The sequence below is a fragment of the Plasmodium brasilianum genome, chromosome 11, assembly GCF_023973825.1.
Source record: "Plasmodium brasilianum strain Bolivian I chromosome 11, whole genome shotgun sequence".
Taxonomy (NCBI): Eukaryota; Apicomplexa; class Aconoidasida; order Haemosporida; family Plasmodiidae; genus Plasmodium; species Plasmodium brasilianum.
Window position 1 is genome coordinate 2,629,510 of NC_090124.1, and position 61,504 is coordinate 2,691,013.

General features: G+C 19.2%; 10 protein-coding genes across 10 annotated transcripts; 8 read left to right on the forward strand and 2 right to left on the reverse strand.

Moving 5' to 3' along the window:
- Positions 1-1,517: 1,517 nt before the first annotated feature.
- On the forward strand, positions 1,518-2,510 carry MKS88_003994 (uncharacterized protein; the record flags this gene model as incomplete). Its single annotated transcript, XM_067217133.1, has 2 exons — positions 1,518-1,604; positions 1,731-2,510. 2 exons carry the CDS (start codon positions 1,518-1,520, stop codon positions 2,508-2,510), a joined length of 867 nt encoding a protein of 288 aa, XP_067072799.1.
- A 2,650-nt stretch (positions 2,511-5,160) lies between these two features.
- MKS88_003995 (uncharacterized protein) lies at positions 5,161-6,072 on the forward strand (the record flags this gene model as incomplete). The annotated part of the gene is made up of 2 exons (XM_067217135.1): positions 5,161-5,247; positions 5,380-6,072. 2 exons carry the CDS (start codon positions 5,161-5,163, stop codon positions 6,070-6,072), a joined length of 780 nt encoding a protein of 259 aa, XP_067072800.1.
- A 5,952-nt stretch (positions 6,073-12,024) lies between these two features.
- MKS88_003996 (uncharacterized protein) lies at positions 12,025-14,540 on the reverse strand (the record flags this gene model as incomplete). The annotated part of the gene is made up of 4 exons (XM_067217136.1): positions 12,025-13,098; positions 13,220-13,272; positions 13,359-14,391; positions 14,520-14,540. 4 exons carry the CDS (start codon positions 14,538-14,540, stop codon positions 12,025-12,027), a joined length of 2,181 nt encoding a protein of 726 aa, XP_067072801.1.
- A 7,077-nt stretch (positions 14,541-21,617) lies between these two features.
- On the forward strand, positions 21,618-24,294 carry MKS88_003997 (STP1 protein; the record flags this gene model as incomplete). Its single annotated transcript, XM_067217137.1, has 3 exons — positions 21,618-21,737; positions 21,891-22,896; positions 23,162-24,294. The coding sequence occupies 3 exons, from the start codon at positions 21,618-21,620 to the stop codon at positions 24,292-24,294; spliced, it is 2,259 nt and encodes a 752-aa protein (XP_067072802.1).
- A 4,305-nt stretch (positions 24,295-28,599) lies between these two features.
- Positions 28,600-29,645, forward strand: MKS88_003998 (uncharacterized protein; the record flags this gene model as incomplete). Its single annotated transcript, XM_067217138.1, has 2 exons — positions 28,600-28,686; positions 28,812-29,645. The coding sequence occupies 2 exons, from the start codon at positions 28,600-28,602 to the stop codon at positions 29,643-29,645; spliced, it is 921 nt and encodes a 306-aa protein (XP_067072803.1).
- Positions 29,646-32,729: 3,084 nt separating this feature from the next.
- On the forward strand, positions 32,730-33,616 carry MKS88_003999 (uncharacterized protein; the record flags this gene model as incomplete). The annotated part of the gene is made up of 2 exons (XM_067217139.1): positions 32,730-32,816; positions 32,945-33,616. The coding sequence occupies 2 exons, from the start codon at positions 32,730-32,732 to the stop codon at positions 33,614-33,616; spliced, it is 759 nt and encodes a 252-aa protein (XP_067072804.1).
- A 3,403-nt stretch (positions 33,617-37,019) lies between these two features.
- Positions 37,020-39,556, reverse strand: MKS88_004000 (uncharacterized protein; the record flags this gene model as incomplete). Its single annotated transcript, XM_067217140.1, has 3 exons — positions 37,020-38,146; positions 38,403-39,408; positions 39,536-39,556. 3 exons carry the CDS (start codon positions 39,554-39,556, stop codon positions 37,020-37,022), a joined length of 2,154 nt encoding a protein of 717 aa, XP_067072805.1.
- A 6,234-nt stretch (positions 39,557-45,790) lies between these two features.
- On the forward strand, positions 45,791-46,660 carry MKS88_004001 (uncharacterized protein; the record flags this gene model as incomplete). Its single annotated transcript, XM_067217141.1, has 2 exons — positions 45,791-45,807; positions 46,105-46,660. The coding sequence occupies 2 exons, from the start codon at positions 45,791-45,793 to the stop codon at positions 46,658-46,660; spliced, it is 573 nt and encodes a 190-aa protein (XP_067072806.1).
- A 2,492-nt stretch (positions 46,661-49,152) lies between these two features.
- Positions 49,153-50,160, forward strand: MKS88_004002 (uncharacterized protein; the record flags this gene model as incomplete). Its single annotated transcript, XM_067217142.1, has 2 exons — positions 49,153-49,239; positions 49,366-50,160. 2 exons carry the CDS (start codon positions 49,153-49,155, stop codon positions 50,158-50,160), a joined length of 882 nt encoding a protein of 293 aa, XP_067072807.1.
- Positions 50,161-52,880: 2,720 nt separating this feature from the next.
- Positions 52,881-53,742, forward strand: MKS88_004003 (uncharacterized protein; the record flags this gene model as incomplete). Its single annotated transcript, XM_067217143.1, has 2 exons — positions 52,881-52,967; positions 53,104-53,742. The coding sequence occupies 2 exons, from the start codon at positions 52,881-52,883 to the stop codon at positions 53,740-53,742; spliced, it is 726 nt and encodes a 241-aa protein (XP_067072808.1).
- Between the last annotated feature and the right edge of the window lie 7,762 nt (positions 53,743-61,504).

Consider the following 61,504-nt stretch of genomic DNA (forward strand, 5'->3'; position numbering starts at 1 on the left):
ATATATGATTTGTTAATTACATTTTAAGTAAATTTGAATATGTATTTTTTAAATCATTAAAAATGTTAAGTATTTAATTTATTTGCATACATATAGATGGAAATCAACATCTAGAGAATAATATTTTGATATAACTACAGAAAAATTATAGCCATCTTTTTCATAAAAATTTTAATATTCTTTAATTTTTTAATTTTTTATTTATTAGTATTAAAAGTTATAATATTTTATGATATATTATGTTTCCTGTACATGGTATGCGGAAATATTCAGAGATTTGGACTTAGGGTTTAAATTACGAATGTAAATAATAAAATTTTGTTAGCACAATTTTAATTTTTAATATGTACGTATGTAGAATATAATTATTATGTGTATTGTAGTGTTTTACGAATAAAGAAAATGTTAGATATATATACTATATTCTTGTTACACTTATTTTTGTAATTGTATTTAATAAAAATTATTTAAATATATATTATTAAATAAGTAGTTAAAACAAAAGTATATGAGTTCTTATTTTCGATAGAATTATAAAAATACACTGTTGGACAAAAGAAATTCTGCTGTTAGCACATTTTATAGAATTTAAGTACATCGTTATTATCTTTTTTTTTTTTTTTGCATTTTAAAAAAATTTTATCGATATATATATATATAACTAAAAAAAATATATATTGAGTCTTTAAATATACAAAACTTTCGTTTAAATATTATACTACAAATTATATATAATTAATAATTATATTAAAAAAGTAAAAGATAAATTATTAATAATATTTAAAATATGAATTTTTTTGTATGTTAAATAATATTTTATATTTTATTTTAAAATAGTTTATAGATCATAAAATAAAGATTGTATATATGCAGAAACTAATAAAAGTTATATAAGTCATACAAAAAGGCATATAAAATATTGTTAAATTTATTTATTATTATTAAAATATTGTGATAATAAATATTTTTTAAAAATAAAAAATAGTTTTCAAAAGTAAATATTTTATGAAATATAAATTAATAATTTGAATTATTGAAACTAGTAAATATCCTTTTAATATAGGATAAATAAATTATATCTGTTCTATAAATTCTCCATTTTCTATATTTTATACATTTCTTATCCTGAATTAAAATAATGCGTAGAAATATTATTATATTTTTTTATATTTGTATAGATTAATAAAAAAAATTGTATAATTACTTTTCTATATTAAATCATTATTTTATGTATTTTGAATATTAATTAATGAATTTAAATTATTTTATTTTAATGAAAATTAGTTCTTTAAGAAAGGAATAATATAAAAATCTTATAGTATATTTTGAAAACTATTTTTGCTTATATCTGTTGTAAAAAATATTATAGATATAAATATCATATTAATAACTTAAGAAAACATATAAAATAAAAAAAAAAATTAAATAATAATTATAATGTTTTTAAACATCGATGAATTTTTACTATTGTTAATTTTTTCCTTATTGATTATATCACAATATTAAAATTCCATAACATGAGACAACAATTACATTCACTTTTATTCATTAATATTTCTGCATTTTTCCTTTTGTATTGGATATGCTGTTTTAACATAGATTTAGTATGATATTATTACATATGTAAATTTTCATTATTCATTTTTATTGTGTTCGATTATAATTAATACACCACTTTAGAATGAAATTAATTACTTTTTAAATAACAATCGTTTACGTTATTTTTTTAGAATAAAATTAACAAATGTTTTGATGAAAACTTGGACAACTGTACAAAATTAAATACAAGAACTTATAGATTACTATCAAAATGTAAAAAATATAATTATATAAGTATTGTGGGGTTAAAACAAGAGATGCCAAATATTGGTACACTACAAAAAAAAGATATATCAAATAAAAAAGGAGGTGCGATGAGAAAAAAGAAGCAATTAAATGAATATTCAACAAAAAATGTGGAAGGGAATAAAAAGGTTGTTAACAGTAAATCATATATATTTGTGACAAAAAATTATTCCCATTTGGAAAAAAAAATATTCAAAGAACTTGATTTTATGGAGTTCCTTAAAAACAACAGAACAGTTAGTGATAAAACTTACCAAAAAATAATACTTAAAAAAAACGGATTTCGAATTGGTTTACCTTCATTAGTGTTTTTGTTGTTATCATTATCGCTCATATTAGATTTATTTGTTGGTTGCGGAGTTATAAATGCGTTGTTTTTCTTATTAAGTAAAATTTCAAAAGGGTGGTTTCATCCTTTACATGATGCTCTGAAGAAACCTTTAGAATGGTTGTGGAAGACTGTAAGATGGAAGTCAAATAATACCTTAAGCTCCTCCCCTGGTAAATCGGTTTATTTTCAAACAACATACGTTACAGAAGGTTTTTTTGGTATTATTATATATATACTACCCTTCATTATATTAGGTATCACAGCTATATTAGGGATTATTTATTACCATAAAAAAGTTAAAAAATATGAGAAAATTAAATTCAGAAAAAGGTAAAAAATATAGAGAAAACTATTTTTAGTTTTATAATGAGTTCTTTAATATGATTTATTGAAAGTTATATCTTTAGATAAATACTTATTAAACATACACCTAATTTCTTATTTATAGTAAATTCACATACGTAGGCATGTTATTTTTGCTAAACAACTGTAAAAAGTTATATTCCTAGATTTTTAGCATATTTTAATGTTTAAATTTTTTTCAATGTGAATTATAATATATTGATTTTTGACTAAATATTATGGTTTGTTATATATATTTTTTAATTTAAATACATTTTCATAATATATAAATACATATATATGAGAGTTACAATTATTATAAAGTAGCATAATTCGTATTATTTTATTGGAGTACCATAACTTGTATTAAATAAAAAAAATTATTACTTTTTGTTATTTATATTTTTATCGTCTAAAATATTTATTTTTTCAACTTATTAAAAAGGAATAATATTATTTATATATTAAGAATTAATGTATATTCTTTAATAAGTAACAAGAGGCGTAGAATATTATTTTTTTTCATTAATAAATAAATTTAATATATATACTATAAAATATGTTTTATAAAATATATTTCAGCAAAAAATAATTATTATAAAAACCTTCTTAATATATGCGTTTGATGTTTTTGAATTATATGAATATTATGTTTTAAATATATAATAAATAAATATCCTTATTAAATAAGTGTTATTTATAAGTGTTTATTAAGTAATAGGTCCTATATCTTTACAATTAAATAAATAGTTTAATGAAATATACGTTTTGTTATTTCTTTTAATTGAAATGTATTGGAATTTTTCTAAAAATAAATGAATTATATAGTTTGTTGAAATTATATAATTAAAAATACTTTATATATTTATTATTTTATATGTCATTATATTATAATAGTAATAAATTAAATATAATAATATATGAATAGTTAATATGTTGAAATTCTTTTCTTTTTCCATCATTTTTTTTATCATAATTATGAACTTCAGTATAGGTGTTCATATATCTATAAATAAAAAAGTTATGATTACGATAATGAAAATATATATATCTTTTCTTCAATAATATAATTATGTATAGTTTAATATTTATACAGAAGTTCTATTTTATATGATCGTCCATAAATATATAAAGTAAAAATTTGATATTATTTTATAGGTATATATATACATATTTTATATTAGCAATTAGTAAATTTTTCATACTAATAATGAAAATCTTATAAATTAAATAAAAATGAAAAAATAAATTATTTTTTTCTTAGATAATTTACAAATATGTAAAATTTTTTTTATTTAATAGATAATTCTTAATAACTAATATTTAAAAGGTTAATTTATTTTTTTTAAAAAGGCTTAATTAAATAAATACTATGAAAAAGGATCCACATGCAACATTTTCACAAGTAATTTTCATGATTATAATTAATTTACTATGATTATTTAGAGTTTTAAAAGAAAAGAACAATATATTACACATATATATTTTAATTATTCCATTTATAAAAAGTTTGAAAAGTATTGTTTAGTCAATAAATTATCTATTTTATACGTTTGTCTTTGTAAAAGTATACATATGACTTATGGAAAATTAGACTAATATATACGGAAATACTGTATGTTAAAAATGAAAATAGTGACAATAAAAATTTTAATAAAAAGCACAAATATTTATTTTTTAATAATAAATAATACTAATAATTATTAAAAAATTTTAGTCTATTTAAATAGAAAGTTTATTCCCAAAAAAGGCAAATACTTTTATTTTGACAATATAATTATTTTACTTATTTTTTTTTTTAGTATATAAATATATTTTTCATATAACTTTAATTAATAAAAAAAAATATATAAAAAATTAAGAATATGAGTAAAAAGATTTTACATTAATTAATAATAATGCTATATATTAAACATAATTAAAAAATATGGTTGAGCATTAAAATATCAGTTTTTATTTGAATTTAAGATATATATTCTTTCATATATCAGGTAGTAGTATACATATTATAATCTATAAAGAATTATATACGTTTAGGGATTATCTAAATGATCTGCTATAATTAACATAATGCAAAAAATTATTCGTTCAATATATTATTATTATAATTATATTCTTATAAATAATTTTTAAGAGTAATAATAAGTTGTTATAAAATATAATGTATATACATTTAGAATTATTAATAATATAGCATCCTTATGGAATGCACTTATTGTATTCATATATATAATTGTATGTTATCTATATTTTATACGTTCCATATTCTATATAAATTCAATATTTATATATTTTTTTTATTTTATTTTGGAAAAAATTATTAAAAAGTATTACATAATTGTTTATATTTTATAATAAAATTATAGTTTTAAAATATTTAAGTATAAATGAAAATTATTTTATCTTAATGAGAGTTAATTTTTTATAAAAAATAGGATTAAAATTTTATGATATATATTTAAAATTATTTTCTATAGGAATGTTGTAATAGATGTTTTATTTATATGATTTTTATTATTTTTTTACAGAGAAAACAGCAAAAAATTGTTATAAAAGTAATTATTGCATTATTGATCTTTTGAAGCATATTATACTTTTGTTAATTCTTTCTTTAATTTATTAGAATATTAAAGATATGTATAATGGTGCAAATAATTAAGACTATCTTATTTATTAAAACTTCTGTCTTAGTCCTTGTAACATTTATACGTCATTTTAACAATGATATGGTTTGATAATACTATATAAGAATATATTCTTTATACGATTATTACATATTCTACTTTAATTAATAAAATTTCGTAGAATTAATTATTTATCCTTTAAATAAAATAAATATAATTTATTAATTTTTTTTTTAGCGAACATTTAATAAAATCGCGGATGAAAAATACAAACATGGGAGAAATTTAGATACAATAACCTTTCGATTATTAGCAAAATATAAACAGGATAAGGATTCGCATATTTTAGGGTTAAAGCAGAATAAATCAAATAATAATGAGCATGAAAAGTATGATATAACTATTAATGAAAAAGGGAACAAAGGAATAAACAAAAAATCTGATAAAAGTTCATTAAATAAGGCGCAATACTATATGGAAGTAATAGATTATAACAATGGAATGTTTGATGGAAAACATTTTCATTTTAAAAAAAAATGGATTAAAAAAAAAGATTACGATAATTTTATTGAAAGGAACAGGAGAATTTGTGATATATCTTTAAGAAAAATAAGATTTAGAAAGTATGGTACTGGAGTTGCTATGTTTGTTATTTTTTTCTTGTTTGCAGGAGCATTTTATGTATTACCAAGATTAACGTCTTTGAATACTGCATGGAAAAAACTTGAAGAGGGTAGTGATATATTGAAAACATTGCATGAAACTATAAAAAGTTATGGGGATACAGTAATGACATCTATTTATTTAACATTATATAGTGTACTTATGCTTATATTGATTATTGTGCTTGTAATAGGAATTTGTAGAGTCTTAGGAAATAATGAAAAATATAATAAAATTAAATTGATGTCTGAACAAAGTGCATATTAATAGAGTTATATATTTTTGTAATTAATTCTTTAATATGAGTAATGTCTGTAATATATTTAGTGATATTCTTAATACGAATACTTATAATTTCTAAAATATTGTAAATTCTCATGAACAGAATTAGTCTGTTTGGCACACAACAATATATGTTCCTCGTCTTTTTAGGAATTTGAAAGTTAAAAATTTTTTAATTTGTATATTAACATATAATTTAAGCTTAACTAAAAATACTTATTATAAATATATTTGTGTAATAATTAGATTTCAATGGACAATATATGTTGGTGCTTTAAGGGGAGTAAATAGTAGAATTATTAATAAAATATTATAAAACTTACTTAAATTACACTATAGCTAAAAATTATTGTCTCCTATTATGTAACTTCATATATTCTAAAATTATTTTTTGCTAAGGTAATTAAAAGAAATTATATTATTTTTTTTAAATTAATAAATGTGTCTAGTTTAGTATTTAATAAAATTATATGGGAACATTGTGTTTGCACGGTTATATATATAAATATATATTTTTAATTAAAAACGCGATTAATATTTATTTTATATAATATCTTTTATTAGACATATATAAAAAAATATATTTATTGAAAAAATATTATTGAAAGATTTTGATTTCTATCTTATTCAGTAATTGTGAAATATAAATATATAATGAAATAATATATTTTTTGAATATGGAAAATTTATAATTGTTTAATAATTTGTGTATTATGAAACTTCATAATTATTTCAAGAATAAAAACCAATTATTATATTATTATTGTTCATAATGATATTATTGATTCTATTCATTATAAATTAATTTAATGTATATTATATTGAAGGTACATACATATATTTTATATTGTTTTTATTTTTCATATTATTAAAAAATTAAATTTGTGAATTAGTTTTAATCACATATTAATAGGTAATATTTATAATTATTTGGATTGTAAGGCTTATCATTTTAAAGTCTATTAGGAGAATATAAAGTTTTCATATTAACTGGCAGAACTGAAGCATATAAGATATATATGTATATATATATATATGCTTTTACTGAATATATATGTCAAAGTAGTTCTGCTTAATTCTATTCATATTTTCTAAGCTAATATAATCATTTTGTTACTTTGCTACAATATTGTTGTATGATTATTGCATTCATGTTTTAGAATAATAATATATCTTACTTTTATTATTAATTAGAGTAAGTCGAATTGATACGCATAATTAAAATTTTGAAATTAACAACGGAACAACTACATTACTCATAATAATTTTTATAATTATAGACTAGCAAAATATGTGATATTTTATGTTTATTTTAAACGTATTAAGGGTTAATACTCATAAAATATATTATCACTTATATTTTGTTTATATATTATTTTATTTATTACTTCAATAGATGAATAATTATATAGCAAGATATATATCGAAATATTTGAAATGATGGTTATATAATAAATGTGTATAAACTTCATAACTAAAGTATGTTTTTATATTAATATAAATATTATTAATTTATTTTGGATTAAATATTTCAAAAATTATATGTTATTTCTTGATTATTTTTTTGCTATTACACATTTCAGTAATATTTATATTTTATGTACTGTATTTTTAATATATATATGGTAAAACAATTGTTGAATTAAAAATAAAGAAATACCTATTTTATAGATAATAAATATTGCACCTTTTATTTTTTTTTATTATTTAGTTAATTTTTTTTTTCTAATGAATATTTAGATAGGAAATTGTATAAATCTATTATTATAGTGAGAATTATACGCTTATTTTAGTTTTTTCTAAACAACTATGATAATTAATTCTAATTATGCAGATTTTATTAATGTGTTGTTATAAATTCAATTATTTAATAATATTTTTAAAATTATACAAACTAGTTTTAATATATTGAACATTTATAACTAACATTTAATGAAAAATATGACTGATTAACATGTTTTTCAGGGTTTCATTTCGTTGCACTATTCCCTACTTCATTATAATATAAAATCTGAAACTTTAGCGTACAAATGTAAGCATGAAACCTAAATAGTGAAACAATGGAATTTTCTAATTTTAGTACCGAAATGGAAGAAAATTTTATAAATGTTTTAATATTTATTGTTAGATATATCGTGGTTTATTATATTTATATTTGCTTTCCAATTTATAGCCTTTTTTTCATTATTCTTTATATTCCATTGTTTTTATTTTCAATTTTCTTAACAAATGAATGATTCTATTAATTAAATAAAAGGAGTTTATTCATTATTCGTTTTTTCTCTACAATTAATATATTTAAATAAATAAAATTTTTGTAAATTACCTACGAATTTTTTTTACTGCTTCACTTTTTAGTGTATCCTTTCTTCTCTTATGAGCCATTTTTTAAATATTAATGTAAAAATGTTATTATTAAGCGCCATTTCCATAACGCACCACCTTTTTCTCCATTTATAATCGGAATATATAATATGATTCATGTTTTTTTAAACCATTATATACATTAATCTTTGCTCCAACTAGAGAATACATCATAAAGTTCTGATTGATATTCTTATTACATATTGGGATTGTAATGCATCCATTTATCATCTAATTTGTTCAAAAAAATATTAAATTCTTCCTTTTTTTCAGGACAAGAATTCTTTTACTTTTTAAAATCTTATATCATTTTCTTTTTCCATCTACTAAGCCATAGTTCCCAAATAAAATTTTTATATTTTTCTGATAATTTGTATTCCGCTATCTTTTGTTTTAAATATACTTCTGGTATAACTTTAGAGAATTTATAAGATTTACAAAGTGAAGACGTTGCTTTTCCCGAAAATATTTAAATAAAATATTAAAAAAAGTGTATTTTTTAGATTAATTTAATTTTTAAATGGAATTAACTAAAATTCAAATATATTTATTTGAAATATTTTATCTTACCCAACTGCAGTAATCATCATTTGAACTGGTTGAAGATAATTTAAATATGACTGTCGAAACAGACGTAAAAAAGAATATTGTTTCTACTTTAATAATAAATAGTGCTACTTTATATTATTTAATTTTCAATTAAATATATTAAATTACAAAGGCATAAACTTTAATATAAATATGAAAATATAACGAACAATATAAAATGATTTATAAAAAATATTTAAATTACTGTTCAAAAAAAAATAATGAAACAAAAAGTTTTATATAAAAAAAAAAAATTAAAAATTATGATTTTTATTAAGAATTAATTTTATAAAAACGTCATAAAATATCTTTAGAGAAACGCCTATATCTACTTAAATGTAATTAAATATTTATTTATGTACCTTTGTCCACTTATGATTATTTTAATAATATTAAATTATTTTATTTATTATTTTTTTTTATAAGTATGTAATTTTAAAATATAAATAATAATAATATATAAAATTATTGTAAACCTTAATATAAATAAATCTATATATATAAATGTATAGATAAAACTTCAAGTGTTACAATATATTCTCCCATTCATTTCTTTTTATCATATAGATATATCATTAATATAAGCTATATGGCTTTTATTAATAAATACACTATCCGTCATTAATATTATTATGATTGTAATTTTTGTTTTTTATGAACATATTATTGTGTATAATTATAATATGATAATAAATATGCTGATATAGAAAAAAATATAAAAATAAATAACTAAAATATGAAACTCAAACTTATATTAATTTTAAAGATACATAACAATTATATAATGGAAAATAATAAGTTTTTAAAAAAAACTTTTTAACATTTAAAACAGACTATGTTTTCCATATTATATTTTACATTTTTTTCAACTTTCTTTTCATTCTAATTTATAAGATTTTTCAAATCTATTTTTTGTTCTTCTAATTCTTCTATTACTTTTTGTATTTATTTTTATGTATTTTAAACATTCACATTATTTTATTATTTTTATTCTCTTTTTACTTTTTCTCTTAATTTTTTTAATATTTTTTCTTTTTACCCATTTTTTTTCTACAAATAAAAATTCAGAAGAATAAATTCTAATCAATAGCATTATTCGAGCACAACTTGTTATATTAAAAGAAATATTATTTGCATATTTTTATTATTTTCTTTTTTTTCTAATTGAATAATTCTGATATTAAAAAATTAGAATATATATAATGTATTACATTCGGAGAAAATAATTATTTATATCTTTGTTCTGTATGAATTCTAATGATTTTAAAATAAAGTAAACGGCATAAAAATTTGCATGTATAATTTTTTATTATTATAATTACATAACAGAATTAATATTTGCTATATTAGTAAAATGCTCTAATAAAATGATTTTTTTATTTATAAATATATTATAAGAATTGTAATTTTAAAAAAATATAGTTAATATTTTAGGAATAATGTTAAAAGATAATTTAAAAAAAAAGTTTTTGCTAGTAGAAAGTATAATAATATAAAAAATATGGTTACTGTACATTTTATAAATATTGAAATATATGTAACAAAATAAAAAAAAGATATATATTTAAAAAAAACAAATTTATTTATTTAACTTGAAGGTGAATGTTTACTTAAAATTTACGCCATGAGCTAGAAGTTAATTAATAATATGGTTTAATGAACAGAGAAAATTATAATATAATACAATTATTTATACACAATAGCTTAGCATGAAAATTGAAAAATAACTCTATAAATCGGATTAGATATATCATTCCCATGATCTACTATAAGGTTGTTCATTTTATTAATATATCATCAATAATTAATAATAGTTACTTTACATTTTAGCAATATATAGGTAACATAATAAATAATTCAATTATTTAGAAATATTATTTATTCTACAATATGTTCTAATTGAGAATATCTCCCACAATTGTAGTAAAATATATAGCATATTGATTTAAGGTATCTATTTCTTATTCTCCTAAATATTAAAAAAATTACACTTTTTTTATATTAATATATATATATATATGTAAATGTGTTTAGTTTATTATTCATTATATATTATGGAGAAAATGAAATTCTTCATTAAGAAATAGAATTTTTAGATATAATGTTTTAATTTTTTTAAAAAATAAATAATTAAAAAAACGCAAATATAGATAATAGGTAAAATTTTGAAAATATACAATAAATGAATGTTATTAATGTACGATATTCATTAACTCATAACTGATTAAGACGTTTTCATTATGTAGCATATATTTTTTTTTTAATATAATTTGTAATATAGATTTTGTGTAAATTATCATTACGTTTTCATGCATATAAAGAGTTCTTTTCCTTATTATTTTTTTTTTTATGAACAAATTTTTTATATAAATTGAAACATGAAACGGTTGGTCAATGGAAATATAAAAAGATACAAATAAGTATATTTCTAAACGTGAAAATAACTGTAAATTAAGAAGTAATGGAATAAAATAGAATTATTTAAATTTTTGTAATAATAATATATTAATTCAAGAATAGTGTTACAAATTATTTATTTTGTTTTTATTTATTATTCCAAATTATAATTTTTTTAAGGTGTAACATTTTCGGAAAATTTTAATATTAATTTTTTTTTTTTATATGCGTATTAACATCTTACTATTTTTGTTAAATCAAGTATTAGCGGAGTGTCCTAATGTATAATATTACAGATATAAAAAAACGTATATAATTGTAATATATTTTAAATGCTTCAATTACAAACTTCATGTTTCATGATTTTTTTTTTCCTTTTTATTACTTATTACTTTACATTCATTTTCTTTATTTCCTAGAGACATTAAAAAATTTAAATAATATTTTACATTAGTAGCCTTTTTTCTTAAATATCATCTAAATATATTATGGAAGTTACCTATGAATTTATAGAAACTGTTTTCCTGCCATTTCATCCGATTTGTCTACTGTTCTATCAATAACTATAGGATTTGCATATACGCTATCTTATTTTACCCAGTTTTCTATCTCATTCCTGAAAGTATTATTCCCTATATGAGCATGGATTTCTTTATTTTTTATATATTCTAAATCATTACTATTATATTTAATTATATTTTCTGTAATTACTGGTTTTTTATATGAATATACTCCTTTCTTTGATTCATTTATGGAATTATCCAAATATGATTCCCTATTTTCAAAGTTCACCTCCTTTTTACATTCTTCTAATATCGTCATAAGAACTAGAATACATAGCCTTGTTATTAATTTTTTTTTTACATATTTATATAATTCCACATAATTTTCTTTTTTTTGGAATTCTTCTATATTCATTAATGATATATAGTTTTTAGTATTTTCATTTAGATATTGATCAGATATATTGTGAAAATCCTCTGAGAATTCATTGAAGCATTCCTGTTCCAAATACTGTTCTATAATAATAGCCTTTTTTGATATCCATTGTTTCCATATATCTTTTTCTCTTTGTAAAAATAGAACATTGTGCTTTTCAATATTATATTTCATTTTTAATTCTTCCATTTCTTGTATATAATATAGTTCTTTTTTCCATTCATTTTTTAAATTAATAAACCAGTTTGCTTTTTTCAATTTTTCAGAAATATTTCTGTTACTTTCAATCCATTTATTATGTAGAATATTTTGTTGTTTAATATCATTACTACTTTTAATATTTTCTGTTATTAGATCATCATCAATTAAATTAGGATAGGTTATATTATGCTCTTTTTTGAACTCATCTATGCATATTTCTAAGAATTCGTCTTTGTTGTTTTCCCATTCTTTATTTCTAAATTCTTCGAGTACTTCCATATGTACTTCTACTATGGTTTTGGTTCTGTCTCTTGTTCGCTTTGATAAATTTACATTTGTTGTAAGTTCATTTATTTTTATTTTTTTTATAATTTCTTCATCATCATATATTGTGTGTTCTAAAGGATGATCCGTAAAAATTTTACTTTTCTTGTGAGAAAATGAAGGTACAAGCAATCTCAGAAATTTCACATGTCTTCTTCTTATCTTTTTTTTTTTTTTAAACATTCCAGTTAAAGCAAACTATAGTATAAGATAAAAATTTTTATAAAATAAGCTATTACAATAAATAAATGATTTTCATATTTTTAACCTTTTATTATTATATTACTTTAATAAAAAGAGAAAGTATAATAATAATTACCAAGCTTATTAAAATAGATGAAGTATATTTATCACTTGGATTTAATGTCGTACCTGTAATTGTATTTTATACATATATATGTATATATTATTTAGTATAGTTATTTAAAATGTAGAAATATAAGTAAAATTAGTGATACCTGGAGTATGGGGTATTTGAGGAGGACTATGTGCTAAGGTATATGTCGATGATTTATGAATTGGCTTGGTAATTTCACGACCAGGAGATAATTGTATGTCTTGAAAAGGTGGAGAGGGTAATGCAGTAGTATCTTCTGATACTACATGTACATCTTCAGAACTATTAGCTTCTTCTAATGATGCATCTGCTAAAGATTGTGAATCCTTAGTTTCATTAGTTGAATGATGAATTTCTGAAGCTTCACTTTTAATAAGTTTTGGTGGAGGTTGTGGTGGATTTTGTAGTTCAAGTTCAGTTTGAGCTTCGGGTGAAATTGGCACATCTATTTCTTGTTGTACGTGAGATTTGGGTATAATTTGAGCTGTATTTTGAATTTGAGTTTCTAAACCTTTTCTTTCTGTTTCAAGTAAACCTTCAGTACTTTTTTCTGAATTCGGGGTTATACATTCAGAAAGTTCATTAAATGTATTCTGATCCAGTATGTTGCATACAGGTTCCTGGATTTGTTTTTTTAATTTTTTTTTTGGACTTTGTTTTTTGTAACAACTTATAAAGAGGCCTTTCTTTGTTTCAAATTCATCTTTCATTTTTCTTATCCACACATTATATTCTTTGCATTTTTCTAAACATATAGTTTCGCATTTACCAGAGTTAGTTTTTTTTAAGCTCTCTATTTCTTTCAAATCGGTAGTCCTTTTTTTACAGAAATCATCTTCTTTATATTTTAATACTAAAAGTTCTTTATCTTCTTTTTTTAAGATCATAGGACATCCACCATATTTAGTTATATCAATAAAGTACTGATTTAACCAAAACTTTAATAAGGATTCCCACATAATTTGGCTTGTACCCTGAGGAGGAGACATATTCTTAATTAGATAATCAGCTAATAGTTTGCATTCATTTCTAAATAAATTTTTGTCCTTCACCGTTTTTAAGAAATTAGTTTTATTTTGTATGTAAGTTCTAATAGTCCTAAATGGTTCTCTGCGGGTTAGCGAATATCCTGACATTCCAGAAAGAGTGAAATGCTGAATTTAAAAGAATTATTAAAAAATACCTAAGTATTATGTTTTACGTTAATTGCACTGTCACATATTTTATCATAAATAAATAATTTATGTATGAATTTAATAGTTTAAAAAAAAATGAATATTACCTTAGGTATACAATTTTCCATAATGACCCTATATTGATGCTCTAGTTCGTTGAAAATGAAAATCATAAAGAAAATTAATTGTGAACATTTTGTACCATTAGCGTATTTCAAAAATTAAGATGTATTAAAAGGAATTTCATAGTTATGAGCTACGTAGTAATTTATATTAGAAATATAAAGTAAATAAATTTATTATTATTTATTCTATGAGAGTTTTATATTATTTTACCTTAAGTAAATATAAAACAACTGAAGATATATCCTAAATATATTTTGAAATTAAATGGTGATTAAGTATATATTAGTGTATAAAATTTATATAACCTTCATTAAAGGAATCACAATAACTTACAAAAAAAAAATTACATATAAATTAAATGAAAAATAAATTAAAATTTATTATATATAAGTATTATTAATCAATTTATTGCTTTTTTTTTGGCTCTTTTTTTTTTTTTAACGCAAAAAAATTATATAAATACTGTTGTATTAAGGTAAACAATTCTTTTTGTTCAAGTTTTTTTGGAAAATAAATAATCTATAAACCAGATAATTATTAACACTAATAGTATGTTTGTTATTATGTTACATTTATCATTTTTCCCATATTGCGCACTACACTGTAATTATATTGTTAACGGTTTTTTATTTTTAATACCATATATATAGAAATGGAAAATAATAATATATAAATTATAATATATTGTTTCTGTTTTTGAGAATGGTAAATAACATTATAATGCAATTAATCCATTTAATAATATATGCAAATAATCTACCAAAAATTTAATAAGTTATGCTATACATTATGCTACAAAATAATTTTAAATAGTATACATTATCATACATATACATATATATGTATGTTCTGTACTTGTCTATTACCACTTTTGAATAAAATTGATTTCATTTGGACTAAATGTTAATTAATAAAGAATACGTTAAGGTATATTATTTATTGAATAAAATGTTGACTGCTTATGAAATATATGAAAAATTATTAGAATATACTTATGAGAACGTTATTCGTATTATATGTCTAAAAAATCGTAAAATGAATTATAACTATGTAATGAAAAATAATAACACTAAATTTAACGTAAATTCAATAATATATTAAATTAAATAATACAACATTATTGAAGCTTCGTAACAGTTTTTTTGTACTTATTCATATATATAATCTAATAAATACATCAAAAAGATTTTTTTTAATTATATTTCTATTTTTATTTTTTTTTCTGCATTTGTTATGAATATGAAAAAATCGTTTTAAGACTATTATTAAGTATTCATTTATGATCTAGAATGACAAAATTAAGTATTAGCTTATAGTATATTTTTAAATATTAATGAATAAATGAAATCACAGAACTCTTTAAAAATATTACTTGCATTATAATATATTATTTGTTAATGTAAATATATTATTACTTATTTTAAAATTTCTTTTGAAACAAGCATATAAAAGATAATGAATAAGCAAGAAATTAAAATAATATATATATTAGTAAATTTTAGTAAATAATTATTTGAATTAGTGGTTGATGTAATATAATTATGTTTAACCAATCTGTTATATTAAAGAATTATTGGTTTTTACTTATTTGTAATTTTTGAATTTATTTTTACTCAATTTTTTTTTTTTTTTTCTGTTCTTTATATTTTAATCCCTTACATTCCATCTCATTTTTTTTTTAAATATTTTTATTTATTACATTGTACATGGGAATATATGTGAAAATAATTCATCATTTTTTAAGATAATATATGTTTAAAATATCTCATTTGAATGTATAAGATATGCGCAAAATATAGTACATAATATATATGTAATAGTGCTTGATTAGGTAGCAAAATAAAAGAAAATATAATTTTCTGAAATATGTGAAGGTATATTGGAAGAACATTATTATAATTGTTATCAAGTGTATATAAAACAATTTATTTCCTCTATTTTTTTTTTTTTATTGTTTTATATATGTATGAAAAATCTTACTGTTTTGATGTATCCTTTACCATTATATTTTAAATATCTTATAAAATTTATTGAATAACATTACAGTTTATACATAACATATAATTTATGTAAATGAAAAAAATAGTAAATATTATTATGAATTATTTGATATTTGTCTATATTACGATGATTATTTTATTAATTTATTTAAATAGTATATTTTAATGTTAAAATAGATATATTAAATAAGTGGAATTTTCATATAAAATGGACTAACGATATTCCATTATGTATATATATATATATATAAATAATATTTTATTAAGAATACTTTTAACGGAAAAAATATGCAAAAATATTTGTATTCATTATGTATTAAAAACAAATTTCTAATAAATATAAAAAAATTATATGCCCAATATTAATTATAATCACGTAAATACATTATACTATTGTTCACTTAAATATTATTCTTCCAAATGAATAATTAAAAAATAATAAAAAAAAAAAATTTACAATAATTAACAATATTATATTATTATCTTTTTAATATATATATAATTTTTTACGACAGCATTTATGGAAGCGCTCATTTGGTTTTTATTAATTTTTAGAACAACTAGGCTCTCTAACTATCTTACATATAGCTGATGTTTAGAATGAAATAAATAATAATGCATTTTTATATATTCATAATAATACAAATGTAACTTACAAAACAGAATATAAATAAACGTTGTATATAATGAAATTCCCTTAAACATTTACATTTAAAGAGGATTTTTCTATTTTAGTAAAAATCCTTGTTCCTAAATATTTTTTTGGGAATGTTTCAATAAAACAAAATATATATATTTGAATAACTTATTTATGTTTTTTCTATATTAAGGAATACTATAAAAATTATTTATTATCTTCGTAAAATATTATATTTTCTCCTTATTGAGTATATATTATATAAGGAAAATGCATTCTTATTTGTACGTCGGCATAAAGTTCAGAAACCTTTCACATTAAGTCTTTTTTATATTTGCTAAATTATACATACATAAAAAATAAAATATATATAAAATAATGTTAACAATTTTTAAAGTATTATTTATATATTTATGCTAGTTATATATTAGAATATATACAAAAAATAAAATGTTCGATTTTTATGGAATATAATGTTTTATATATGGAGTTTCAAATATAACTTGAAGATATCTATTTTTATACTTTTCTAAAAAGAAGATTACTTTAAAATGTTTTCCTTTAATATATATTTTAATATAAATTATATGTATTACTGATTCTAAAAAGGTTACTATAAATCAATGTAATAGGTACAATTATCGCATCTATGTTTAAAAATATGATTAATTATATAATAGTAATATAAATAGATATGCTGAGAAAAATTGAAATAATTCATATAATCAATTGCAAAAATTTTAAAATGAATATGGAACTCGTAAAAAGTATATATCTAACTTTAAAAGTGTAGAATAGTTAAAATATGTTAATGAACTACATGAAGTTGCTGAAACTCATTCATGTTTAGTTTCAGTAAAATACTGATTAAAGGGATTATTGTCATATAAACCACCTTATGATGCTACTAGGTGTTAATTTATTTATTAATTTTCCATAATTAGATTAATATTTAATGCAATATCATTCATGTGTTTCCTTTTGTATTACACTATATATCATTCTAATTAAAAACGTGAACACGTTTCTACAATCCTAATATATAACGATAATTATTTATTACTCCATTAGAATTGTTTCTCTCTGTATGTAATTCTTAGTAATATTTGTTTTTTCCATCTTGGCAATGATGTTGTTTTCAATAGAAAAAAAATTAAAAGATGTCGAAATGTGCAGGTGAACAACGTGGTAAAATGCTGATAAGTGATTTTGAAGGTCATGACATATATTAGTGTAACAAGGGATATTAAACAATATATACAGAACAAAATTCTAATTTATAAATTTCCAATAACACATATCTTTGTGAATATAAAAAAAGAACTTAATAAACTTAATGAAATTTATTTTAAAAGAATGCAAAAAAAAAAAAAGTTAAAATAATTTTTTTTTATTAATAATACTACTAATGTAATATATAAGTGTATGATTCTAACAGAATTATAAAACGTTGATAAGTGAAGAGCAGTATAAACTATTGTAACAAGGTTAAAAAAGAAAATATTTAATTAAAAATCAAGTATTTTACTAAAAGACTAAGTTATGAAATACATAGGACGAGAAAATAAAAAAGCATTAATTTTTATTGTATAAGCAATATTCATATTATTGTTTAGTATGAACATAGTAAGGATATATAAAATTTCTTCTAAGTAACCCATCTCATAATATATATAAATAGATAGTAAAAAAGAGACTTTTCTTAATTGAATAAGTGTAACACGAATAGAAACTATTAAATGTAATCAGAATTATGATTAAATTAACTAAAATCTCGTAATAGATAGAGTATATAATATATTGTAATGCAGAATTAATATATAAATTATGTTTTTTGTACTATAGTAATATATTTGTCAAAAATATCATAATGTCTGTAATCCAAAATTTGAAATACAAATGCTATAAAATAGAATTTTATATTAAAAAGATTTATAGAGAACAAAAATATGTATTTCAATATCATTAAAAAATTTTAATTGAATATTAACAATACTACTAATATTTTATATTAAGATAATGGGGATATAATTTATTGAATTTTTACAAAAATCAAACATATAGACAAATTTCTTGTATAGTGTTAGCAGACTCTATATTTACTTGTATTTCTAAAAAATAAAACGTAAAATTATAAAATATTTAAGGTAAAATAAATTTTTATGTTATAATTTTTTACTATATTATGCTTTAATACTGCTTGAACTATTGGAATATATTTATAATGACAGATTGCAGAGGGAAATAATATGAACTATAAAATTTTAATACTTAAGTGTATTTTTTTAAAATAATATATATGAAAGTTACTTAAATTTTTCATTTATACAAATTAAATATGAGAAAATTATATTGTGTTATATGAAGTAATCGAAAAATATTATATAGGATTGTTTTCTAGTATATATGTATCTAGAAATTGTGAAGTTTAATGTGTAATGTAATACTGTTGATGTGTTTAATGTGAAATGTTTCAATGTCAAAAAAATCTATTTTAATGTTAAATATTATTTTTTAAATAAATAATATATTCATGATGCTATGAAAAAATAGAATATTCAATAATACGTTTGAATTTTTATTAATTTATCATTACTTTTAATGAAATGCAAAGTATAAATTGCGATACTATAAAATAATTATGAACATTTATAAAAGCAATATAATAAAAAATACCTTTAAAAAGAAAAAATTTGGTTATATAAATTTTTGAAAGCAAATTTTACTTATTTGTTTTCATAATCTAAATTTATTTTGGGAAAAACATATATTGTTTTATGTTTGTACATGTTGAAATACAATTTTAATTTTATTAAGTACGTAAATAATGTATTTAATTACAACATAAATATATAATATCCTAAAATACAATAACATTATACTTATAAATATTCCAATGCATACGGTTATTAAACAACATATTTCAAAAAAAAAATTGCATATATCGTAAGAGATTAAAATAAAAAGATTTTGTTTAAGAAGTAACAAAAAATTGTATATAGCTAAATTGAAAAGTTAAAAATATTTAATTTCATTAATTGTTAAATAGAATGAATAAAAATAACTATAATAAATTTAATTGTTTACGTGAAAGAATTATTAAAAAATTAATTATTGTTTAATAATTTTTTTTTATATAATTTTTTCAATATTTTTAATCCTGTATTTACATAATTCAATCGAAGCGTTAAAATTAGATATAAATTTACTTTATAATGGAATAACATAATGATGTTAATAATACGTTTAAATTGTAATGTGATTTCTTTTGAAAATGCACGTATTAAAAATATTGTAAAATAATATATGAACGTTTTTATTTTTTATGTTAAATAATATTTAATGACAGCGTTAAATAGATATATTCATATAGTTATCAAATGTGGTAAAAACTGAAAAAATAAATAACAAATATTAATCTATTTATTCGAACATATATATTAATAATATAAGAAAAATTATTACGAAACTTCAACACTTTTGTTTAATTTAATATAATATTCCATTTACATGGAATTATAGTATTTTTATTTTTTATTGTAATGTTCTAAAAAAATTGTTTTTTTTTTTAACCATATTGTATAATTATTTTCTTTGTAAGTATAACCCAATAATTTTTCATATTTTGAATAAGTTGTTAAACGCATTTTTATTAATAAATATACGTTAATGTCCATTTTACTAATTAAAATTTAGTCCTAATGGAATCGTTCGTATCCAAATGTGGAAACATATATATCCAGTAGAACACTTATATATAATAAATTATACTAATTTAAAACTACTAAATTTCATAATATTTACCACAAGTAATTAAATTTATGTAATTCTTATATATAAAATGATTAAACCTTTTTGCATATATTATTTCCATATATTTGCCTCAAATATATCAACAGTTTCGTATAATTTATATATTATTAATTCTTATCAAGAGATAAAGTATATATAAAATTTTTTTATAAAGCTATAACATTATAACGACCTATATCAAAAATAAATTACAAAAGACAATAAAGAGGAACATACTATAAGTTCTTATAACGATTTTGCTTATAAATTATATGTTTCTGAACAAGTAATAGATTAAAAGTTATCATTTGCTTTCACGTAAAAATATCTATAAATATAGGCGTTAATACTAAAAAATAAAAAAAAAATGTTATATTACGTATATTATTGTTAATTTTATGTATAAATGATGTATTTCTTATTAATGTTACTTCTGATGTAATTTTTTATTATTAGCTATTGGGTTTTTTCTTTATAAAAGATGTATATATTTTACATAAAAATATATACTTATATTTGTTTAATATCATATTAGGATTAGAATATATTCCTTCTTGTGGCATATGTTTTTAATATAAAAAGGATAAGAAGAATATAAAATAAATAATAATATGTTAAATTTTTTTATAGTTCTCGCATAAATTCCTTTAATGTTCATAATTTTAGAATTTCATTTAATTAATATATTGGAATTTAATATTACTCTAACTATAAATAAAATGTTATATAATTTTATTGTTAGTTCAGATAGTTATTTAGAATTACCTATAGTAATAATGTAGTTTCATCATGGATTGGGTAGAATTTAATGTTTTTTAATATTTCTAAATTTATACACAAATTTTATGTTTGTGATAGCAACAAAAGATAAGTTAATTAAAAATTAAGGCTTAAATAATTCCTAATAATTTTTTTGAATCTAGGGTTTGCATGGATTTGGTTCTTCGTCAGTGCAATATATTTTAAATCCCAAATTTACAAGCATAGGAAAACATATTAAAAAAATAACTTCTTCCTTAAGAGTTGAGAAAAATAAAAGAAAATTTAGAAAAAATTGCTTAGATCTGGCTGATTATATCATTGGGAGAAGCCACGCACCCGCATATTTTGATCAATCTAAATGGGACGTGGCACTAAAGAATTGGTATCAAATTCATTATAAAGATCTAACTACACATGGGGAATGCCCTATGATTATAGAGAAGAATGAGAGAAATCTTTTGGAATTAAGTTATGAAGTAAAAGATTTTCATGAAAAAAAAATTAGAGACCTCAGGCGATTAAAACCATTCCTCATCGAAAATAATACATATAGTTGTAATAATGATCAGAGATGTATGCAAATATTTAACGAATATAATATTTGGATTAATGACAGGAAAAATTATTTTGAGAAAAAAAGACAACTCATTCAAAAAAATTCCTCATCTGTACAAAGGAAATTGAAATTTTCAATACCAATTAGTAACTTGCTGAATCCTGAGATATATAGTGAATTTTCTGAAACTTTACCTTCAGTTTCAGTTCCACTTGAAGAAGAAGATGGAAAAGAGATAAGAGGAGAAGGAAAAGAAGAAGGAAAAGAAGAAGGCATATCCTTAAGAGTAAGAGGAAATGCGTCTGAAAATCAAAGTACACTACAAGAAGAAGCTTCAACTTCAGGGGCATCATCACTTCAAACATCTGATACTATAAGTGCAGGAGAATTACCTGGATCAGCTGTAGATTCCCCAATTCCAGAAGCTGAAAATTCAAAGTTTCCTAAATATTCAGAACAACCTACTTCAATGACTGAAACTGATCCTGTAGAACAACGTCCAATAACTCTTGGATTAGGAGGAAGTACTGGTCATATAACTACTATACCATCTGATGAAGCAGTAAAACCTGATTCAAGTTCTGTTTTTATTACACCCTCTAAAAGACCAGGTATCACTTATTTTACTTATTATTATATTTTTGAAATATTTGTACTAAATAATATATAAATTTTAAAAGATATTGAAGATATAGAAGGAAATCAATATAACGCCCACATATCGTATATTTTAACAAGCTTTCTAGTTATTATAGTATTTTCCTTTTTTATTAAAGTAAAATAAAACTAAAATATTAAAAATAACATAAACTTGTAATTAATGTAATATTTTATTTTATAAATATATTTCTATTAAATTGTAGTATGTTTTAATAGGTATGTTTAAAAAAAAGAAAAAAATAAAAAGAAGAGAAGTTAAATTTCTGAGAATATTAGTACCTTCCTATTATAACAGAAGTAAATTTTTAAGACATAATCATTTGGAACACCCAATAAATGAAGACGAAGAAATCATTAAAAAAATAAAAATACAAGAACATAATATGAACAAAAATGAAAATGTATCATACGGAAAAAAGGACAGATCCATAACTATTATAGAAGTACATATGGAAATACTGGAAGAATGCAGAAATAAAGAATGGGAATATAACAAAGGAGAATTTTTAGCAATATGCCAAGAAGTATTAACAAAAAAAGAAAAAAGAACCTACACTAACTTAAAAGATGATGAAGTAGTAATGGATAATATTAAAAGTACCAATGAAACTGAAAAACAAAGAAGTCTATGGAATAAATGGATGGAAAGGAATAAAATATTTTTGGAAAAATTGAGAAAAAAGGATTGGTTTAATAATCTGAAAAATGATTGGAAAGAAGAAAGATCCTACATAAAAAATAGTGAAAAATTAAGAAAATATCTTTCAAATGAAAATGAAAAAGATCCATTTTTAGAAAGAAAAAAAGATATATGGAGACGTTGGGTATCAAGGAATGGTAGTATTGTAGAAAAATATTTGGAAGAGGACTTGTTTGAAAAATTGAGAGAGCAAATATATAATATGATAAATACATATGAAAATGAAGGAAGAAAGGATGATATATTATTTATGAATAAAGAAGAATTGGAAAAAAAAGAAAATTATGAAGTATTATATAAATACTTTAAAACAAAATTATTAGAAAAACTGTGTATACTAGTATTTATGATGGTACTAGAGGAATGTAAAAATGAGGAGTATATAGAAAATATGGAATCACATTTCGATAATTCTATAAATGAATGTATAACAGGAAAAAACTTAGATATTAAACCAGAAATTGAGGAAAATTTAACTGATATTAGCGGAGATGTTTTAGGGAATATAAAAAATAATAAAAATTATGCTTATGAGGGAGAAGACTATTTCAGAGAAGAATTGAAAGAATGGATAAGAGAAAATGATGCATACATAAATTCCTTAGATAGTGATAATAACATAGACGAATGCTATCAAGTGGTAAAATAATACATACTATATATTAATAAAGACAAATTCAAAATATATTTGAAAAATAATCAGGAGAAGTTGTACGATATCTATGAAACAAATTTCTTAAATTTTGTTATAACCTAAGGAAGAAAGAAAAAGTAGAATGCAAAAAAATGAGTTATGTAAAATAGAAAAACAGGCATAGTATATGAAGATTCAAAGGTTTTTATTTAAAAGATATTCCAAGATTATATAATTGTTTTTATTCTTATTAGAATATTTCTAAAAAAGTTATAGTTACACATGATTTAATAAAAATAGCTATATTTTAATGTGTATATAAAACATATAGTAATTTTTATATGTTATATAATAGCATATTTATTTAAAAAGTTTTAAGCAATGTTTTTTTTTTTTTGATTCCTTAATAAAAGTTTTTTTTTATTGAAATATTTGGATATATTAAATTTTTTACATATATTATTAAATTGTATTTATTTTATTATCTATATTTTAGATAAGTATATAGTAAAACTGTCGATGCCCGGTTCCGATGGAATTGATATTAATGCGTATATCAGGATCTTATATAAAATTTTTTTTTTAGTATATATATATTACATTATTTGTTAATTCTTAAATTTTCATAAATTTCACTTTAGAAATAATAAAAAGAATGCATTATTTTATATTATATAAAAACAATAATATGTCAATTAAAATAAGATGGTACAATTATATAAAACTGTTAAATTGGATAATACGTTTTAAAATAAAATCGTTTGTACGTTAATTTAATCCTAGAATATAAATTTTATATTTTTACTGTATAAATTTTTTTCATGTCGTAGGTTAATGTCACATTTTAATAAAACATCTGTCATATAAAAAATTTGTGTTTTTTTATTTTATTTTTCTTTCATTCCTATCAATACTGTTGTATGTAGTACAAATATTTATATTTTTTAATTATAACGTAATTTTTAGAGGGTATAAACTATATATAGCCGAAAGATCATTTTTTGGATGATAAGCAACAAATTAATAACTATATACATTGTATAAGCTAATGCACCAATTTTCACAGCATATATTATATTTATACTAATTCTGAAATAAAATCCCTATGAACTAAAGAAGTCATTTTATTTTAATTTTATTATGGAAATTATTGATTATAAAAATTTAGAATTGTTCTGTTCGAATGTTAATATATATATATATATATTCTTTTTTTTTTTGGAACGTTTAGGAATATTATTGGATTTACAAAAAATTATTTTTTTTTTTATTGCTTTTTATATAAATTTGTTGAAAATATTTAAAAAAATATATTTAAAATTATATATGATTTTTTATACTTTATATGTATATTCTATTTATATATCTTTATGCGTTTTTAAGTATAAAAGGACAATGCAAATACATATATATTTATATCACTATCTTGTAGATAAACAGTTATTATTTTTCTTAATTAAAAATATTGTAAAATTAAACAATACTAATATGAAAGAAAAAATGTAATCTTTTATTATAGTAAAAAATCAGAATTATATTTTTTATTTAGAGATGTTCTAATTTATATTGCATGGCCTAATGATAACATAGCTGAGAATTTAACTTATAATTTTTGATATCTGCAATTAAATGTATTATAAGAAAATTTCCATTATATGTACATTTATAATATTATAAATAATAAAAATATATTTTTTTCATTAATCGTATCCTAGATAAATATTTTGTTAACTAGAACTGTGAAGATGGAACCTTAAATTCAACAACCAATATATTATTATCAGAAAATGAGAAAGAACAAATAATATATAATTAAAGATATATTATTTAAAATTGGATAAGATGATTCTGAAAATGAAAGTGATTATATTGAATCGACTTATTGATGAAAAGATTATTGTAATGTCAAACATAATTCAAATTTTACGAAAAATAAATTAATCAAGAAATGAGTGTTTATTATATGTTAGTCATTTGAGGTGATAAATATATTTTTTTTTTTTGAAAAATAATTATATAGAGGTTTTAGTTCTATATATTAATGTCGGAAATATACCAGTACTACTCAGAAAAAAAGTATACAATATTTAGCTTGTATGAATATCTTTTTATTACTTACCTTGTAGGAATATTTTTGTTTATAATATTTTTGTTACTTTCTTTATTTTTTAATCCTTTAGCAAATTTATTGTTTGTTAAGAAATAAATTACGAAGAAGTATATTTTACTCTAACTATAGAGGTACAACTACAATGTACTTAGTCACTTTATTTTGTAGTTTTATGACTATTTATGCACTGGTATATTTTTTAAAATATATCTCTAGTGTTTGATAAAATTAGTTAGATCATATTTACATTTCATATATTGTTTTTATAAATAATATTCTTCATGAACCGAATGGAGCTTTTCTTTATACTTAACGAAATTATATTTTTAGCAAGAACAATTGTTTCATAATTATAAATTCTTCTTATGAGCACTGAATATTATATAAATATATATGGATACATAAAAGTAGAAAAAAATATATTAAATAGTTTTAACCTTTTTCATGTTTATACATTAGCTCTATTATAATAATGAATCATTTTTGGGGGTAATTTAATACTCTTATGAATTGTATATAAATATATATTTTTCTAAGAATATAAAAGTAAAATTGATATTTCTCAATATTCATAATATAGATATTTGCTTTATAAGAAAAAATTATACGTACAATATGTATCATGTGTATTTACATTGTGATAAGTATGTGATCGTTTAAATTAATTTATAAAATTAGAGTTAATATAACCTCTCTAACCGAGTGAATTAATTTATATTTTTAAAAATTATATAATTTTTATTTTTTTATTGTTCTAAGTGATCACTTGAATGAACTTTTAAAAACGTATTTTATATATTAGTTTTATTTTCATTATATTACGTTGTTCTTCATATGTTAAAATCAAAACCATATCTGTTCTCATGTTTATATGTATTATTTATTTAAAAGTAAATATAACAAGTCATATTTATAAAAAAACTATTATGTGAAATATATGTTTCATAATTTATTTGATATAAAGTTTTTTTTCATTAGATATTTTTTTTTGTGCAAGTATGAAATTATGAATACATAAATATATAATCCTTTTTTAAAGTATAAATTATTAATAGAAAATTATCGATTTAAGAATTGTTGAAACATTATATTTATATTAGAGTTTTAAAAATTTATACGATTACTTTTTATGTTATGTAATTTTTTGAGATAAGAACTTTTTTAAAAAATTAATTATATGTGAAATATATATTGATAAAAAAAAATATATTGACTTTGCTATCGAATTAATTAAATGACTAAATTATATTACCTATGATGTTCTTATGTAATACACTATGTAAAAAATTTCTTTATAACTATTTAATAATTTTTTATTATATTTCTTATAAATATATATATAATATTAAAAAAGAAAAAGGTAATATAAAAAAAGTCGATGAATTTATAAACATTTCTTTTAGATATAATGTTATAAACAATATCTAATTAAATAATATAATCTACAATATTTATATTAAAGAAGTAAATTATCAGTTTTTATATACCTTCCAAATATGTAGTTTTTCAGTAGTTCATATACTATAAGTTTGATGTTATAAATACATTATAAATCATAGTATAAAGCGTATATTTATAAAATAATTAAGAAATATAAGACAAAGAGAATAAAGGAAGAGGTTGTAATAAATATTGTTTTCTTTATATATTATTGTATTGCTAAAATTATTAGTTATATTTTGGGAATAACCAGTTTTTCCTTGATATATAAAATAAAAAGATATACAAATTAATAAGGATACATCAATTAAATGAGTTATACTTTACTTAATATACAGAATAACGTATTATGTATGTTCTCTACATTCTATATTTTCTATATATTCCATACTTAGACATATTATGAAAACATATATATAATTTTTTATTTTATTTTGTAAATTAAAAAAATAATTATTTAATTAATTTACTGTATTTAATAAATAATTTATATATTTTGAATATTTATTGATGAATTATATTTATTGTATATTTTGTAATGTTACGTTCTTATAAATAATATTATCATAACAATTTTAGATTATATTTTTGAAGTTATATTTCCCTTTTTCATTGTAAAAGAAATTGTAATTATACAATATTTTTTATAATTTTATCAAAAAAAAAAAAAATTAAATAAATAATAATAGAGTTCTATACCATTAAAATTATATTATATTGTTGCTAATTATATCATTTCTGCGTTTATTAGCGTATTAAATACTTATATTATGGAACAAAAATTTAAGTCATTCTTATATATTAAAATTTCTACCTTTATAATTTTAACTTGGATATGTCATTTTTACATTTATATGGTTATGATAATGACTTTTAAGTATATATGTATTATTTATCTTTTGGTGTTTTACTATTGTTAGTGTTTTGTTTTACTGAGAATTTATTCATTTGATTAAATAATAATTTTTTTCTATTTTTTCAGAGTAGGCAAGGTAAACCTTTGGTTGAATGCTACAACCAACATAGAAGGTTATACGCAAAAAATTACCGTTTACTGGCAATATATAAGCAAGATAAGGATTCAAGTATTGTGTATTTAAAAAAAGAGATATCAAATCGAGTAAACAATATAAATGATATATTTAATAATGAAAAATATTCCTCGGGAAAAACTAAACAATTAAATGGGAGATCACAAGGAAATAAAAGAAAACATAAAAAAGATATGAAAAATAAATCTTGTATATTTGAAACGAAAAAATATTCCCATTTAGAAAAAAAAATCTTCAAAGAACTTGATTACGCAGATTTTCTCAAAAACAACAAAACAATTAGCGATAAGATTTACAAAAAAATAATGATTAAAAAATGCGGATTACGAATAGCCTTACCAATATTACTGCTTTTTGTGTTAGCGATATCATTCATATTAGATAATTTTTGTGGATGTGGGCTTACACATGGTTTGCTTAAAGTAATAGTTCTTATTTCACCTGCCGTAGGTGTTGGTGATCTTAAAGGATATTCATATCTTACAAATGTTCGAGATCTTGAAAAGATCTTTAAAAGTGACACTTCTCCGGCTCTAGCAATTTTGTATATGTGGTTGGAGAAATCACCTTTAAAAGAGTTTACACAAGTTTTGTTAGAAAACTCACGTACAAAAGAAGTGAGGAATTACTGTGTTTCAGGATTTTTGGGATTTCTTATATATTTTGTACCTATCTTTATATTAAGTATAATTCTTATATCAGGACTTGTTTATTATCATAAAAAAGTTAAAAAATATGAAAAAATTAAATTCAGGAAAAGGTAAAATGAATAATAAGCAATTTTTCATTACTGTAATGAAACCATCCATATGAACTAACACATTTGATATTTTAAATGGTATTCACAATATATATACCTATAACTTACTAAATTTTATAGATTTATGTTAATATAACTGGTTTAATTCATACGCAGCAGTATAAAAGTATATTCGTATTTTTTGTTTATAATTTTGTATGTTTTAATATCTTTCAATTTATAGTTTAAGGTATCGTATGAGATTTATTCACTATTTTGTCTTAATGTTTATATATGTATATTTTAATATATTTCTAGGATAAATATGTTTTTGTGCGTTATAATTAATATATATTATGGATATTTATATAATTTTATTGATACCATGTGTTAATTTTTATTTTAAATATGAACAATACATATTTATATTTTTTTATCATTTTCTAGTTTAAAATGATTATTTGTAGACTTTATTTAGAAAATGTTTGAGAAGATTTAAATTAAATTATTATATATCCTATTTTGTTTTCAATGACTTTACGCAAATATATTTTGTTGTATTAATGTAAATATATATATTTCATAAAAGAAAACATTATATTTATTACACAGAATAAGTTTTATGAGAAATACGTTATGGAACAATTTCATTGTAAAACACTTTCAAAAGTTTATTTTTTTTTTGAATGATAAAAAAAACAAATTAAAAATAAATAACAAAATATTATTATTAAATTTAGGACACATATAATAGTTCAATAACTCAATAATTCTATGTATTCAGAATTAAATGGACAGTTATCCAATTTATTATTTTGTTATTCTTGTGAATTAAAGTGACATTTTTATGTGATAAACATTAAATAAATATATACTATATTAATACTTTACATATAGAGAATATATATTTTATATTTTTTACAATATCTAAAGTTTAATTTAATGAAATAAATGTAATAATTTTATACTAAAAATATTAAAGAATTATTTACTGTTCCAAAATAAGAAAAAAAAAGTAGTAAAATATACTAGGTAAATGTAAAAATAATTTCAATACATTTTAGATAATAATACTGAAGAAAAAAAAAGAACTTCTCTATGTAATTATAGTTTTCAATACGTTATCTACTAAAAATGCAATAATTAGTATAAATAATTAAATTAAAATAACGAATTGAAAAAAATGTTATTGAAGGTACAGACAATAGAATATACATTAAGAGATTTATGAGAATATACTTTTGTAATATTATAATTCAGTTGTGGTATAAATTTTTAATGAGGACAGAAATAAATATTTTATAAGGATATTAACATATTTGCATATTAATTATTAAATAAACAAAATCATATATAATTTAGAAAAATATGGATTATTTTTAAATGATAAGGCTAAAAAATTATTTAGAAATCAGAAATATTACCAACACAGAAAAGGTATATTTATAATTTATTGTTTAATGGATTATAATATATAGTGAGTTCATTTCTCGTAATTAATTTCATAATATATATATTAGTTATTATTGGTTTTTAAAATAGGTTGCATTATGTTTTATATAGAAATATTATCTTCCACTTAAAATATAAAATGTTCAAATCATTGTAACAATTAAGGGTAGATGAAAAGGAGCCTTCATATATATTAAGATAAATGTATAAATAATTTAAAACTATATGAATGCAATGATTTTAACGTTTGTGATATTTTCACTTTTTTTTAATGTTACCTTGTAGAAATAATATTTTTTAATGAGAACAATAATTTAACTTAATATTTCAGATTATTACAAATATTTTTTATGAGTATAGTATTTTAATAATTATCACTGTTAGAATTACACATAAAAAAATATATAATGGGGTATAAAATTTATTGTTGTTAATAGTTTATTTAATAAAATATTATTTGTTATTCTGTTTATATTGACTTATTAAGGTTCTACTCTGAATTATATTCATAACATTACTAACTCATAAAGGAATATCTAAAACATAACATGAAAATCCTAAAAATAACAAAAGCAAAATTAACAAAACATGCATTTTAGTAAATTATATTGTACTTTCTTATTTTTTATGGGAAATTTATACACTATACATACAATACATATTTGTACATGTATTTAATTTGAAATATTCTTTAATTAATATAATTGCTTGTAATATTTATATAAAAATTTTAACTACAGCGGCTTTTTTTTCTTATACTTTTTTACTGCATTTGTATATTATATAAATATATATATATTAAAAAAAAAAATTATAAAATAATATAGTTGAATATAATGATTTTTCATTTATAATTAACGGAATAAATTAAACTAAATTAATAATTGTAATTTTTAAAAATAATGGTACATATATAAAAAATATATACATATTTGCTTTTATAGGCGATATTTATTAAATGATTAGTTGGTATCGTATATGTTCATAATTTAAAAGGATTATACATAATAAAATATTTTTTTTAATGAGAAAGTAATGCATGTATTATAATCATCATAATACAATTGCTGTTTCAATAAATTATTATTTAAGTTATTATATTATTATAATAATTAATGTTTTATAAAATATAACTAGTTTTTCATGAATACAATGTTTACGAATTCAGAATTATTATTGGGATAACATCCCTAAAATTAGTAATTTTTATGTTAATATATATAGGAATATATTATTCATATGTTCCCTACATTCTCTATTGTAGACAAACTCAATATTTACATAAAATAAGAATTAACATAACTATTTCTATGTTTACTTTAAAAATAATTAATAAAATATATTACTAATAAATACACTATCTTAAATTAAATATATATTAAAATATTTTTGAGTTAGTTCTAATTAATTTATTTTTATGAAACTTACGTTTATTTTTAAATAATATTATGTTATATTTTAGATAATATATTTTTAATATAATTTTATTTTTTATATATGGTATAATCAATTATATTTTTGTACTTTTTTTTATGTATTTATAATAGAAGAGTAAAAATAAAATTTTCAAGTAAGTATAGAACTGTTTGTTATTGGAAGTACATACTATTATGGTTAATTTTTTCATTAATATATTATAGTGTTAAAGAACTTTAGAATGGAAAACAAAATTAAGCTAAACATATCTATTAGAATTGGCATGTTTGCCATTCTCTCATGGATATGTAATTTTAATAATTATGTGGTATAAAGACATCAAATAAGTATATTTATTATTATTTATATTTTTCCTGTTTTACCTTTATTAAAATAATATTTTACAATTAGTTTATTTATTCTTATTAAACATATATATTTACTTTGAGTTTTTAGTATATATTTAACAAATCCTTGGATGGAATGTGTATCTATGATAGGGAAGCATATACAAGAAATTATAGATTACTATCAAAACATAAAGAAGATAAGGATTCAAATAATCTATGGTTAAAAGGAAAGGTTCCCAATAATGAAGTCATTGGACAAAAAATCATATCTAATAATGAAGGAGGAACTAATAAAAAAAATAATCAATCACATAAATGTTTATTAAATAAAGCACAATATTACACAGAAGTTATAGATTATAATAATGGAATGTTTGATGGAAAACATTTCCATTTTCAAAAGAAATGGGTAAAAAAAATAGATTATGATACTTTTCTAGAAAAAAAGAAGAGAATTGGTGATATATCTTTAAAAAAAATAAAATTTAGAAGTTATAAATTTGGAATTTCCATATTTCTTGTTTTTTTTCTATTGGGAATAGGATTACCGGTATCGAGTGCATTTGGGGTTTCCGAGGATAGTGGCATAGGAAAGGATATTTTAACTTTTCTTAAAAATACGCTAGGTTTAAGTAGTGAAAGAGATGCTTATATATTATTATTTTTAGTAACGTTCATTATGTTAGCAGTTTTGATTATAATAGCTATTTTTAAGATCTTAAGTAATAATGAAAAATATCAAAAAATTAAGTTGATGATGGAGTTAAATGAACAATAAGTAATTTGAACTTTAACATAAATTAATTATTAATAGAATGTATTATATGTAATATCTACACTGTTATATGCTTTATAGTATTATTTATTAATTATATAATTTTATAAATACACATGTGTATAAGGTATCATTTTTGTACGAAGATTAATAAATTAAGTTTTTATCTTTTTTGTATATTTAAATGTTTTAATGATTTTCACTTTGTACTATAAATTATTGTTTCAGAATAGATAAATATCATTGCTTAATATATATATTTGTATATTAAAAGCAGATTGATATTAACTGTGTATGAATTGTATCAAAATAAATATATAATATAAAAATTAATGTAATTTAAATTATTCTATATTACAATTGATATTTTAAATGAAAAATACCTATGTTCTATTTTTACCTTGTTAAATTCTAAAATAATTAAAGGTAGACGTGACGACTAAGTTACTTCGTTGATATTATGTTGAAAATAAAAATGTTTATTTTTGTATATAATCAAACGAAGTGAATGTATTATGCTACATTATGTATATTTTACTCAAAAAAAAAATCATAACTTTTATTATATAAAATAAGTTTTATTAGAAATATATTATATAATATATTTATTACTTAATACTTTTTAACAAACTTCTTTTTTTTTTATTGGTAGAAGTGGGGAATTATAAATATATAATGAAATAATATGATTTTTTAGAATGTATTACTTATAGTTGTTTACTAATTTATATATTCTAAGCAATTAATATTAAATGAAAAGTTATAGTTATTATTTTATTATTGGGACTACTTGTAACAATGATAGACTTTTGACAAATTTACTTAAATATATTTTATATAGAAATATACATATATTCATAATTGTACTATATATTTCTATTATTTTTTAAATATTTAAAGAATATATTAATAAATTAAATTTAAATAGATACTAATATATAATATGTTGAAATTAATTCTTTTTTTTCTTTTCCTATGCCATATAATTAAAATATTATTATACATGCAGCATTATATTATGTTGGAAGTGATATGATAATTGTTGGCAAAGATTTATTAAGAATTAATTATAATTGTTAATTCATGTTCTTATATTTAATGTAAAATAGCTCATAAAATTATTCTTATAAATACAATTTATAAATACCAAAAAAATCTTAAGGTAATATAGTTATGTTTTATCATACTTGACAAATAAAGTGTAACAGTTATATTATTTTGATTAAAATGAAATAAAATTCGGTTTAATAATAAAACAAAAAAACATTAAAAATTATCATAACCCACGAATCAATTCTTTGAATATATATTCATTTATAATTCGTTTTCATATATCAGCACAATAATAATTTATAAGAACAAAAAAATATAGTAGTAAAAGAAAACAAAAATAATGAAATTACTTTTTCATATTATAAAAAAATGTATCCTCTCCATATTACATTCAATTTAACAAAAATTGTCTTATTTGAAATTATAAAAAAAGAAAAGAAAAGTTATTTTTTCTTATTAGTATATTTATTTAGTGAATTGTCTTTACGAATAATTCAGAAGTTAATATAATTATTAAAATAAGTACTTTTAAAAAATTATTCTGCTATGGATATTCGATGCTTCATCTTTTATTACATTACTATTATTAATATAAATAATATAATTATTTTCTCATTTTATCAAATGTTTTTATTTATAATATTATTGTGTCTTTCTTTAATTTTAAAATATGTTTCTTTAAATAAAATAGACATTTTGAAAAAATATTAAATATATTTTGGAATATACTTAGGTATTAATATAATGGCATTTACATCAATTTATAATTGTTTTTATAGGTTTGTGCTTGATAATATTCTTTTACAATTATTAGTTTTTAATATACATTTAATATACTCGCAATAGTTTTAAGGGATTATAGGTAAATTAAAAAATGTATTCGAATTTCATTTAAAAAAAAAAAAAGAGAACGATAATATATATTGTGCTTATAATGTATGCTTTATATTAATTAAATATGTATATACTCTTTATCTTATGTGGTAGAGCATAAGAGTATTTATTGAAAAGTTTCTTATATACATTATGATAATGTACTATAAAAGAACATTCGTTTTTTTAATGGTAATATAATGTGATAATATCTAAATTCAAATGATTCTATTCAATAACTATGAAATTTGGATAATGTTTATATTATTAATTAAAGATAATTATTTTCTAAATAAAATATTATTAATATATAATAATATACCTTTTTTATATATTATAAGGATATAATATTAAGAAAAATGAATATATGTATTTTGACTATGATTTTATTACCCTCTCGTGAAAATTATAATAAATAAGAAGAATATATATTTTTTTATTTTATTTATTAAAATTATTCCCGAATTAATTAGTTTATCGAAACAGTAAACAAAATGGTATTGTAATATTATTTTCTTAATAGAAAGAATTAAATAAAAATTTATAATATACGTATTTTTATGGTATATAGTAACAACCAAAAATTTTTACATATCAAAATGTATCTTATACTTCCGCACTATGAGACTAATATTGATTTATATTATAAATTTAAATACATATATATATATATATATATACAGTTTTAATAGGAAAATAATATTAAAAAGAAAAATATACAGTAATATTATTAACTAAAATGAAAAATTAAAAGAATTATTCTGTACAAAAACCCAAAAAAAAAAAAGTTGAAAGTCAAAATATATAAATTATCATTAAAGCGTAAAAGAAAAGTAAGTCAATATTTTTTATTAACATAACATAATATTAATGAAATTTTAGGTTTAACTGAAAGAGAAAATATAAAAGATATACAATATTTTTTAAAATTTCTACAAAATAATTATATGTTCTTTCATTTCCTTTTTGTTTTAAAAAAATGTTGATGATTATGAATTTAGTACCTTTTAATTTACATACATATTCATATATAGCTTGTTTCTTTTTGATTTCATAAAAATATTTAAAAATTATTATTTTTGCTTTTTTTTATTTTTCTAAATATTAATTTTTCCCTCAATATTTTTGGAAAATATTAATATTAATTTATATAGAAATATCTTTATTAGCATTTTAATACATATATTGTGTTAGGTATTAATATAATATTATAATAGTTATTATTACATAAATTAAAATAAGTATATATAATATGAATATTTTTAAGATAACTGTATTAAAAATTTTACATTTCACATCTACTTTCCCCTTCTATGTTACTGATTAATTAATAAACTTTTATTAATGATCCCTTTAGATTTCGCAAAGTGTATGAAATATGTTTTATAAGCACCATCCGATTATACATAAATATTGTTCTATTATTTTTTGGATGTGAATTATAAATTTATATAATGTATTTTTCCAGAATTTAATAAAATTATTCTACTATGTTCTCGTTATATATGAAATTTTCCAGTGTATCATCTTCTCTTACCCAGTCTTCTATTTCTTGTCTAAAGCTTTTCTCCCCTATATGAGAAGGAGTTTGCCTATTTTCTCTATTTTCTAAAGTAATACCATTAACATCAGTTATTTCTCTTGTAACATCTGATTTTATCTCTGAATTTGCTCCTGTTTTCCAGTCATTTATGTAACTATCCAAATGTAATTCCTCATTTTCTATAAAATCTTCTTTTTTGCATTCTTCCAATACCATCATGAATACTAGTATGCACAATTTCGCTAGTAATTTTTTTTTTATATATTTATATAATTCATCATAACTTACCTTCTGCTGTAATTCTTCTGTATTTAGTAGTAAAGTATTATTTATAATTTCTTCATTTACATGCTCATCTATTGTATTGAGCAATTCTTGTGTCATTTCTTCGTACCATTCCTGTTCCATGTATTGTTCTATAATCATGTGTTTTTGTGATATCCATTCTCTCCATAAATCCTTTTCTTTTTCTGAAAATGAAATTTTTTGAATTTCAATTGAAAAATTCATTTTTAATTCTTCAGTTTCTTTTATGGAAGCTTTTTCTTTTTTCCATTCATTTTTCAAATAATTAAACCATACCGTTTTTTTTAATTTTTCAGAAATATTTCTATGTTCTTTTATCCATTTATTGCATAAAATTTTTTGTTTTTCAATGTCATTAATACTTTTAGTATTTTCCATTATCAGTTCTCCATTACTCAAATTAGGATATGTTCTATATTCCTCTTCTGCGAACATTTCTAGGCATAACTCTAAAAATTCTCCTTTTTTGTGTTCCCATTCTTCATTTCTGAATTCTTCTAGTACTTCCATATGTACTTCTATAATGGTTTTAATTATATCCTTTTTTTGCTTTGACGACGTTATATTTTTTATCATATCATGTTCATGTATTTTTAATTTTTTTATGATTTGTTCCTCATCATATATTGTATTTTCTGGATGATCATGCGTTAAAATTTTTTTTTTTCTGTTAGAATGTGAAGGTTTTAGTATTCGAAGTAATTTTACTTGTCTCCTTTTTATACTTTTTTTTTTTTTAATAATCCTATTAAAGCGTACTAAGAAAAAGAAAAAAAATGCATATATTTAAAATAAATTACGGCCATAATTCAATGGTTTAAACATTTTTAATACTTATGTTTTATCTAACTTTAATAAAAAAGGAAAATACAATAATAATCATAAAGCTTATTAGAATAGATGATATGCTTGGGCTATGAGCATTTTCTTCTGAACCTATAATATCTTTTTAAATATATGTATTTTTTAGTTTGATTGTTTTAAATATAGTATAATAGGAAGAATTAGTAATACCTAGAGGTTTATAGAGTGAATGGCGTTCAAAAGTAGTTGAGACAGGTTCTGAATCTTCAGGAGACGATGAAATAGTCCCTTGAAAATGGGGTGGCTCCGCTATTGCAGTACCTGAAGTAGTTGATAAAGCTTCTGCAGGTATTTCTGGGGGTAAAATTTTTGGTTCTGTTAGAACACTTGATGTTTCAGTTTGTACAGGTTCTGAAACATCATCTTTATTTTTCATGTTTGGAGAACTTGAAAATGATTTCTGAAGTTGTTCTTCATGTTCAGATGCAGGCGGACGCTGGTCTTCATTTTTTTGTTCGTTATTAATTGGACATATTTGAGAAGATTCATCTTTAGCTTTAGTTAAATCTTGTTCAGTTGCAGATTCTTCTTCTTCTTTTTTTACAGTTTGCTTAAGTACAGGTGGATCCGAGGCTTCGCACTGAGGAATTTCTTCGAATGTTTTATCATTAAGAACGTCGCAAGATCGTTTTGGAAATGGTAATAATGAATTTATATTTTTGCATTTTCTATTAATTAGATCTTCATTATTCTTAAAATACACCTTTCTATTATTAACCCATGCATTGTAAGCCTGAATTTTACTTAAACATGCACTATCACATTTCTTGTTACTACTTTTATCAGTATTAATGCAATTTGGTTTTTTTCTGTTTTTTTCAGAACAGAAATCTTCTGCTTCATATATTAAATTTAAAATATTTTTATTTTCTTCCTCTAAAATCATAGGACATATGCCATGTCTAGTTCGCACTTTAAAGTAATTTTGTAACCAGTGCTTTAGTGCTAATTCCCACTTATCTTGTTTTTCAAAATGTAGTGGATTTTTCTTTTTGTTAATTAGATATTCAGCCAATTCTAGGCATACACGCCGGAAATTTTGCTTATTCTTTTCATTTTTCAAGGAATTAGTTTTTTCTTGTACATGTGTTATAATCTTTTTAAATTCAGGTTTTGTAAGGAATCTCAACAAATCATATCCGAAAATAGGAACATACTAAAAACAAAGAAATTATTAAAAATTATATAAGCTATAATTTTTAAGTTAGATATGTATAAACACCTACTTTATTATAAATTACTTATAAATAAAATTAAGCATCATAAAAAGCAATGAATATTACCGAGGAAAAACAAGAATCCATATGGATTCTAAGTTAATATTGCAGTTTGTTCAATATAATAATCTGAAATAAAAATACAAATTGGTATCTTTTTATTTATTTCTAGTGCAAATTTAGATTAATATTTTTATATAATAAAAAAATATAAATTAATAATTTTCATAAGAATTTAAGTTTTTCCTACAAAATAATTGAATACATTACTATTTATTTTGTACGCTTCTTATCTGCTTTTACTATATGTTAATATATTATAAATGGATATAAATTCTAACGATATTTTTATATGAATGAATAGCAATTTATATATTTTTATGAACAAATAATATTCTCTTTATAAACAAAAAGTCAAGATATTAACAATAACGAAGTACATACAAGTTATATCAACATGTAATATAAAAGTTAATCTGTAAAAATATCATCAATCTATATAATAAATTTCTTTCTTTAAATACAAACATATAAATATATGTATTATTTTCTATATTAATGTAAACAATTTTTTATATTCTTACTTTTTTCCAGGAATATATGATCTGTAAACCAAATCATTGTTAGTACGGATACCATATATATATATATATATTTTTTTTTTTTTCTCTTATTTTTTTTTATTTATTTTTGGTAGAGACATTTATAGTGTTATAATTATTTTTTAAAAATTTTTAAAAACTTACCACATTGTAAGTACGAATCAGTATTAATAATATATAAAATATACTAAATTGTTGCTATTTCTATGGAAAGTACTTATCATTAAAATGTGACTGTAATACTTAATATTATATTTATATACTCAATCCAAAGTTTCTTTATTTCTGATACATATTATTCAGTAGAATAATCTTAATAAAGTATATGTTATTAAAGATTTAATTTCTTTTTTATGGGATAATTATGACTTTTATAGAAGAATCATTTTATTTAGACAATATTTTAATTAACGAAAAATATATTTTGGTGTAATAATTAATAAAAATATGCTTGGCTACTTATTAGAACTATGAAATATAATTAAGAAATAATTATAACAAAATAATTTATAACATATTGTTGAAAAAATATAAAATATATTATAATTTTATAATAAAAAATATTAACATAATAACTAAATGTAAATAGAATAATATATTAAATTACATGAGACAAAAAAAAGAATGAAGCTTTGTAATTATTTTTCATTAATTTTTGATAGATATATTCTAATAAGTATATTAAAAATACATTATATACTTTTTTGATTGTTTATACATTTAACCATCATAAAATAAATTTTTTTTTATAACAAATATTTATTTAGTATACAAAATAAAAAAAGTTGTATATTATTTATAATTCTTTTTATGACGCGAATAATCAAATTAAATTGCAGAAGAGTTTTAACTTATAACTAACAACATAGTTTATTATATTATTATGTAAATATATTATTACATATTCTAATGTTTCCTTTGAAATAAGTACATATGAGATAAAGAACGATTGGAAGATTAAACAAAAATATACTTATTATAAATTTCTTTTACTGATTAACTTAAATTTAAAATTACGTTATTATGGTTATCTTTAACAAATAATTTATAATAATGAGTTATATATTAAATTAATTTTATGCTCTAATGTATTTATATAAAATTTATTTGTTCAATGTTCTGTCCTTTATATTTTAATATCATATGTTTTTTTCAATTTGTTTTAAAAATATATTACTTAATAACTGTATATAGTAGAATATACATAAAAATAACTTATTATGTTTTAAAATATATTTCATTTATATTTCCGTTTTTGAATATATTTTATAAATATATGTAAATTTAATTTATATAATGAGCATATAATTGTGAAATAATTTGGAAACAAAAAATAGTATATGATTCTATGAAACACTTAAAATTATTTCAATAAAAAATACGTAAATTTCGTTTTAAAATGTTTATAAGAAAATATTTTCTTTTTCTTTGTTTATGTATTTTTAATTATATTTTTCATTATATAATTAGAATTTTTTTATAGTACTTCAATTTATATATTATTTTTAATTTATTTAAAAAAAATACAAAATAAATAACAATTCATATGAATTAATGAAGTTTTCTTCATAATATTGTGAATATAGTACTTGAATTTTTATTTAAAGTTAATATTTAATATAATAACATTTATATCTTCATGTAAAATATTAAAACAATATAAGCTAGTAGAAATGCTAAATGAATAAAATGTATAATAGCTTATAAGTGGAAACATATGTAAAAGTAGATGTACATAGACAAATGGACATATTAAAATAATAATTTATAGTTTTTTTTTATTTAATATATACAAAAATACAATAAAAAAGTTTTAGTATCTATTATTATAAAATGATACTTATGTATTTAAATTTATAGTTCATGTTATTCAATGTAGAGTTAATAATTCTTAACATATTTTTATAGTATAAACTGTTTTAAATAATAATACACCTTAAAAATAAAATAAAAAAGTTTATTTTTATGTTAATTAGGACTTAATTTTACTAATATATTTTTATTTATGCATATAACTATATAGTCTTATCATGTTATATAGGAAACTTATTATATTAAGTATTTTAACGAAAAAGAAATAAGATAAATTTATAAAGAATAATGTAATATAAAATATGTGATATTAGTTTAATAATTTAATTAGCGTCATATCATTTTATTGATCTAAATAGGATTGTTTTATGTATAATTTATTCTTCATAAAATTCTATTGTTCTGGTATGCATCTTTCAAATTTTGAGGTCTCTAATATATAGCATATTTAGTAATTTAATTATCTTAGTGTAAAAATTATTATTTATGTAAAAATAGTAAATTAACAGAAGACATGTTGTTAATATTTAGAATTGTTATTTGATTTTAATTATACTTTTTCTTATTTACTACATCTACTAAGAATATTACGTTTATTATATTATTAATTTGTACTTTTTGCTATATTTCTATTCATATAAGAAATATTATATATACTAAGAATTTTAATGTTAAAGAATTACTGGATATTGGTTATTCAGTTAAAACTAATTCTCGTTTATATTTTTATGTCTGTATTACCCACAATTTTGAGTAAAATATTTGTCTTTAATTTCAAATATTTTCTTTTTTTTACGTTGTTAAATCTTTACATGGACCTTAATATAAGAAAAGTTTATAGTTATATTAAAATAACACTCATATTCTATTACATTTGTAGTGCCATTATTAAAAAAAATTGTTGTAATCATTTTTTATTAAATTTTTTTTAATATATATTTCTATTAAATTGTTTGGGGTTTCTATTTTATATGCACCAAGATGTATATACTGAAAACATGCAGACTATAATTTTGTAGAATAAATGTTATGTATTACTTTCTGTTAACCGAAAATGAATTATTGTTTTCAGAAAAATTTATCTATATTTGGGTATTTCTTTCATATACATATTTTTATATTTTCATATTAAAGCTCAAATCAAAGTACAAGTCATGTAATCTAGTATTAATTAATTGCATTTTTGTATGTACAACATCATTTTAACAGGAATTTCTTGTAGTAACATGTTAGACATATCGTGTAAATCATGCAGATTTTTGAATAAATTAATTTTTAGTACTAGAAAAAGGGAAACATTAAAAATAATACCTGAATATTAATGTAATAAATGAAAATAAAAATGTAATTTCATACACCATAAATTCAGTTGCTGTTTTTTCTTATGCTAGTAAACTTACAAATAATAATTTTACTGGAATTGTATAACTTAGAGATACAATACCTTAATGTATTTCATTAATATAGTTTAAGAGCTGTATTCTTATGTGCTACAACATATGATATTTACGAAGTTGATATTTATTATTAAAGTTTTCCAAATGTGTACAAAATTTATTACATTAAGTATAACATATTTATTTAAATGACTATTACATAGTCAATTATATTTTTTAGCATAAGTGGGACGGCTACAATTATATATCAAATATGGAAAGATTTTAGAGATAGTGAAACAAATAATTTGTATTAGATAAATAAAAAAGCGAAAATTTTCAACAATTTTATATTAGTATTAATGTAGAAATAATAATCTCTTTAAGTAAATTATATATTAAACCATATAAATAATACAGTACATTCGATAAAAATTGGATACTTAAATGAATATACCACTTGGGGGGGATATTGGAACGTGTAACTAGTATAACTATGGAAATCATATTTTGTGAATTGAAATTTAATATTACTTTTTATTTATCATGTTATTTGCGTTCGTATTAATTATTATTAATATTATAAAATAAATATAAAAATGATATAACTTGAAAAGTATATAAAATTTATTGATATATATATAAAGATAATCAATGTAAGTATACATGCTCAATAAAGGAAAAATTAAATATTTCAATGTAAATTAATGTATTTGCTTATGACTTCTTAATTTATAAGATATAAATAATTTAGATAAATATAAATTTTTTTTTTTTAAATATATTAAAAAATGTTATGGAATAACTTGTGTTACTAACATTGAAGAGAATTAAACTTAAGTATCCAGAAGAATTTTTTATACAGTGCACTTATTTTTAATAATTTATTTTACAATTTTTATTTATAGGATATTATAAAAATTTTAAGTAGATTAAAGAGAATTATAAATGGAAACGTTAACCATTATTAAGAATGTTATATGTTCATATTGTTTAAAATACTACGATAACCTAAATAAGAATATTCATGATTGTTATAACGAAGTTAGTATGAGAAAAAGCAATAAATATATAATAATGTTAATTTCTGTATTTTTTAATTTGTTTTTTCGGTAACATATATAAATTATTTTAGGGTTACCTATTTTTTTCATATTTTTAACTATTCGCATTGTATCGTGAAATTTTTGATGGAAAAAATGATATAAATCTAAATTTGGGATGGTTACGATAATATATAATATATATAATATTCTTATAATTATAATTCATATGGTTACAATACGTAATTAAAGAGATTATATTGGCATAGTATGTTCACTAGTGAAAAAGTATTTTTAATAAAATATTCTTTATTTATATATATATGTAGATTTATGATGATGTATCTGTAAAATGTGTTACTGGAACTATGTATTTAAAAAAAATATATATATATATATATATATATATATTCGTTATAAAATTATAAATAGAACAATTACTAAATCTTATATTATAGTAGACTATATTGTTATTCATTCTTTTTTGTTATGTACTCATTATGTCCTGCAATTTAATTGTAAATTTTTCTCATTTGATATGTTCTTAAATTAATATGCAATATTTCTATATTAATTTTATTTTTAATTAGTTTTCTTATTCTTTTAAAAATTTACCCTTTTATATTTATTTAATTAAAAAATATATACGATGATTAAAGGAAAAACGTTTCATTAAGGTTTAATAACATAAATTAAATATAATTAATATTATAATTTTCAAAAATTATTATACAAAAATAAAAATTCAGTCCTCCTTTTGTTTTGAAATATATATTTTTTCATATATTAGATAGTAGCATATAAATTAGATTATTTAAATACAATATGAGCTATAAAAGACTTTATACACTTATGAAGAAACTAAAGTATTTATCATAATTTTTATTACATAAATGTTATTTTTTTTCATTTTTTATTATTATATTATTATAATAATTTACATTTTATTGTATGTTACTACCTTTTTCAAAGTATAATATTTATTAAATTAGAATTAATAGTGGAGTCATATCTTTATGATTTATACTTGTTGTATTAACTTATAGAACAATGAATGATCTATATTCTCTACGTTCAATATTCTATATATACTCAATAACTCAAAATAATAGGAAACCTGATATTCTTACTTTGATTATTATGAAACGTATTCAAAAAAATACTACATAATAATTGCACTTAATCAAATAATTAAATAATTTATTTAGAATATTTATAAATGGATTCGAATTATTTTATTCAACTAAAAATTAATTTTTTTTTTATAATAATATTAAGATACACATAATATAATATATTTTTAAAGTTATGTTTCTTTGTATATATTGTAAAAACAATAATAACTATATACATTTTATTACGTACTTACAAAGGAATAATAAAAAAAATTTTTTTGAATAAATAAAGATTCATTTATTAGTAGAAATATGTTATATAATTTAAATTTTTTTCTTTACTAATTATATCTGTATAATAAAAGTATATATAATGGAAAAGCCAATGAAGTTATTCTTATTTAATGAAATTTTTTTTTTTATAATTTCAATTTGGATTCTAAATTTCGAAAATGATATAGTATTAGAATATTATTTTAATTTATATGTATTTTTTATATATTTTGTTCTTTTTTTTTAATATGAACTTTTAAAAATATATTTTTTTTTAATTAAAAAAATCCTTTCTTTTCTTTTTTAGATTTCATTTAACAAAATATTGGATGTGCACTATAACCTTGGTCAGAAATTAGACATAAAGAATTACAGATTACTAGCAAAATATAAGCAGAGCAAGGATTAAAATAGAGCAAGTTTAAAAGATGATATACCTAATAATAGTGGTTATTCTCAAAGAGATATATTTAATAAAGAAGGAGACACACTGAAACACAAAAAATCAAATAGAAGTTCACTGAATAAGGCGCAATACTATACAGAAGTAATAAATTATAATAAAGGAATGTTTGATGGAAAACATTTCCATTTTGAAAAAAAGTGGATAAAAAAAAAAGATTATGATTATTTTCTTGAAAAAAACAGGAGAATTGGTGATATAGGTTTAAAAAAAATAAAATTTAGAAATTATGGATTTGGAGTTTTCATATTTTTTATTTTTTTCGTGTTGGGAATAGGATACCCCATATTACAAGGATTAGGTTACTTGGAAACTGTCACGAAAATGATCATGGAATCAATAAAAAGCGCTTTTGATTTAACACAGGAAATTCCAGTGCCATCCTATACTCATCCATTATTATTTTCTATACTTCTTTTTATATTAGCTATTATAATAGTAGTAGGAATTACAAAGATCTTAATAAATAATGAAAAATATAAAAAAATTAAGTTGATGACTGAGTAAAATGAATAATATGGAATATATATTATTCTATCAAGAAGTCTTCAATATGAAGTCATATATGTAAGATTCTTAGTGGTATATTATTAATAAACATAAATGGAATTGTCATAATATTACGAATGTACGTTAGCATATCTAGTTTTTCAATTAATAACAATAAAAAATTATTTTTTTCTTTTCTTTGTGGATTTTAATGGTCTTATGTTTATAAATGTGTATACTAAATTATTATAAAAGTTGAATTAAATATATATAACCTAATGCTTATATTTATGTAGTTAAATATATTTCTATGGAAAATATATATTTGTTTTTTAAGGCAAATATAGAATATTATAATTCATATATATTTATAGAACTGTGATAAAAGGATTAGTAATAAAAAGTGACGCTTTCCATTTTTAACCTTCTATTACAATAAAATTATTATTTGTTCATTATATGAATTAATATGTATCATTATATTAAAATTAACCACAAATATATCTTGTTTAGAATTTTATAAAATGTAGTAAATGGATTTTGTTGAAGTGATATTTATATATACATATATTTTTTTTCTTTAAAATTAAACTGTTATTCTATAAAATAAATTTATTTGTAATGTGAAAAAAGAAACCTTATTTGCAAAGATATATTTATAAGATTTAATTCAGTTTTCATAACATAAATGTGAAATTATAAATATATAATAATATAATATCCTTTCTATTTATAGATTATATTAAAATATTTTCTAAATTATATATCCTGAATTTTTACAGTTATATGTAAATTTATACGTATGTATCCATGTACTAGTATTCTACATTGTGGTGTTAATTAAATTTTGCGTAATTATCAATACATATATATTATAGTGAATATTTATAAATAAATATACTATATATTGTTATCATTCTCTATATTATTATAGGGCTAAAATAAGAAAATATATTTAATTATATATTAATACATAGCATATATAAATATTTTTATTTTTTCTTTGACATAATTGTAAATATCAAAAAATGTGATATATAAATAAAATTTTAATTTTCATCAATATTTCAAGAAAAAATATTTTTTTTTTTCGTTTCTTTTAATTATTTGTGGGTATTTATTAATGTATTTTAGTTGTAATTTATAGTTTTCAATAAATATATTAATTAAAATTTAATATTATTTTAAATATACATAAAAATATAGATTATATTGACAGTTACTAATTCATTCATATTTAAAACAATAATAGTTTATATAAATTAAAAAAAAAATCCAATTTTGTTTTATGCATATAAACCATAAATACAGGTTTATTTTTTTACTTTACGGACAATAAGTTGTCAACATGTATAAGTGTAATTTTAATCTTAGTAATTACAGTATGCAGGGTATTACTAGTTTTGTGTATTTGTATAGTGTTCAATAAATAGGGAAATAACAATATTTATTATTTCATTACAATAATTTAGTGGTTTTTTATACACTTTCATTTATAGGTTTATTATAAATAACTGTGATATTGTACATTGATGAAAAAAGTGATATCTACATACGTCAATGTCAAAATTAAGATTATGAATTAATGAAGTATATTACGGTAATAATATTTTTAATACACGATTTACAATATTTTTATTTTTTATTATATTATAATATATTGATACGTGAAAATGCATATGTAAGTAGAAATTATATAATAAATAAATCCGTAAATTTTAAAACATCTTATACTTATATAATAATATAAATTAAACTTAAATTTGTGATTTTCTAAAATTGTTATACAATAATAAAAAATTATAATTTATTCATATTTAAAATATATATTGTTGTATATATATGGTAATATGATATAAATTCCATTTTTTAAAAATATTATATACTATTAATGAATAAAAGTGCTATAATTAAAATATTATAAAATATTTTACACAATATTTTTAACAGCATTTATTATACTATTATAATAATTAATATTATTTGACTATAGTAACTTGTTTTTAAAAAATATAATGTTAATTAGTAACAGAAAAACATCATTAAAAAATGTTACTATAATCTGAATAAACAAAGCAAAAAATTATCTATATTCTCTACATTCTATATATTCCATGATATATATAAACTCAATATAGACAATGATTAAGAAAACTTATATATTTTTTATTTTATTTCTATAAGGATAATAAAAGAATTACCTAGGTAATATAATATATTAAATAATTACTTTTTGTAATTTGAATAATTATAAATAAATGTATATTATTTCATTTTAATGATAATTCGACTATTTAAAATAAAATTAATATAAAACTTATATAAAACAAAGATATATTTCCTTATATTTGTTGTACGAAGCATTTGATTTATATAATTTTTATTATTATTGCAAAAAAAAATATTAAAAATAATTTATAAGGATAAGTATAGCTTCCTTTATCGTTAGAAGCGTATTATTGTATAATTAATATTTTTCTTAGTACATTACAATATTATAAATATAAATTATGGAAAAATATATTAGGTCACTCTTATTTATTAATGTTGCTTCTTCTATGTTTTTAATTTGTATATGGAATTTCACCAATGATATGGTATGATAATAATATTTAAGATTATTTGTATTATACAATTTCTCTGCGTTTTATTTTCATTTACATTTTTTTTTAGCAAGAAATTATATATACCTTAAATAATATATATTTGCGTTGTCTTTTTAGTGTTTTCTTAATAAATGTTTGGACGACTACCGTAATCATGATAATAACTTATGTAGAAAAACATGCCGATTACTAGCAAACTGTAAAGGAGATAATTATTCAGCTATGATAGAATTAAAAGAAGAGATGCCAAATAATACTGTGAAGGAAAAAAAGGATATCTATTTTTATGAGTATGAACCTAAAAGGGAAATGAAACAAACAAATAGAAATTTATTAAGTAAATATGTAGAGAACAAACAAGATATGAAAAATAAATCATACATATTTGAAACAAGAAAATATTCTCGTTTGGAAAAAAAAATATTCAAAGAACTTGATTATGAAGATTTCCTTAAAAATAACAGAACTATTAGTGATAATTTGTACAAAAAAATAATAAGGAAAAAATGCGGAAAGCGATTTTCTTTACCTTTATTATTGTTATCGTTATTATTAATATCGCTCATTTTAGATTTATCTTGTGGTTTTGGTCTTGTAAGAGGATTGTATGAGGTAATACTTCATTTTTCGCCTCCAGTTTCAACAGCATTTAGTAGTGTAAGTATAAAAATTTCTCCGACTACAAAATATTTATATGAACATTTGACTAATTCTCCTTTTAAATGGTTGTTCAATAATGTGGTATATATAGATAAGAAAAGTAGGCATGTGAACTACTGTGTATCAAATTTTTTTTCGTTCATAATATATTTCATACCATTTATTATATTAGGTGTCACACTTATATTAGCGCTAGTTTATTATCATAAAAAAGTTAAAAAATTTGAAAAAATTAAGTTCAGAAAAAGATAAAATGTATATTGAGGAACATGTTTCCTTTCATAATAAAAATAATCACTACGAATTGATATTCGCAATATGTATAGTGATATGCCTATTAAATCGCCCATAATCTTTTAATATTTATGTGTGAGATTACATATATTTGACATTTTTTGATAAACGTCTTTAAAAAAAATACGTTTACAATTTTTTTTTTTATTTGCATTCTATAAGGTTTTTAATTATTTAGTTTAAGCTATCATTTCAGTTTAATTGCATATTATGAACTAGTATATATTTTTGTGTTTTGGATAGATATTTTTGAAATATATGTGCTGGAGAGATATAATAAATATTTATTAAAACAATTAATATATTATTGCACATTCTTTGTATTAATTCATATCAGTATTAAAAATAATACTACATTTTATTTTCTTATCTTATTATAACTTAAAATGATTATTTGTTTATTTATTTCGAAATTTTTTTAATTATTTTTAAATTAAAAAGCAATATGTCCTGTTTTATGATTAATGTCTCAAAGAGATAGTACTTTTTTAGAATGTTATATATATATATTTATATATATATATACATATTATATAAAAAACAACTTAGTATATATTATTCTGTAGTAAATGTTTTATGAGGAATATATTTCAAAGCAATTTCAATGTAAAATTATTTTTAACACATATTAAGATATTTATGAATATTATAAAAGTTTAGATATAAATATATAATAAAATGATATCTTTATTAAATATGGAATATTTATAACAATTCGATAACGTTTCATTTCTAGGTCTTTACAGATAAATGTTAAGTTAAATTAATTTATCATTTTATAATTGCAGTTAGTTGCGCTGTTGATTCAATATTGTAAGGATCAAATAAATATATATTATATTGAAATTATATAAATATATATAATATATACATATTTTAGTTTTTACATTATTAAAATATTGAATTATTGAATTAAGAATAATCACATATTAATGGACAATATACATAAATCTTTTATTCTTTTTCATAATAGTAAAATTTTATGTATTTATATATAGATATAAATATCTAAATTATCGTGAACTGTAATAAAAAATATATACATTTCTGAAATAATACAATTATATTTATATATATATATATATATGTATATATATGTTCTATGTTTTGCAGTTGCCCATGTATATTAAGAAAAAACATACAAGTATTTTATAGATGTATATATATGTATATATATATATTATATTAAAAATTAATAAATTTATTAAATTAATAAATATTTATTAAACAAAATAAAAATGATCTGAATAATTTTCGTATAAACATTTTATAGATATGTAAAATTGTTTTCATATGTTTATTTTAATAATATGTATTAAAAGTTTATTCTACTTTTTTTAATATGCCAAACTAGGTAAGTGTAATATATTAGGTTTTTCATGAAATATTTTTGCAAGATATATTCATTCTTAAAAATAATTTTTTAATTAATTCAAATGAAAATATTATTGCAATATTAATATGCATCCTTATTTGGAAATATAAATGAACTTCATAATTTATTATTTAATCAATTAAATAAAGAATTTATATGCATTTTAATCTGATAAATATGCTTATAACTACAAGAAAATGAGAAAAACATACATAGACATAAACCCATTGAAGAGTTAAAAATATTGCTAATTTTAAGAAAGAAATATATATTTTTTTTCATTGTTATGATTAAATATTAATATAGTTTGTTAACACATTTTATTTCATGTAAATAACACGTATATGAGTAGATATAAGGAAAAATTATATTGTGAAAATATGTTTTTTTTTTTTTTTTTTTTTTTTAAATATATTAATATTTTTTCTTTATGAATAAAAATAATTAAGTAAAAATAAAAAAATTAAAAAGATGAATATAAATACATTTCATCTAGAAATATTACTATGAATAAAATTTTATTAAATATTGCAATTTTCAAAAATTATGATATAAAAATATAAAAGAATACCTTATTTACTTTTAGAATACATACCCCTTAATAGATTATGTAGTACCATATAAATTTGACTTTCTAAGAGCATTATACTCACTAACAAATTGCATTCTCTTAATTGGGAACTAAAGCGTGCGTTACAGTTAACATAGAATAATATGTTTCTTTTTTCGTTTGTTATTATTATTATAAAATTATAATAATTTATATTATATTAATAATATTACGTTAGTCCAAAATACTTATTTATAAAATTATAATTATTTAAAGGAAAGTGTTCTTAAAATTATTAATGATTATCTTAATAAAGAGAGGAATATATTACATATATATTTTCTACATTCTATATAGTACATAAATTGAATATTTACATATTATAAGAAATCACATCTTTATATCCTAATTTTTTCTGTATATAAAAAATAAAAGAATTATTTAACTAGTGCGTTGTGTTAAAAAAAAAATTGCATATTTGAAATATTAATGAATCAAAGAAAATTATATCTTTTAATAGTAGTGATTTTTTTTTTTAATAATATTATAATGAAAATTATATAACATATTTTTAATCTTATTTTACTTTGTATTTGTGGTAAAATTAATTATTGCTAATATATTTTCCTAAATATTTATTAATAAATAATAAAAATAATACTTTAAATATATATTTCATTGTTCATCATTAGAAATATATTATATCATTATTAATTTTTTCCTTTGTACATTAGAATATTAAAGATTTACATAATGGAACAAAAAATTAAATCAATCATACGTATTAAAATTGCTTTGTTTATCCTCTTAACGTGGATATGTTATTTTAACATTGTCATGGTATGCTGATATTATACAAGTGTATTCGATTTATTAGAATATTTTTTATTTTAGTTTTATGAACACTACTTTTTAGGTTTACTTTATTTGCCCTTTTAAATAAAATATATTTATATTAAAAATTTTTTTTTCACAGAGCACTTTTAATACATTCTCAGACAATAAGTGCATACATAATACAAAATTAATTATAATTAATTATCGAATACTAGGAAAATATAAAAATGATAATGATTCGCAAATTGTGGGGTTAAAAGAAAATACATCAATCAATGCAGAATACGGAAAAAAAAATATGTTTAAGAAGAAAAATGGGAGCAAACGAAAAAACGAAAAATATAATAGAAAATTATTAAATAAGGCTCATTATTATACAGAAGTTATAGATTATAATAATGGAATGTTTGATGGAAAAAATTTCCATTTTGAAAAAAAATGGTTAAGGAAAAAAGATTATGATGATTATCTAGAAAAACAAAGAAGAATTTCTCATATATCTTTAAAAAAAATAAAATTTAGAAGTTACGGATTTGCAGTTGTTATATTTTTTCTATTTTTCTTGTTTGGAATAGGAATGCCAATATTACATGGGTTAGGGCCCTTGAAAGATATGTTGAAATCTGTAGAAGAATTAATAGTTGATGAAAAACATTACTTTTATCTAATGTTATTTGCTTTAATTATTATTGTGTTAGGGTTAACACTTATAATGACGATTCCTAAAATCTTAAGAAATAATGAAAAATATAGAAGAATTAAGTTAATGAATGAGTAAAATGTATATTAAGTTATACGCATTTTTCTGAAAGGAATTTGTCAATATGAAGTAATATATGAAATATATATAGTAATATATTTTTATAAAGCATACTTATAATTGCTATAATTATATAAATATACGATTATAAAATTGATTGTTTCTACATACAAAAGGATTGTAAATATATACTTATACTTTCCGTGAATTTGAATGTTTTAATATTTTTAAATGTATGTTATAAATTATCGTTTCTTCTTACCTATATATTATTAATTTTTATATACAATTTTTTTATATAAATACACTTTAATGAAAAATGTATATATGTTTTTTGAAATGAATATGTATAGCATAATTTCTATAATCATATTTATGTCGTGTTCCTATTTATATTGTAACTATAAATAGTACTTTTATATATATTTTTTGATTTTTCTTTTTGTAGACAAACTGATCATTTGTTGTTATAATTAGAAAAGTATTTAACTAACCTTATATTAAAAATAGATTTCTCTTACTTAGTACATGATTAAACGAACTGAATAATGTTTCATTGTATCGACATATATGTATATATATTTCTTAAACATAAAAGGAAATTTTATGTTTATTCTACAAAATAAATTTTATGATGAATAAATTGTGACATATGTATTTTTAAAATCCATTTTAACATGAATTTAATTTTTTTTTCAGGATTTACATATAATATTATAAATATGATATAAAATAATATTATTTTTAAATTATGTTCTTAGTTTAGGGATTACGGTTAATATTATAACATTACTTTTGTTTCTATTATATTGTATTAACTAGTGTACATTATTAAGTATAAAATTAATGCCTTTTTAAAAGTACCATATAAACTTCAAAAATATAAAAAATTGAACTGTTCTTTTATCTACCTATGTAAAAAAACGTATTACAAAAATAATTTGAATGTTAAAAATGTTTTTTATTTTGTACAAGGACTTTTCTTATTTAAATCTTATATTTTTATTATATAATTTAAAGAGCTTATTTTATTAATTAAATTATTTTTTTATAAAAAATAAATTAATAAAAAGCTCAATTCATAGTTGAATTAAGTAAATGTTTTTCATATATCAATTATGTTAATAATATTGCAAGTTGTTATTACATAAATATGTTAGTAGTGAAAAGATATTTTATAATTGTTATAATATATTTTTATATGTATTATATATTGAAGTTAGTAATGTAAATATATATATATATATATATATATATATATAGTTTACCAAATTATTACAATAAAATTAAAAACACTGATTAGAAAAATGCAACAAAATATATAGTTTCTTTTTATGTATTAGAAGTATAAATGATGTGATTTGCACTTCATTCCCTAATAAATTTATGATTACTATAAACAAATGATAATGTTAAATAATGTTTAATATCTACATATTATAAAAAATTTTGAATTTATAATTTTTATATGAAAATGTTAATATTTCTGTATGCCGATATAATTTCAATATTACCAATTTTTTATTTAATTATTTTATTTTTCATATCAAGTACAATATGAAAAACCTTATATCTAATTAACAATTAATATTAATGTATATAGTAATATTCATGGATATACATAATTACCTGTGAAAATTAAATATAGTAAGTAATCTGAAATTTCTAATTTACAAATTGTTGCATCAACTGAAATTTTTATGTGATCATTAATGGAAATTCCTTATTTTAAAATAGCACATGCTTAGCAATGTAAAGTTAAGGTGCTCTATGGAGACAATAAAAATGAAATTCTATGAGAATCCTCAAGAAAAGAAGAATTATCTTTAATATTTCCTATTCCTCACATATTAATATGTTTCTTGTTATTATAATTATGGTAATATTTGTCGTACTTTTCCTTTTATATAAAGTAAATAAAAATGAAATATAAAAACATATATACACTATGTTACTATTATAGTTTACTACATGGTAAAATTTTTAATTATACAATAATTTTATATATGCTTTTTGTTTATTACATATATCCATTTGTTTAATCCCCTGTGATTTTACATATATAAAATTGTGTTAAAGGTGAACAAAAAAACTAAGAATAATTCTTGAGTAGAACATATTTATGAATTGACAATTAATGGGAAACTCTCTTCCTACTCAAATTTTAGTAACAGAAAGATCCATGTTCCTTTGCTTCATGTATAAATGTCTTGTCTTTAATGTAAAATATAATATATCAGTTGAAGGCTAGAACGTCAAAATCGTTGAATACTAGTATAAATTTTTAATTGTATCTAATTGCAATAGATTAACTAATAATAATAATTATAAATAAAATATATATATTTTTTTTATTTTTTGAATAATATTGATTTGTATATATACATTTGTAGATAGTATAAAAAATTATCCTTATTAAATAAAGATTATTTATAACTGTTTACCAAATTATATATTATGTATCTAAGCAATTAAAAGGAAGATTTGGAATTATTTATTATTAATCTTAATTTTGGCGTTAATTACCTTATGATATGACTAATTTAGTACATATTATATTTGAAACTTATCAATAAATGAAATATATATTCTTTATTATTTTTGATATTATTATAATATTAAATGGCTCATTTAGATTCAAACATTTTCTAACAGGTAATATGTGTTATTTTTTTTTTCCCCTCTTGCATAATAATAAAATTATAAATATTTATATATATCTGTAAAAAGATGAATTGACATTATTGGTAATGAATAAATATATTTTATATCAACAAATATAAAATAATATGTAAGTATTTTTATATATGTATTTCCTATTTTTAATATATTTAGATATATAAAAGAGCTAATATGGCGTTAAAAATATAAATAAGTATATATAATTTATGATAAAAATTAATAATGCATTTATATATATAAGGATCATTTTTTAAATAAAATAAAATTAAAAAAAATATATTATTTATTTTTGTATGATTCATAGTTAGATAACGTTTTATTTTTTAACTACATAAGTTTTAATTAACTTAATACAAATATTACCATATTTTTTATATAAGATTTAGCTCAATATATATATAACGTATATGATAACGTATACGAATATTTTGGTAGTTATAACAATGGATAAATTTATTTTATTAAATCCATAATCTTCTGGATTAAAATGAAAATTAGAATACCTATTTAATATGCATGTTATTTATCACATTTATTTGCAATTATAAAGTGCTTTTTAGGCAGTGTAATATCACATGTATATTTATTTGTTTTCAAAAATATACTAAAGAGATGGAGAACATTAGTATAATATATACGAAAAATTATGGGTATAGAAAGTGAACAGATTGCCAATAGAAATTTTAATAAAAATATGTTTATGTGTATGCTTGTTTTCTAGAATTAAGGATTACATTAGTTTATTAAAATATTTTCTTGTGTGTATTTAATATATATGTTTATGTAAAATAATTATATAATGATAATATATTTGTTTTAGTTCAATTTGTAAGATATAAAAAAAGGAATGGGATAAAAAATAGAAAAATAGTAAGTTAAGCTATTTGATAATGCTACATATTTAGGTGTATAAAGAAAATAAGATAAGTAAATATTATGTTAAAATATAATGTATAACATTATGTAAGTTATATCATTAGTTATATATTCAAACATAAGTATCCATGGTAATATGTAATAAAAATATAAATATATTTTAATTTTTTTTTTTTTTTTTTCCATTTCAAGTCAATTATGTCTTAATTTTCATTAAGCCACAAATATTTATTAATACGTTTAATAAGAAATACGCTCTTTATATGGAAACAATTGAAAAATACAGTTAAAGGGAAAATAACTCTGGAAGCTAGAAAATAGAGAAATATTACAAGAGTGTTGTTTAATATACATTATAAGTTAAATATGTATCTTAACAATTATATAATGAATAGGAAAATTATGGTAATAAAAAATTTTTATAGAATTAATAATATTTATTTTTCATGTAATTAATATCATTTTTCAGTGCTGTTAATTTTTCATTTATTGTATATGTATAATATACATGAAGATAAAAGTGTGACATAAATTTCTTATTTACTGAAAGAATCCATGTATAAAAATAATAAAACCTTATGAGTATATATAAGTTTAAAAAAGCAATTCATGTTGAATAATTCACTATAAAAAAAAAAAAAAAAATTTTATGAATCCGCACTTTGTTAAGTTTTTAATTTTTCCATGTTATTATTTAACGTATATATATGTACTTTTATTTCTATTTTAACTTTTTTTGTATTTCTTGAATTACATACTTATATATTCAAAACATTCTTTATCTAAATCTATTGTTCTCTCTGTACATGACTGGACTTTCTGTTTTTTCTTGTTTTTTATATTAATACCTTAAAAAATAAAATTAGGAAATAAAAAAGTATTATATGTCAATGGACTTGTTTCGTGTATGAATTTTTAAAAATATAAAAAAGTAGAATTTACGTTTTTCCATTGAGACAATGTCGCTGAATTGAGAACATAACATTGATTTTCAATAAAATTGGTTTTGATATATATAGTTGTAAAAATTATTATATGTTTTTTGCTAAATGCATTATTCTTAATTATAGAATTATGAATTAACTGAATATGATTGAAGAAATTTTAAAAAAAAAAAAATTTTAATTGTTATAATTATAATTACACATATGTAAGCATTGGCAATGATAATATCAAGAATATCATGCTTGCTATTATTTAGGTTACATATATCTTAATCAATAAGACATAATCATCGTGAAAAAATGTCAAGATGAAAAATAATTGAACGGAGAATACAAAAATGATGTATTACAAGGCCATAAAAATGTAACATTAAAATAATTGAAAATTAGAAAAATAAGATGAATAAAAACAACATAAAGTTTGATTAGAAATGAAACCAAATATATAAGTAAAAGAAAATTATAAAACAATTTTTCTCTCTTTTTTTCTAGTTCGTGTAGAAATAATAAAGGTACAAAAAAAGTAGATGGACATACATATAAATGTTTAATGTAAAAGTGTTAAAAAAATAAAAAAAAAGGAAATGTCACTGTTTACAAACGTTTTTTAATATATTATTTTTTCCTTTACATTATATAAATAAGATAAAAGGAAATTTAATGTATCTGTCATAATGTATTTTCTTAGAAATTGGAGATAAAAGAAATGAAAAAAATTATTTTCAAGGAATTTAAATGTATATCACATGATACTATGTACCTATATGGGCGAACATGTGCATATGTACATGAGTATATATGGATAAATATGCGTATATTCCATACGTTAATATGCCCATTTACATATATGCTCATTAAAAAAACATTTATGCACCCATTTGTTCGCCCATATAGGTACATAGTATCATGTGATATACATTTAAATTCCTTGAAAATAATTTTTTTCATTTCTTTTATCTCCAATTTCTAAGAAAATACATTATGACAGATACATTAAATTTCCTTTTATCTTATTTATATAATGTAAAGGAAAAAATAATATATTAAAAAACGTTTGTAAACAGTGACATTTCCTTTTTTTTTATTTTTTTAACACTTTTACATTAAACATTTATATGTATGTCCATCTACTTTTTTTGTACCTTTATTATTTCTACACGAACTAGAAAAAAAGAGAGAAAAATTGTTTTATAATTTTCTTTTACTTATATATTTGGTTTCATTTCTAATCAAACTTTATGTTGTTTTTATTCATCTTATTTTTCTAATTTTCAATTATTTTAATGTTACATTTTTATGGCCTTGTAATACATCATTTTTGTATTCTCCGTTCAATTATTTTTCATCTTGACATTTTTTCACGATGATTATGTCTTATTGATTAAGATATATGTAACCTAAATAATAGCAAGCATGATATTCTTGATATTATCATTGCCAATGCTTACATATGTGTAATTATAATTATAACAATTAAAATTTTTTTTTTTTTTAAAATTTCTTCAATCATATTCAGTTAATTCATAATTCTATAATTAAGAATAATGCATTTAGCAAAAAACATATAATAATTTTTACAACTATATATATCAAAACCAATTTTATTGAAAATCAATGTTATGTTCTCAATTCAGCGACATTGTCTCAATGGAAAAACGTAAATTCTACTTTTTTATATTTTTAAAAATTCATACACGAAACAAGTCCATTGACATATAATACTTTTTTATTTCCTAATTTTATTTTTTAAGGTATTAATATAAAAAACAAGAAAAAACAGAAAGTCCAGTCATGTACAGAGAGAACAATAGATTTAGATAAAGAATGTTTTGAATATATAAGTATGTAATTCAAGAAATACAAAAAAAGTTAAAATAGAAATAAAAGTACATATATATACGTTAAATAATAACATGGAAAAATTAAAAACTTAACAAAGTGCGGATTCATAAAATTTTTTTTTTTTTTTTTTATAGTGAATTATTCAACATGAATTGCTTTTTTAAACTTATATATACTCATAAGGTTTTATTATTTTTATACATGGATTCTTTCAGTAAATAAGAAATTTATGTCACACTTTTATCTTCATGTATATTATACATATACAATAAATGAAAAATTAACAGCACTGAAAAATGATATTAATTACATGAAAAATAAATATTATTAATTCTATAAAAATTTTTTATTACCATAATTTTCCTATTCATTATATAATTGTTAAGATACATATTTAACTTATAATGTATATTAAACAACACTCTTGTAATATTTCTCTATTTTCTAGCTTCCAGAGTTATTTTCCCTTTAACTGTATTTTTCAATTGTTTCCATATAAAGAGCGTATTTCTTATTAAACGTATTAATAAATATTTGTGGCTTAATGAAAATTAAGACATAATTGACTTGAAATGGAAAAAAAAAAAAAAAAAAATTAAAATATATTTATATTTTTATTACATATTACCATGGATACTTATGTTTGAATATATAACTAATGATATAACTTACATAATGTTATACATTATATTTTAACATAATATTTACTTATCTTATTTTCTTTATACACCTAAATATGTAGCATTATCAAATAGCTTAACTTACTATTTTTCTATTTTTTATCCCATTCCTTTTTTTATATCTTACAAATTGAACTAAAACAAATATATTATCATTATATAATTATTTTACATAAACATATATATTAAATACACACAAGAAAATATTTTAATAAACTAATGTAATCCTTAATTCTAGAAAACAAGCATACACATAAACATATTTTTATTAAAATTTCTATTGGCAATCTGTTCACTTTCTATACCCATAATTTTTCGTATATATTATACTAATGTTCTCCATCTCTTTAGTATATTTTTGAAAACAAATAAATATACATGTGATATTACACTGCCTAAAAAGCACTTTATAATTGCAAATAAATGTGATAAATAACATGCATATTAAATAGGTATTCTAATTTTCATTTTAATCCAGAAGATTATGGATTTAATAAAATAAATTTATCCATTGTTATAACTACCAAAATATTCGTATACGTTATCATATACGTTATATATATATTGAGCTAAATCTTATATAAAAAATATGGTAATATTTGTATTAAGTTAATTAAAACTTATGTAGTTAAAAAATAAAACGTTATCTAACTATGAATCATACAAAAATAAATAATATATTTTTTTTAATTTTATTTTATTTAAAAAATGATCCTTATATATATAAATGCATTATTAATTTTTATCATAAATTAT